Source organism: Microtus pennsylvanicus, chromosome 3 (genome assembly GCF_037038515.1).
Source record: "Microtus pennsylvanicus isolate mMicPen1 chromosome 3, mMicPen1.hap1, whole genome shotgun sequence".
Lineage (NCBI taxonomy): Eukaryota > Metazoa > Chordata > Mammalia > Rodentia > Cricetidae > Microtus > Microtus pennsylvanicus.
Genome location: NC_134581.1, coordinates 75590324 through 75651271, shown reverse-complemented (window position 1 = coordinate 75651271; position 60948 = coordinate 75590324). Strand labels below are relative to the sequence as shown.

Genomic DNA, 60948 nt, shown 5'->3' with positions numbered 1-60948 from the left:
CTGGAAACAAAAGCTGGGATCCCTGGCCTGGCATCCATACCCTTCTCCAGCCTGTCTCCTCCGTTCTCTGCCACTCCAGGAGAAAGTCCAACCCTAGGCACTCAGCCTCAGGGCCTTTGCACACACATTGCTTCTATTTCAGAGCTGGAATCATTTCCCAACCCTTCTCGACACCTCAGTTCTTGCTTCTTTCACCTCATTTCCCTAACACTCCCCGAACCTCAGGCTTGCTTTGCAAACGTTACATTCTCAGGGCTCTGAATCATTTTATAAACATCTATTTCACCCATTGTCTATTCCGGACAACGGCTTTCCTTTCTCGGTTCTACCTGCGGAGCTTGACCCAGGGTTCACGGAAGAGTCGTCCCTCGCAAGGCTGTGTTGAAAGAGTAGAGCAACTGGCGACCTCTTTTAACCCCTGGGTACATCTATCTCAAAAACCAGATGTGTTTCTTTACCCCCTAGAAGGGAGAGGTGACTCTCCCAGAGCAGGGCTACTGTTCCTCTGTGGCACTAGCACCTCAAACTCCACCTGGATAAATAAAAAGAAGTGTTATTTGAGAGGCAAGCCCTGGCCAGTCCTCACAGCCTTGACTCCCATTGTCCTCCTGAGCCAGGACTGTCAGCAGCTGCAGGCACAAGCCTGGGAAGTAACATGGCCACATCCTCTGGCGGGAAACAGACTGAACCAACAGGTGGTTGGGCTTTGGAGTTCTGACCCATTGGTCTGCTCTTTCCCAAGGAGGCATGCAAAGCCTGGGCCTGGCGTCCACTTACAAGGAGCGGCTCCAAAAGACAATTGAAGTGGGCAAATGTCAGGACTCAAGGGCACTGGGAGGGAGGGGCCAATCTGCTTGCCCAGGACATGGGATTAGTTAGGGATGTGGTGTCATCTCCCCCACGCTGGGCAAGTGGAAAGGGACAGGAGATTACAGTCCTCAGCCGACAGAGGAAATGTTGGGGACAGAGGGCCAGGCAGCTCTCTCTAGCCACGTGGATCAGCAAGACTTGAGCCAGACTTTGATAAAAAAAAGTGTTTTCACTGTCACAGCAACCCTAGTGACTTTGAAACTGGGCCAGGGTGGAGTCCTTTCAGTCTAACGTCCTGCGCTCAAGGGGTCAAACTATCCTCCACAGACTCCGCTTAAGCAGCCATTGATGGCTTCTCTGACAGCTCCAAGGCCTCTTTGATTCGTGTCTATCTCCTGCCTTCGGCTTTTGAGAGCTGACCATTTAATAAATTATTCAGTCAAGTTGAAAGACCACAGAATTACCAAGTTCCCCTCTTTTTAATTTTTTTCTTTTTGTTTTTTGAGTCTGTGTAGCCCTGGCTGTCCTGGAACTCACTCTGTAGACCAGGCTGGCCTCAAACTCACAGATCTGCCTGCCTCAGCTAGGATTAAAGTTGATTAACACTGGGCCCAGAGATTCCCCTCTTTTCTTTTCACAAATGAGAACTGGCCTGGGGCTGGGGTGCTGGAGAGGCAGGATTGGGGCTCTTGCTAGCAGTATTCATTACTTCAGGGTTTGGAGTTGTGGGGGTCCTTGCGACCACACCTAGAACTGGAGGGTGACAGCTGCTCTCCTCAGCCCTTAGCACACACTTGACTGGCTAGGGCAGCCGTCCTCACCGCAGGATGTCCTGGCTACCAACCTGGTGGGGTAGCTGCCCTCTTACTTAGAGTCAGTGAGTCAAACACTTGCTGGGGGTTATTCTCACCTCCCCTTCCCCGGCTGAGAGAATGGAAGACGCCCTGTGTGAGTATTTCAGCTGATGCTACAGGTAGGATTGCAGAGCGAGGGTGTACATCGTCAAATTCATTCGTTATCTCGAATTGTGGCTCTTAGCGACTAGACTGGAGAGATCTACTCTTGCAACCTTCTGACAGGGTCAGGGTTTGAGGGGGCGTGTCTTTAAAACGGGTTCTTGCGCAGCAAAAACCCTGGTTCAGGTGAGGGCCTTGTCCTTCGCCCACAGCTCTATTTGAAAATGACAACTACACCCACCTCTGGCTCGGTTCATGCTAACTGCTAACACACCCAAAGAACGCAGGTTGCGGGGAGCTGATGTTCCGTGGTTTCCTCCTATTTTTCTGCTTTCCTCCCCTGAGTTTATTATTTCCAAAAGATACGAGCCTGTCGCGGTGTTAGTCTGGCCAGCTTCCTATCCTCGCCAGAGGAGGAAAATCAAAAAGCAACAGCTGCTGGCAAATTGGCTCGGGCGCTGGCCGCTTCCTCCGTGCGCGCGCGTCTCCTGTTGCTTCTTCCAGCCTTACTTCCCTTTGCGAAGAGCGAAGAGCTCGAGAAAAGGAAGGCGCGGGTCACAGAACAGGGGACTGGGAGGGTCCGAGAAGCCAGAGGACGCAAGCAACCCGGGAGCCCAGCCCGTCAACCCGCTCCGGGAGGCGGGAAAGCTACAAGCCGCGCCCACCGCCCTGCCCCCAGCGCGCCACTCCCGGCTACTGGGACTCGGCTCATCCTCCCGGGATCTGCTCGGAGGGGACCCAACGCCTAGGTGAGCAGCTGGGGAGGTGGGCAAAGTTGGCGCCTTATTCCGAGGGGAGGAGGCTCGGGTAGGGACCCATTCCTCTAGCGCCAGATTTCTCCGAGTCTTGTTTGTTTCAGTGGGTGTGTGCCCACGTCCCCGCCTGGGCGGCGGGAAACGGCTTTGAGAATGTAAACAAGGAGGTAAACCAAGGGTCCCGGGATGGGGACGCAGGGACGGGCGGTGGGCGATGCTAGTGACTGGGAAATGCTTTCGAGGCAGCTCTGAGCTTGGGTCAGGAGTTCCAGGAAAAGGGGAGAGGACCCTTTAACGGGAAGCTTCCCTTTTGTTACTTGGAAGCTGGGGACCCTACTGGGAGTGGAAATGCCAGGAACTGGGAATGTGGCTAGATGTGAACGTGGACACACGAGCCACACAAAATGGAACTTGCTGGCTTGGTGCTTGTGGGTGTGGGCGTGGGCTGGGGAGTGGAAAGGGGGGTCTGAAGAAGGCGTTGGGGTTCTAGGGCGAAGGGATTCATCAGACTGCCTTGCCTTCTCTTGGTGTGCCAAGCCCGGTTTTCTTTCCAGGGCCACTGGTACCCTATCCCCACCATTCCCTAGCAGGGCTGGCCCTGGTGGAGCCTCCCCCTTTGTGTCTGCACGGGCTTTCTTGTAGAGTTGGCTGAGAGCCTGGGTCCCTGGGCGCCTGCTGCCGAACAATCAGGCTGGAAATATGGGTCCACTCAAGCTACCACCAACCTCCAGAACCAGAGGTTGAGCTACTGAAGGCTTGGTCCCACCGATGTGTTTTTATTCTCTTTGTCTAACCTGGCTTCACTCGCTGCTGGAACTGGGATTTCCAGCTTTGCAGAGGAACCCGTGGACATCCCAGTCCTCTAAGAAAGGACTCCTGGCTCTGGGGTTCTGGCTGACCTCATATTGTAGATGTACGAATGTGTGTATCTGTTTTCCAACTTGGCCTCTTGCACGTGACCTGTCTCATGGTTGCCATGGAAACCCCTCCACTTCAACCTCCCTCCTTTTTCTGCCCATTCCTCACCTCCGATTGCCTCCCCTCCCCCCAATATGGTTGCCTAGATACTGGTTACCCTCGGCTTTTAAGAGAGGACACCCTATGCCTGGCTCCCACTCCAAACTGCCTGGCCCTTTACCCACCCCATCACCATGAGCACCACAAACACAAATGCACACACGCCACACACAGTACCATCACAGCCTCACATGCCTGTCACCCCCCCACAGTCCATTAACATAATCCACACACATTACAACACATACGTTTATATCACATATACATGAGTGAAATAAAACAATGAAACTAGCACATAAACAACAAAGACACCAAATGCATACCAACCACATAAATACCGAATACATCACAACCCTACACACCACATCCACACCAAGTACACCAACACATACCATACAACATCCACACCAAGTACACTATTTACACCCCCACATACACACTAACATTGCATACCACTTACACTCAACCTTCACTGTGTGTACACACACAAACTCCACCTGTAACACAAACCTTTGCTTTATAAATACTCTCTCTCTCTCATGCGCGCGCGCGCGCACACACACACACACACACACACACACACCAGACTGGGTGAGGCTAAGCAGAGAGAGGTCAGTTTCTTCACTCTTCAACCTTGTCCTGGATTCCTGGAGTCTGAAGAGGGAGAAGTCCAGAAGGGATCCTCTGACGTCTCACAGGGACTTTCAGGAGAAGGTGAAAGAAAAACTTCCAGGCCTCCTTAGTAGAGGGCACCTCTGCTAGGTGCCAGACTCCAGAGGCTAGGCTTGGCTCGAACCAGAATTTATATATCTGCGGGCTGTGTTCTTCCCACCCTGAGCCCAGCAGTCCCTTTTGACTAGAAGGGGCTCTGTGGAGGGGAGGGAAGCCAGCTATGGAGAACCCAAGCAGACAGACAGAAGAAGCAGGGAGGAGAGATGTCAGAGAGAGAGAGAGAGAGAGAGAGAGAGAGAGAGAGAGAGAGAGAGACAGAGACAGAGACAGAGAGACAGAGAGAGATAGAGAGAGGAGCCAAAGAGATGGAAGTCAGGGTACCTGTACTGTGTGGAGTTCAGGTCTCTCTCCCTTCAGTCCCATCTTCCCGCTTCCTGATTGCTCCTCCAATCACTGTTGTGCATCTGGGAGAGTAAGCTGCATTGTCATGGGCTGTAAATTGTCAGGACACTTTCAAGACTTGTTCTCAGATGGTGGGAGCTTGAGGGAAGCATTTCCCCTCCAGGTTCCAGCTGATATTTGGATTGGTGGAGAACCCGTTTTGTTCAGTCATTGAATGGCTTTGAGCACCTACTATCTATCTATTAACTTCACCTACTATCTATCTATTAACTTCACCTACTATCTATCTATTAACTTCACCTACTATCTATCTATTAACTTCACCTACTATCTAAATGTTAATCACCTACTATCTATCTATTAACTTCACCTACTATCTAACTGTTAACCACCTACTATCTATTAACTTCACCTATTATCTATCTATTAACTTCACCTACTATCTGTTAATCACCTACTATCTATCTATTAACTTCACCTATTATCTCTCTATTAACTTCACCTACTATCTAACTATTAATCACCTACTATCTATTCACCTATTATCTATCTATTAACTTCACCTACTATCTAGTAACTTCATTTACTATCTATCTATTAACTTCACCTACTATCTATCTATTAACTTCACCTACTATTTAACTATTAACTTTACCTACTGTCTATCTGTCAACCTCTGGGGACATGACAGTGAGGAAAGAGATACAGTCCCTGACTCCAGTGTCTCAGGAGCATGACACAGGTGGGGAAACTGAGGCGAAGTCTCACAGCCAGTAGTGGTTGGGACCACTCAGGCAAGATTTTGGATCTCACACTGTCAGGCCTGTACCTCTTACCTTCTTCCCTCGGTGCCTGTCAGTCCTTTGGAGATGGGACTGTCCCTTCTAAAGTGAGGGTTGCCTCATAGGTGTGGATAATAGAAGCACCTACCACATCATATTTTCTTTAGAGTGTCGTTGGAGGCTGTGGCAAGGAGAGGTGAGAAGAGCAATTTAATGGAACTTAGACCCTGTCCCCCCACAGCCTTTGGGACCCCCACAACCTTTGGGACCCCCCACAGCCTTTGGGGAACCAAGCCACCTAGATTCCCCCCATGGAGAGCACAACATCCACTTTCTCCCTGTTGGATGCAGCAGGCTACCATCTGGATGCAGAGAGTGCCAGGGAGCCCCTAGGATCACCAGGATCACCATCTAACTGATTGCCCGTCTGCCCCTCCTGGAGTACGCAGGAAAGGCCCAACTCACAGGAGACAGAGCCCGTGACCCACAAAAAGCCTGGTTCTGGCTCCCTGGCCCACCCTCTGAGTGCTATGCTTCCCAAGGGCAAGTGCATTTATCCTACAAATATCATCTTATTGGACACACCACAGGTCTCTTGGTGCAACCTAAAATGGCTTGGCCTGTGCTCTAGTAACCCGAGGCCTCCAGGACCGTAGACATTTGTTCCCTCATCTGTCCACAGGGGATTTACTCATTTCCGAGCCACCGCCTTCCTCTAAATGTGTGCGGATTCCACAATCTTGAAAAAGATTACTTCTCTCTGTAGGTACTAATGTGGTGGGGATGCGGCTAAGCAGAGTTGGTAAAGAGACTGTCTAGCCACTCTGGAGAAAGGTTCTCTTTCATCACTGGCCAGCCAATGGCTGAGAGGCCAAGGATGGTCTGAATGTGTGTGTGTGTGTGGGGGGGGGTGTTACTGGACAAGAGTCACCTTTCTGTTCTGCCAGGACACACATGAGGCCTAAAAGGCTTAAAGGACCTAAAGGGCCACCTCTGTGGGGCATGAGACTGGGACCAGCATGTAGTGGGTCTCTGAAGATCTCAGCACAGTTTAGAGAGGTCGGGGACACATTACCTTGGACCTCTCTGGCCAAGACAGAAGCTGGAAGCCCATTTAGTAGCATCTTCTCTGTTTTAAAGCCAGCTTGGAAACAACATAGGAAAACTTCTGTCACAAGGATGTCTGGCTGGGTGAGGGAGCAGGGAGGAAGAGCTCCAGGCCCCAGGGATCGAGCTGGGACTGCGGGAGTCTGCCCGGTCGAGAACCATGAATTGGGTAGAGAGAGTCAGAGACCCCTGCTCTCCACAGCTCCAGAGCAAAGCCGGGCCTCGGTTTCACTCATTCACCATCTTAGCAAATTCCAAGTCCCTTCAACAAGGCAGGCCCTGTGGGCTTCTCAGAAGCCTGTGGAGCTGCGGTGCCCTGCTTTCTTCTCCACTCCTGCTGGGGTGGATCTGATGGTTTTGCCTGTCCTTCCCCCTGCCTACTGACCTCACCTCTATCTTCCATCAGGAGACCCTCCTTGAGGGCCTCTCCCTCCACAGGAGAGCTCCCCGACTCACCGACAAGCATGTGTACACTCTCACGCACAATCCCGTCCTCACACATACAGAATCTTTCATCACTGACACATAAGCAGGTGCCTGCATGTTTCTGCACACCTTCCTCCTTTACCCAGCAGCCGTCTCTCACCCTTGGGATGGCCCTAGTGAGTTCTTCTCAGCCACCAGATTTGCTATCTGTGGCTCCGGGGCTCCAGACTGGTTCTGCCACAGCCCCTGTGTATGTCTGTCCATCACTGAACAGTGACAGGTGCATGGTCCTATCCTGCAGGCCCTCCGTAGTCAGCTGCATGCAGGTGTCCTCCCCAGCCCTGTGCTCTGCCTTCTACTTGAGACTTACTAGAACGTGCTCTTCCTCCTGTGGAGCTGGGGGTGACAGCCTTTGTAGAACCATAAATTTAGGTTCTGAGGCTTTCCGGATTTTTTTTAACTTTTCCTTATATGTCAAATGAGCACGGAAGAGATGTATTGGGACTAGCTCCGCAAAGCAGGTGAACAATGTTGACTACTCGGTTTTACTGCCATTAGGATGACGTCATCCTTCAGGTTCCTCTCAAGTGCTCATTTCTCCAAGAAGCACGCTCTAATTCTCAGTTAGCATTTACGTGGGCTTACAGACATCCCTCCCCCTTCCATTCCCCCTCCTCCATAGAGGCAGGGTCACATGGAGGAAGTCTGAGGTGAGGGAGACCATAGGTGGAGTCCGCCTCCGCTAGGAAGTGTTGAATCCTTGCCTTTGTTCCCATCCCTAAGGTGTCCATTTCTTTCTTCCCATCTCTGGTCTTGAAATGACTCCTCCTTGGCAGTCTGGCAGATGCTGAAGGCTGATTCACTGACCCATGATGGATTTTGACGAGACCCAGATGGCAGAGATGAGGAAGTGAAGGCCTGGAGTTGGGGGAAGCATGAAGAAATGCCTCAAAACGCTTAAAATATACCGTTGAGATTTTCAGGTGTGCTGAGCTTGGGGTGGATTGTGACTTAAAGGGACAATGATACTGAAATATCAATTAATTTCTTGATCAATCAATATCTGTAGAGCATTTTCTGTACCCAATTTCTGGGGATCTAGAGATGTTGGCGTGTGTCTTTGGCCCCAGCATTTATAGTTTTGGGGGGTGTCCGCGCACGTGCACGCGCGCACACCCACACCCATACATGGAAAAGGTATGGGCCATGTCATCCTGGCAATGGAGCAACAAAGGTACAAGGTGAGACGGGAAGGGACAACTTCCTAAAATAGGCAAATAAAGGCAAGTCAGGAGTCTTAGCTTCCACACACTGTGGGTATCAAGTCCCAAAGGACCTTTATTTGCCCCTCCCATCTCTGGGAAAGAATATGAATCCATGCAAAGTGTAGGTGGAAACGTGAAGGCCGGAGCTGTGCTTCCACAGGGAAGGTGGCGATCCCTGGAATATGATCAGCGCCTGAGTAGGATAGCGTGGACCTGGTCTCTGGGTCCTTGACCTGGCAATGACATTAGGTTTCTGTCTTTGCTTGTGGAACTACTCTTTTGGCCTCTGTGAATGGACATTTGTTAGCAGGTGTGTGTGTGTGTGTGTGTGTGTCGCACATGCATGCACAAGCAGGATAGGGGGTGGTCTGTCTCTAACTGGCTGGGTCACTTTCACCCAACCAATAGCTCCTGTGTGATGCTACTGGTTACCTAGACTTGCTGGAACGGGACACAGTTATCCTGGACAGACAGGAACCCCAAACTCTGCTGTTGGGTGTGGGATGCTTGGGCCTGGCTCGTGCTGGGCAGCTCATGTCCACTGCCTGTGTTTGCGTTGGCTATAATAACCTGATGATTGCAGTATTCCTCTGGGGACTGGTTAGGATGGCACCGTGAAGACTGTCTCAGTGGACAGTGACAAGCCCCAGGCCCTGCTGGTAGGTCAGTTTGGAGTCTTTCCAGGAAGGCATGTAGAAATCAGGTGTGGGTTTGGGTTGTGTGCTGTGCTTTCCTTTCTGAGGAAGAGCCTGGACTCCATCCCAAGGCTGCTCTCACTCTTTCCTCTTGTGGCCAACTTCCCCTCTCCCAGAAGTAACTCCAGGTTAAAGGTCAAGGCTCCTAGAGTTAACCCCTGGCCCTGGCCTCACAGACAGCTGGGTTTGGTACTGGGCTCTCAGAGAAACAGTTTTGGTCTTGGGGACCTGGGGTTCCCCCTCTTCCGTAAAGGAGGCATGGTGAAGAAGAACCCCTAGTCACTGGGCCCTTGCCAGTCATGAAGGCCTAGTCTTGAAGGGGTGGGGAGGAGCCATAACTACCCTGTTGCTAGGCTGCCCAGCTGCCTTTTGGGCACTACAAGGATTTCAAGTAACTCAAAGTAACTCAAGCCACCAGATTTCTAGGTCTCTCCAAATGTCACCACCTTCTGTTCTGTCCTCTCCCTTACCAGCTTTGAGGCCATCTCTCCTTATCAATTCTGCTCTGGAATACTGGGGGTGGGGGGTGGGGGACAGGCAGTCTGAGGAGAGAGCAATCATTTCAAGTGAGGCTCTTATACTGAAGAATTGGTGCCTAATTGTTTATGCAGTGGGTATTTACAATACAGGGCAAGCAAAGGGGCCACGGATCTTTCAGTGGCCTCTCTGATCACAACCCAAAACACTTGCTTTAACAGACAGCTTTAAACGCCTTGGCAGGCTCTTGGCTCTGTGGCTGTGAACCAGCTCTGCCCTGCCTATTAGAGAAGCCATGTGGTACAGGAACACCTGTGTTCTGCACTGTGCTCGGGAAGCAAGCTGATGGATGGGGGATGGATAGCGGTGGAGGACTGATTTGGTTTTTTAACTGAATATTCAAATTCAGTTAGGAACAGACTTCTTTTTTTTTTTAAAGAATGGTTTTAAAACTTGGGTGTCGAACTCACAGAGATCCGCCTGCCTCTGCCTTTCGAGTGCTGGGATTAAAGGCGTGCACCACCACCGCCAGTCTGGTCTACAAGAGCTAGTTCCAGGACAGGAACCAAAAAGCTATGGAGAAACCCTGTCTCGAAAATCCAAAATAAATAAATAAATAAATAAAACTTGGGTGGACAGCGCAAAGCCTAAGGCCTTTCCTTGTTCACAGCTTCTGCTGTTGCCACCATCTTTACCTTATTCCAGCTACTGCTGTAACCTTGTAAATTAAAATCGATATTCTAAGCAGATGTCCCCAGCGTTTACCCAATGTCCCCTTTCTGTCCCAGGATCCTGCCTCCGGACACCACTTTGCATTTCGTTATCATGACTCCTTGGGCTCTTGGCTGTGGTTGTGTCTCTGTTTTGATGACTGTTGCATTAGAAGGAACCTGGTCAGGTTCCTGTAGGGTGTTTCGCTCCTGGGATCTGGCCAGTGTTTTCCCATCGCTAGACTGGGCTATGGGTTTGGGGAAGGAAAATCACAGAGGTAAGGAGTCACTGCCATCACATCCTGTCATGTTGAAAGCACCGGGTCTCCCCCCATTCATGCCCCAGCAACACCGTTCTGGTACCTGTTGTTAGAACTCGACTCTCTCTACTCCCTGAGGCAGACATACTAACCCATCAGTATACTCTGTCTGGCCTGCTCGCCACCCAAGACTTGCAAGTCTGGGACTGAGTGGCAGGAGAAGCTTAAAGATGTGCCCAGCAGCTGCAGACTGAGGCAAACCATCGTACCAGCCTGGTAGATAGCAGACTGCAAGGAACAGACTAAAGGGTTGTTGCCCTCAGAGTGACTACAGATGAGCTCTAGAACGAGACTGGAGCCAGGGAGGGAGAAGACAGCCTGAGATCATGGCTCCATCAGGCTAGGCTCTGTCTCTCTTGCTTGGTGGAATAGGTCAGGCGGATAAGCGAGGGGTCCAGACAACAGTAGGTGGCCATGATTATTAGGATGATAAAACTGACGTTCTTTCTCAAATCATAGCCTCTTCCACAATGACTCTCTGAATCTCAGCCATACAGAAATGAACTCGAATAAGTACCCCGGCCAGGGCATCAGCGGCTGTTAGCATCAGGGTATTTCTCTTTCACAAGTAGATGTATTGACATAAAAAGTCTGTTTCAGAGATGGTATTATGGGAGAAGACACCTTTCTTTCAGCTCCATGCCCTAAAATTCTCACCAGACGAGACACAAGTGATCAGTCGCTCCATGCCCCTTATGGAAGGCTGTCAGCTGCTGGGCTCCTGGTTCTGTTGGTATTGGCTATGGATTGAGCTCCAATGGGCAGTATCCCCTACAACTGGTCAGGGCCACAGTACAGCTTCAGCTCACTGGAGGATTCAGGACTAAAGGATAATAGTCTATGATCTGATACATCAGACTCCTTGAGCCCAAGGAAACAGAAGGGCCAGGAACATCTTAGGAATAGTCCCCAGGTCATAGAGAAGTCGACTTGGCCTGACTTATGCACCTCGAGACCCAGTCCTCCTAGGGGCACATTGAAATGGCCTCTTGCAGAAGGCAGCCTTTCTGAAGGACTCTTGGAAAGGAAGAAGCTTGACCTTGCTAGCTAGAGGAGCCTGGACCTCAAGGGTTGGGACACTGCTGTGCCTAACACTGCCCAGCTGCCAGGGAACGGCTGAGATGCTTTATCCTGCACAACAGCTGCCTGTTGACTTTTCCTGTGCAGGCTCCAGCTCGTGTGCTTTTCTTTCTCTGCTCTTCAGAGCATCTGGGTAATTAGGGAGTCAGGGGCATGGCCGAGGGAGCCCAGCTAGACTGTCAGGCGAGGACCCTGTTGGGAGGACAATGGTAGAAAGAGTTGGGGTTTCCTCATGTGTAGATGTCAGTGTTCCTTGCAGTCTTCTTTCTTCTCAGTTTTTCCTGTTCACTCTGCTGGCTCAGTTTCTGGTGGGAACACCATCTGTCCCCAGGCCCACTTCAGTCCCATCCTGTGACCTCTTTCCCTTCTTTGCCTGCCAGTGAGAATGCTTCCTGGTCCTAATCAGCACCCTATTCTCTGACTCCTCCTCCAGGATATTCTTTGTGTCACCTGCTTCAGGGCCCTGGGAACAGCTGTTGATCGTGTGACAGTGCTTAGGGAACCAATGTCCGCTGTGCGCCAAGCCCTCCCGGCCTCATGTCAGTGCAGGACACTAGAACCTTCTAGTGTTTTTAAAACAGTGCAAGGAAGAAGAGAGAGATAACAAATGGACTTTTCATGGCCCCTCTTCTTTTCCATGTCCCTATTTTCCAGGAAAAGGCAGGAAAGGAGGAAGGGAGGAGAGGACAGAGCTAGGCAATACCAACTTTAGTAAGTCCAACAGCTGATGCCTACGGAGCTAGTACTGTGCCAGCTACTGAGCCCAGGTCCTTTCTCAGGTAGGGTCTCATGAAATCCATGATTCGTGAGACTACTGTGAAGCTGAGACCTCAGACTCACTGTAGGAAGACCTGAACTCCCGATCTTTATGCCCCCATCTCCTGAATTCCGGGATTGCAGGTGTGTGCCACCATACCAGGCTACACACTGATCTGTCTTCATTGCACGAAAACTGAAATGGAGCCTGTCCTCAACCAGGCAAGGCAGGGATGGTTACTCACAGAGCTGAGCTTCAAGAACAGTAGGCTCTGCTGCCTGGGGGACAGATGGCCTGGTGCCCATCAGAACCCCTTCCCTGCCCCTTTTGGCAGCTTCCTGCTTAGCTACACAAACACGCACATACACATATACACACACACACACATACACACGACCACACACACACATGCACACACATACCCTATCTCTCTCTCTCTTCCACACACACACACTCTTCCACACACACACACACACGCACACACACACCCTATCTCTCTCTTTCACACACACACACCCTATCTCTCTCTTTCACACCCCCCCTCTCTCTTTCACACACACGCGCACACACACACACCATCACACATACACGCCCTATCTCTCTCTCCTCCCCCACACGCGCACACACACACACACACACACACATACACACACACGTGTGCGCGCACGTGCCGTGCCTCCAACCTTGCATCTCACTACCAGGCTTTTCTGTCTCTTCCTTCCTCAATTATGACATCTCAGGTAGCAAGGGGACACTGGAGTCTCCTGCCGAGAGATGCTGTGAGGGGCAAACTTCAGCATACTTCAGGCTGAGGGTAAAGGAGATGAGGCTGTAGGTCAGGCTCCCTCCCAGGAGGAGAGCAGGGCTAAGAGCGGGGCTGTGGAAGGCAGGCAGAAACTGTGTCCACTCAAAGGCCATGGCATCCATCTTAGAGACTTGAGATCATACCGCCACCATATCTTCCTACGGTCGCAGGAGGAAAGCCTCCTAGGGCTCCCGTTGCTTTTTTGAGACCTAGGGCTCCTAAGCAGCAGACACAGGAGAGCTAAGTGCTTCCCAGCAGGGACACTGAATGGTTCCCAGTGGGGACTCAGGGGCCAGGGTATTTGGGACTGAATCTGGCCTGTAGAGCTTTGGAAAATAGCTAACACTTTCTCTCCTTAGTTGGCCTGTTGGCATAATGGTAATAGTCGTCATGGTGGCCACTTCCCAGGTCACAATCCTGTTCTTGAAGCAAGCCATGTGGGACTACGCTTGTGTGGCATGAGCACCCGATAAATGTTGCCTATTGTGATCACGGGGCTCCGCAGCTTTCCAGACTCCTTCACACGTGTCCTGTCACTTGACCTTTGTAGCAGCCTTGAGAAATGGGCAGGATGATCAGCTGACTCCCCACTCCCACCCTCGCCTAGTGAACTGCATGGACTTGTAATCTGTCTTGAAAAAAAAATCACACTCCTGAACAAACAGCTCAGTTCCCACTCAGGGTGAGCTGGCAAGCATTATGCACCCTGCTGTCCCTCTCGTTCGTGTGAATATGGATGAAGGGGAGAAGCTGGGAGCTTGGCTGGGAAAAGCTGGACCCTTTCCTGAGGAGTTCATCTGACCCCCTCGCTAGGCAGTTAGGTCTCAGAGTTTGCAGGATTGGGAAGGAACGAGAAGAGTAGCACCTGCCAAGGGGATATGGGTCCGTCATAGAGCCACAGTGCAGGTAGTCCACTGTGGGGGACGGAAGCCCTCCTCTGTGACCTGGGGCTGTCTGGCCCTCCCCAAGGACAGCCTACTCACATCCGGAAAACTACTCTCCCTCCACCAATGGAGAAGCAGACTGAGCAAGGTAGACGTGTAGAATCCATCTCTCACTCACTTTTCCTGCCCCAGTTTCTCTCCCTGTGAAATGGGTGTGATGCTAACAATGGCCTTCAGGAGAGTCTTTCTCATCCCACAGAGGAGTGAGTGCGTGATGGGAACTCTGACTGTGTGGGGGCTGGGCCAAGCGGCCATCCCACGTCATAGCTGTAAATAGTGCAAGGTCAAGCTGCTGAGAATAACAAAGAAGCCAAGGGCTAAAACCCAGAGACTGACCTGTTGGACACACACTAGCGGAGGCTTACATTCCTAAGAATGGTCTGTTCTGCACGTGTCAAGCTAGAACTTCCAGGCACTGGCCTGCTCCTTTTAAGGTCTCCTCAGCCTTGTTCCTCTGTGGGAGAAAGCTCCGGGCTAGGTTGTATCTCTCAGAGGCCCTTTCTGTACCAACTCCCTCATGTCCCAGAAGCCAGCGGGACTCCCTTAATCCCCTCCCCAACTTTGCTTCTCCAACCCAAGTTCAGTCTCCAGCCAAAGGAGCCTGTCAGTTTGCTTCCCCCTACCCCTTCTGCCCTGGTGCCTGCTAGGCTGCCTCCAGGAACTCTCCAGTGCCGCCCAGCTTTCCTGATACAAGGCTGACTGTTCTCAGCCTCTGTTCATCAAGACAGCAGGCAGAGTCAAAGGCATGGGTCCTTGAGCCAGGTCCTACCCATGACTGGCAGCCAAATCAGGTCTCTCTCGTCGGATCCCAATCTTCCCAAATTAAAGGCAGATACTTTTGTCTCATTCTATCCCAGTCTGGCCTGCTGCGACCCCACACCCATCTGGAACCTTCACATCTTGTTTAGGTGCTGTACCGGGCACAGCCTTTACTCGTGACATCGTTGAAACATGTGGAGATACCCTAAGCTAAATCGTGTCCCGTGATCTCTTATAACAGCCCAGACAACCTGTCAGCTTAAGCCATGAGGCTCAGGAACTCTGTGCCCCTTTGGAGGCTACCTCCTGGATATTCCCTACCTGACATCTCACTGGGATATCCAAGCAGGCTGTGATGATCTCAGGATGCATCATCTAGGGGCTGAGGCTGTAGAAAGGCAACGGGCCCCATGCAAGGGAAGGACAGAGTGTCTGCAGGTAGAGCGAGGCAATTTCACCCCATTTGGAGATCCTACCTTGTAAAGAGAAATGGTTGTCAAATTATAGCACAATAGTCGCAGGCATTCTGGCCTATCTCATTGCTGCGTGGAATCAGAAGTAATACAGCATGTTGCCGTATCATCAACTGGTGGCATCTCTTCCTGAGCAGCTTTTATCCAGCAATTAAGTGAAATTATGTGACTCAGTGTGGAAAGATAATCGCTGGAGGAACTCTTCTGATTGCGTTCTCCGCACGCACGTGCAGCGGGTGACCGACCGCGCAAACAGCAGCATGGCGGGAGAGGAGATTAACATGGAAGGGCTGCTATCAGCTGCAGCGTGGCTGTGTGCCTGCCGGGCCACGGATAGAATGGATCATGGAAAGGAGATGAGACAGAAGTGAAATTCTTCCTCATACTGGGCTTGAAAGGAAGCCGCGGAGATCTGACAGAATAGTCTAGAGCAGTGTTGATCAGGATGCTAAAATGGGTCAGAGTCCTGAACTCCAGCAGTGATAACGGCTCAGGTGCCCTGTCCCAGCCAGCCAGGGGTGCAGGGCCACAAAACAAGACCTTTCCAGTAGGCATGTTGAGAGGCCTGGAATGTTCTTGAGCCTCCCTCCCAGTTTTATCCATGCCTGCCTGGCTTAGTCCCCAACCTGAATATTCCTCCCTCCTCCCATCTGTTCCATGAACTCTGGGCCTGGAAGTGCAATTGTTATGTTCCCCCATCTTAGTCCTCCCACCTCAGCTGAGCCCCCAGCGTGCGTGCCTGCGTGCCTGCTGTAAGGAGGAAGAAAGGAATGCAGAGTTTGAAAGGGCAGGAGGAGCCAGGAGCCTTACCATGGGGGGAGAAGAGGCCAGGATAGAATTCCTTGGTTAGTGGAGGAACAAAGGCATCTGTGTATGTGTTTGGCCACTGGACACCCAGCCAGCGCCAGCTGTACCATGGCTGTGATCTTTCAATGCGGTCTGGGTGCCAAGAGGCAACCTTGGAGGAGACTCATGCTGAGGGGGACTGCTGGCATAGCCCAGGCCCCAGCAGCAGCTTGGAGGACTGAGATTCGGTCACTTCTGATTTATGTTTCTGTCAGTGCTCTGCAGCTTGATCGCATATGTCTGCTTTAGAATACAAAGGCAGGTTGTCACTCTGGAGCTCGGCATTCTCCGTTCTCCATACTCCGACTCCAGCCATCTCATCGGGGTTCTCACCGCCCACCCGTCGTGCTTCAGCGAGACTGGATTATTCACTGTTTTGGAAGGTGTCTACCACTAGAAATGGAAATACTTGGGTTGCTGTCACAGTCTCCTCCTGTGCTATGTAGACATTACCAGTGGACCCGGCCTCATTTTGATGCCTTCTAGGAAGACGCTGCCGGCGGCCACTGTTGAGTGAAGTACTGTGAGATTCAGCTTAAATTGAACTTGAATTCTGTTTGCCGTCCCTTCTTTCCATTGCTTCCTCTTACTGCCTTGGCTCACCTCCCTCTCCCCCCACCCCCGCTTGTCTATCAAAATCCCATCCTGCTCTCAAGGCCTGACTGAAATGCCAACTCTTCTGTGGGCACCTCCAGATCCCCTGTCAGACTGTCCTTAAGAATAGCAGGGTCTTTGCTCTATGAAGGCCCCTAAGGGTTGATTCAATTTTGTTTTACTTACGAGAGAAGGTCTATCTATGTAGCCTGGGCTGGCCTTGAACTCATGGAACCTTCTTACCTCAGCCTGCTGAGTGCTAGGAGTATATGCATGAGTCCCATTGAGGGATTTTAATGTCAGTTCCCCCTCCTTCCAGTTTTTCAGTCTGGGCTTCTCTGAACAAGGCACAGATATATTTTGACTGTGTAATTTGAGATGGAACTTGATCTGGAAGTAGTAATAAATTTGACAGAGGGGAAGGAAGAAGGAAGGAAGGAGGGAGGAGGAGGAAGGAAGGAAGATTTCACACATAACAGGTACATACAACTTAGTTCCCTCTTTTTTTTTTTCAATACAAGGTTTCTCTGTGTAGCCTTGGCTGTCCTGGAACTCGCTCTGTAGAGTAGGCTGGCCTCAAACTCGCAGAGACCTGCCTGCCTCTGCCTCTGCCTCCTGAGTGCTTATTTCCCTCTTTGACCAGTATATTTAAGTCAGTTTGAGTGGCTGAACGATGATTTTTCTACTGTAAAACAGTGGTCCCAGCTTTGCTGTCACGGGGCTTGCCCCACAAGAAGAAAGAAAGGTGCCCTTACCAGTCAGTCACTCTTCTCTACATTACCAAACACCACTTAAACTTGGAAACCAAAATAAACCTTCCGACTAAAATCCTATGAAATCAAAGTAGCACAATTATGTAAAGTGCGAACCAAATTGAAACAGAGCTGCTGAGAGTGATGCCAGTAGGCACTGCTGCCTTTTGGAGACTAATAAACACGGAATCTGCAGGGTTAGAAACCACCCATGACTTCTTCATTAGGCTGACCCATGAGAGGGACCAACCTGTTCCTAGATTGGTATTGGCTACTCTCAGTCCTCAGAGGAAAAGAAAAACAAAATCTCAGGATTTCCCACAGATTTAATATAACAAATTTGAGCTCACAATCAAAGACTACTAAGCCAAAGTAGTGTATGTGCATGTGTGTGTGTGTGTGTATGTGCGTGTGTGTGTGTGCATGTGGGTGTGAGTGTATGTGTGTGTTTGTGTATTGGGAAGGAACCAAGAAAAACCAAATCACAGAAACCACAAAGCAATTTATGCTCCTAAGAATTCAGGACTTTGAAATTAGCAGATACAGAAGATTAAATAATAAAAACTAAAAACAATGTTGAAAGCAAACAATGAGATCCTAAAAATGAACAGGCAACAAAGACTAATTAAATGACCAAGATATTAGAAAAAGAACCAACCAGAACATATCAAAATAATGCAATCATTGAAATAGGGAATTAAGTGGGGAATGAAACAGCAGATTAAACACAGCTAAAGGGAGAAAAGAAATAATTCGGAAACAATCACCCAGCATATAGTGCAGGAAAGCCAGGGAGTGGAAAATATGAACGAGCAGCTTGATGATTTGCAGAACAGAGTAAAGGCGCCCAACACATTCCCAAGCCACAGTCTTAGAAGAGAGAAATAGGGGTCTGGAGAGAGGGCTTAGCAATTAGGAGCATTGACAGCTCTTCCAGAGATCATGAGTTCAATTCCCAGCAACCAGATAGCCATTTATAATGGGATTTGATGCCCTCTTCTGACATGCAGGTGTACCTGCAGATGGAGCACCATGTACATAAGATAAATAAATATTTAAAAATCATACTGAAAAACCATTTTGGAAAAAAAAGGATGAATGCAAAAGAGGAATTGTGTGAGGAGATGAAGCCTGAGAGTTGGTTAGGAGAAGGATGAACTAACAGACAAAAGAAACACAACAGAATTCATAGAAATAAACCCACATTTAGACTGCAGTGAAACTCAGAACACTAAATACAGAGAAGGAGGCAGAAAGAGGGTCTACAGACACACAGAAACAGGGTCTACAATGAATATGTCTTTATTAAAGGATATTCTAAAAGAAAAATTGGTCTTCACTGGAAAGAAAGTTTGAAGGGAGGCTCAGAGCTAACAGAATAGTGGACGGTTCTCCTGGTGACTGGGTTATAGTATCTGTTTCAGACCACAGCCTTAAATAACTGACCTTTGTTATGTTGCGTATTTTCTGAGGGTTAGTAATTAGAGAGCAGCTTAGCTGGGTAGGTCTGGCTCAGGCCATTTGGAGAGGTTGCAGCCAGGCTCCCCATCCAGGTAGAGGTCATGGGAGGCCAGGCCACCTGCTTCCAAGCTTGCTTACTTGGTAGTCAGCTTTGAGACCAAGACCCTTAATTCTTTGTCACCTGGGGCTTTCTGCAGGGGTGCCTAAGTCCTTAATAGACCCAACACAAGGTTCTGGAAGGCCGCCATTCCTGTCGCTGAGTCTGATCAAATCTTACAAATCCTGATATCTATTTCATAGGATTTTTTAAACTAGCAACTATTATACAAAAATGGAATATATATCAAGAAATCACTATATGGGGGGCTGGTGAGGTGGCTCAGAGGTTAAGAGCACTGGCTGTTGTTCCAGAGGTTTTGAGTTCAAGTCCCAGCAACATGTTGGCTCACAACCATCTATAATGTGATCTGGTGCCTTCTTCTGGCCTACAGGCATACATGCAGACAGAATATTATATACATAATAAATAAATAAATCTTTTAAGAAAGAAAGAAAACCACTTTCTAGTCCCTAAACGACCCAGCTAATGGATAATAAAACAATTTAAAACTTCCTAGTAGATTATGGTGGAAGCATAGGGGTGAATTTAAGTCCTTCCTGTTATGGCATATTTTAAGATTTCTGGTTTCATTTTGGGTAAATCAAACTGTCAAATTCATTAACATAAAATGGAAAGGATTACGCTTATTCAGCATATGTAACTTCTCACCAAAGAAACTCACAATAGTCTAAGCACATATAGAATATAACTTTTAATAACTGACGAGAAGCAGTTTAAAGAAGGAAGAACTACGTTGGTTCACAGTGTAATGGGGTAGTCTGTCATGGCAGGAAGGGTGTGGCAGCGTTGGCACTCAGGCTGCAGAGAGAAGACAGGAAGTGAGGTGGGGCTGCTAATATCAAGTCCCGCCCCCAGTGACCCACTTCCTCTAGAGCATTGGTTCTCAACATATGGGTCGTGGCCCCTTGGGATCACACATCAGTTATCCAGCATATCAGATATTTACATTATGATTCATAACAGTGGCAAACTTACAGTTATGAAGTAGAAATGAAATCATTTTATGGTTGGGGGTCACCACAGCATGAGGAACTGTACTAAAGGGTCGCAGCGTTAGGAAGGTTGAGAACCACTGCTCTAGAGAAACTCCACCTCCTGAAAGTTCCACAGCTCTACAAAAGAATGTCACAGGCTAGAAATCAAGTATTCTAACACGTGAGCCCATGGGGGGGTGGGCATTTCGAGTTCAAACCATAGCTCCTCCCAAAAGAGTTAACTTCCAAATAGCATTGATGTGAGTCAGAATTGCATTCTCAAACCTTTAGCTTCTAGAAATCACAGCACATAACCAAAACCATGCAAGGTCAATATAGTGAAATTAAATTACTATCCAATCCCATGCACATGCACAGAAGTGCAAAAATCCTAAGGAGAATAACACCAACTCTGTCGGTGTCTTTAAATATTACATTGGTTCTATCCCAGATTTAACATTAGTAATTCATATACAAAACTATTTGTTTTATCTGGGTGGTGGTGGTGGTGGACGCCTTCAGTCCCAGCATTCAGGAGGCAGAGGCAGGCAGATGTCTGAGGTCAGTCTGGTCTACAGAGCCAGTTCTAGAACAGCCAGGGCTACACAGAGAAACAAAAAGCAACAAAACAAAACAAAAAAATTGTTTGGTTGATTAAAAGGGGGAAATCCTATATATATAAAACACTTACTTATTCATAATTAATATAAAGCAAACATCTTGGAGACCCAGTGTTAAAGGAGAATTTTCAAGCCATTAGAAGACCAAATTTGTGTACATGTGTGTAAACGTGTGTGTGCATATGTATATGAGATCATTATGTGTGTAAACGTGTGTGTGTGCATATGTATATGAGATCATTATGTGTGTAAACGTGTGTGTGCATATGTATATGAGATCATTATGTGTGTAAACGTGTGTGTGCATATGTATGTGAGATCATTATGTGTGTAAACGTGTGTGTGCATATGTATATGAGATCCTTGTTTCTATACTGCATTTCACCTTAGGTCTTAGTCAGTGTGCAAAGACAAGAACTAGAAATAACCCGTGTGCTAATTAGCAGGAAACACCACTCTGCCATTCACAAAGTCTGTCCACAATGAAAACCCAAAGGTATCTGGGTAAATTATTAGAAATAGAAGATCTTAGCTGGGCAGTGGTAGCGCATGCCTTTAATCCCAGCACTCAGGAGGCAGAGGCAGGTGGATCTCTGTGAGTTTGAGGCCAGCCTGGTTTACAAGAGCTAGTTCTGGGACAGGCTTTAAAGCTACACAGAGAAATCTTGTCTCAAAAAAACAGAAAATAGGGGCCCGGAGCATTGGCTCAGAGATTAAGAGCACACTGGCTGCCCTTTTGAGAGGTCCCGAGTTCAATACCAAGCTACCACATGGTGGCTCACAACCATCCTTAATGAGATCTGGTGCCCTCTTCTGGCTTGCAGGGATACATGCAGACAGAACATTGTTTACATAATAAATAAATCTTTAAAAAAAAATAAATAAAAACTCTTAAGATTACTGTATTTAAAACCAATAGATAACAACCACTTGTTTTGTTCTATACTATTTAACATGTTAGTATTTAAAATAGCAATATGATTTTTAATGTACCCTGAATGGATCTAGCACCTATGTGAAGGTGTCATAGAGAATATTTCATTTTCATGGAAAATGAAAAAAAAAAAGCTTATAAATCTTGAGGCAATTGGAATCAGGAAAATGTCAGTTTTCTCCAGGTATTTTCACGACAGTTCTCATGAAAACAGGGCCAATGAGATGCACAGGAGATGGAGGTGCACACTTCCAAATCTGACTACTCGAGTTTGATCCCATGACCCATGTGGTAGAAGAGGACCACCTTCCTGCAAGCTGTCATCTGACCTACACACACACACACACACACACACACACAAAGTAAAATAAATTAAGTAAAAAAATGAGTCATGGACCGAGAGGAGATATTAGAATATTCAATAACTGAGGTTTAGTGTCAGGATTGAGAAAATGGTTTGAAAATGAAAAGAAAAAGGATGGGAACATCCCACCACCTGTGAAGAAATGCAGACAATGAACACCAGTGCTAAGTGACTGGATTAACACCACATTTTATGCCGTTAGCTTAGTAAATATGATGACATCTGATAGTGTCAGATACTGCTTAGGACCGAGAGCAGCAGAGACAAACCACATCATTTGATGGGCTGTTAAGACGGGAATGACTTCCACAGGGGACAGCTGAACCTGTGTGCGGTGGCAGTTGGCAACCCCAGCTGGGACTGCAGAGCCATGCTCACTCTAGGCCATCATTTCCGGGCTGCAGTGTGAGACTTGTCAAGGGGCTGCGTTGTATTTCTTGCAAAAGAAACAAAACAGCGGAGTACATCATTCACAGTAAATGCTGTTTGGTGGCCGCGTTTTCTAGTATCCGCGAATGTGTGTTTGTGCTGGTCTGTAACATAAATCCTGTTCCTTTGGAGAGTGGGTGCTCAAAATTGTTAAAAAATACAAAAATTAAAAAACTCTTGATTATAGGTGTGCTCCAGATAGCACACACCTAAGTGTCCATAACTATATTATTTAGAGTTAGCAATATATTTTTAAAGACACCAGACGTCCGCCAACAAGAAAATGGATTACTACATAGTAATTTGCCTATCACATGTTAAACATGAATTAACTGATTCTATGTAATAGTGTCGATAAAAGTTCAGAACAATGTTGATTAAAAAGTCTCAGGAGACTAAATATTATATTAAAATTATAAAGCTAAAAAAAATTATAAAGCTAAAAATGTTTTTGAAAGCTTTACTAGGGGTTGGGGAGATGGCTCAGTTACTAAAGTGTTGGCCCCTCAGCTTGAGGACCATCCCTTGAACTTATGGGGAGGGGTGGAATGGAAGCTAACTGAGTCTCAGCACTGAGAAGGTGAGGAGGAGAATTGCTGGGATTTTCTGCCACCCAATCTAACTAAATCAAATCTGTCAGTTCCAGGGTCAGGGAGACCCTGTCTCACGAAAGAAAGGAGACGTCTCATGTTGATCTTTTGGCTCCACATGCATACGCGTGTCCCCGCACAGACTCTGAGCATTTACATACGCATGAAACCACACTAAGCAACGTGACTGGATATATGTGTCAAGCACAGTTTTAAGAAGAGCAGGTGTATACGTTCATACAGTGGGAGATTATTCTTTTTCCACCGCTTACATCTGGTTAGGCATGGTTCGAGGTACAGCTATGCTGCCCCCTGGTGTCTGACTGGTGAATGGCAGCTGAGCCACTTGTTAGAATGAGTAAGGGCTGGGCCATACTAGCCAGGCTGTAGCCAGGCAAACCCTACCTGGAAAAGACTTAGCAGCTTTGTACACTCCTGATTTGAGTTCCTCTCCCATCTCACTCTATATAACTCTATGACCCTGAGAATAATAAGTGTAACTCCACTGATAGATGTCTCCGGTGAAGCCAACTGGTCCTGTGTGTCCCATTCAAGTCTTCCCCCCACCCCATCCCCAGGATTCAGTGGTAGAGCAGCAGTGTCTTCCAGGGAAGAAGGGACTGAAAGCTGATGCTCAGGAACCTTTGTCCACGTTCCCTTTATGGAATCAAGTCACCTTTTGGGAGATGATGACCTGGTCGTCTAGGGAAAGCTGATGAATACAGAAGAAACAGCACGGGGGGGGGGGGCAACTTAAGGAGATCATATATGGACGTCAGAGTTTGCTGTAGAGCTTGGGGAAAAAAGAGTAACCTCCACCCCTTGACTGTACTAGAGGGCTGGTGAAAACCCTTCCTAGGGGCTGGAGAGATGGCTCAGTGCGGTTCAGTGCTTCTAGCGCTTACTGCTCTTCCACAGGCCCAGCACTCACACCAGACACCCCAATTGCCTGTAACTCCAGCTCCAGGAGATCTGATATCCTGGATCTTCCAGCCTTCAGGGACACCTGCACACATATAGCAAACATTCATAGACAGACATGCACGCACACAAATAAAATATAAATAAATCTTTTTTAAAAACTTCCTGGTGGTCTGTTGACTGTGAGAGCTGGACCAGGAGCCCCCAAACTTAATGAGGCAGAGATGGCCTGGAAGAAAGACACTGGGGGGATCATCTACAAAGCCCCTGGGGTGTTAGGCTTTGAGTTACTGAACCATCATATGACCTTGGCCCTGCTGCTCCCTCTATAAAGGTCATTTACTATCAGTTCCAGACCTGCAGCAGGGACCTATGACAGTGTCTGCTCAGTATTCTGCCTCATCTGGCATAACAGAATTGAGCAGGCAGAGCTCTCTGAGAGTCGGATCTGGTAGTAGGTACAGTGGTCCTGGTGATCTGAAACAACCTCAGGTCACACAGTAGGTACAATGGTCCCCGTGATCTGAAGCAACCTCAGGTCACACAGTAGGTACAATGGTCCCCGTGATCTGAAGCAACCTCAGGTCACACATATTCCCAGCACAGCTAAGGCTGGGATGAGCCTGGGTCAGGGTGATGGCTTGAGGAGGAAGGTCTTCTGTCCCTGGAGTAATGTCTTTATCCTTTATTCCAGACACCATGGAGACGGTGCTGATCCTCTGCAGCCTGCTGGCCCCGGCAGTCCTGGCTAGTGGTAAGATTCCTTTAGGGCCTACTTATACCAAACTGGCAGCCGTAGCCCTTTCTGGTAGAAGGTTCTGGCCCTTTTGAATATTAGGATTGAGAGGCAGCTTCACCTCTGCTCAGGGACCTCACCTTCAGTCAGCAGAGAAAAACAGATCCTAATTGAGGTGTTCCCACTGCTCCCCACATGGGTCCAGCTGACCGTCTGTTAATCTCTCCAGGAACCTTGGGCTCCTGTGGATTTGCAGCCTGGACTGCAATTACCCACCTTGACCATATGTGCAAGTCATGAGACCACTTGGTCTCAGTGTCCCCATTTGTCACTAGATGATAGACAGACCTGGCCCTCTAGAGTAAATACATGAAGGGCATGCTGTAACCTCAGGACCCCACTGAGGCTGAGTCATCTCTACTGCAGGCCCTGACCCCTTTGCCTAGGAAACCCATCTTCCATGATCTCCTGTGTCTCTGCCCAGTGGTCCTGCTTCACAAGGGTCCTTTAGTGGGGACAGGGAGCTGTGGGACAGGTGGGGCATCACAGAAAGCACCACTGCCTTCCTCCTGACCATGTCTGTCTAATTTTGCAGCGGCTGAGAAGGAGAAAGAAAAGGATCCATTCTATTATGGTGAGTGAGCCCAGCAGCCTTGGGGCGTGGCCCCATCTGAGGGGGGGGCGGGCGTGTTCTCCTGGCCCTGCCCCTCTTCCACCTCTCATCCCTGGTTCCTTTGCAGACTACCAGACCCTGAGGATTGGGGGATTGGTGTTCGCTGTGGTCCTCTTCTCGGTTGGGATACTCCTCATCCTAAGTAAGTTTGTCTCCTCTTCTCTGTGGCTGCTAGACAGATGGCGGGCAGTGTAGAAGCTCAGCCATTTTGTCTATGAGACAGGTCTGCCTCTATGGTATCTCCAGGACCAATACAGGGTGGGGCATGTAGTAAGTGCTCAGTAAAACAAGAAAGATGAGCTCAGAAAAATGTAGGCGAGGACAGAGCTAAAAAGAGCAAGCTGTTCTCTGCATCCCTAGGGCAGGAGCTCACCCATCCCAGGAGACAGATGCCATTCTCCTAGTGCTCCTAGCAATGTGTCCCCATGTGCTTCCCCCATGAGCTGTGGCACTGAGTGCCCCACCCTGATTATTTTTGCGCACCGTATGAAAGGGCAAAGTCCATCATAGTGGGCAGGCAATGATGGGGCAGCTTGGTCCATGGTAGCAGGTTTTGACTTGTTCTTATTAAGGCTGACCAGGAGGCAGAAAGCTCAGGGTGTAACCAGAAGCACACGCAAGACCTCACCCCAACAACCCACTTTGGCTAGCTAGGCCCCACCTCCCAAAGATTTCCTCCGCCCACAAATAGCACTGCCACCGACACACACTGCCATATAAACCGCAGCTCCTGGCCTCAGTTGACCCCTGCCCCCTACCTGGAGTTGCTTCGTGCTGTAGTGCAGGTGTCTTTTGGCTGTATCTGGCTGTGCCTTCGGCCTCTACAGATTCAAGGTAGATCTTCCACGTCCCAGCTGGGAGCTTGACCTTGAGCTGCTGTTGGGAGCACGACCTTGGATGGTTTCTTTGTGTTTCAGGTCGCAGGTGCAAGTGCAGTTTCAATCAGAAGCCCAGGTAAGGGTGCAGGGGCTGTGGCCAATGGGGGCAACAGCAGAAGGGACAGGGAAGGACTGTGCTGCAAACCCGGCGTTTGTCTCCGAGAGCGAATGTGGGAGGCCGACGTGTGGATGTGGGGATTTCCAAGTGACTTTGGGACAAAGGAGAGGTCACGATATGGAGGTTAGGCCTCTATGTAAATAGGAACGCTGAGTCAGAAGGGGCTTGAACCTTGTCTGGAGGCCTTTGAGACAGCTAGGCTGGCTAAGGGGGAAGCAGAGGACCTCATGGCTGCTCTGAGGGGCAGGGCCAATACACTGTCCCTGTTTCTCATCTCTTCCTGAGGCTCTGTGTACTGCATAGGCACCTGACCTCCTTTCTATACCACATTGGGTTACACTCCATTTATTAAAACAGCCATGGTGGCCATGGGCCTCAAAACCCAGAGGCACACCCAAATCCTGCCTAGGAGCAGACCCTGAAGGGAACCCATAAGTTCTCTTTGCCTGTGTCCCCATCAGTCCTGACTTCTCCATTCCTTGACGTGACCCATGGTAGAGTGAATCCTTCAGGGACTCGGAGGGGACAGGCTCCAGAGGCCCTGCTTCAGTGAAGAGAATGGGACGCTCTGTGGTTTGCCCTGGACACCGGTGACAGAATGTATCTCTCCTCTTGTCATAGGGCTCCAGGGGATGAAGAGGTGCAGGTGGAGAATCTCATCACCACAAATGGTAACCGCCGGGAAAGGGTGCCAGGAGAGGGTCTTCCTGAGGTCTGGGGAGGGATCAGACTGGGTGCCGTGAGCCGCTTTGGGGTTCAGCAGACATGCCTCTGAGTGCCAGGAAAGAGCTCTCCAGGACCTCTGTGATATTAGCTCTTCACCCATACCAGGGACTGCTTTACCTTCCTCACAGTGGCTGTGCTGTGAACTGCAACTGTTAGCACCTGGAGGCGGCAGCCTGGAGAGAGGTCTGTTCCCTAGTCAATGGCTCTGTTGCTACCACTAAAGGCACAGTTCTAAGTGAATCTCTATAGTTCTAATAAAACTGGAGAATCAAAAGCTAGGGTGGAAACCTGCGAGCTCTGAGAGTTAGAATAGTAACTGGCTAACTTTTTCTCTTTGCTGACATCCTGGAAACCACTCCCTTCCATACTGCCCCAGGTTAAACAAAAAAACAAAAACCCACACTAAGCTCCTCTCTGCTTTTTGCTATTTTCTGTCAACCAGTCACAACAAGAGACAGACCACTGGTGATAGTCCTTGTCTATGAGTACCTGCTCATACCCAGCAGACTCCATCTCTCCCCGTGTGCTAAGCCCCATAGGCAGCCATCATTACCGTATTGAACAACCTAGGTCCAAGTATCAGGCATCAGCGAGGGTTCAGCATGGTGCACCCCCTGGGTGAGCAGCCTCCCTCTTCATCAGTCTGCCTTCTCTTCCAGCTGCGGAGCCCCAGAAGTCTGAGAACTGAAGCGCAGCCTCCAGCAGGAAGGTATCGGTCTGTACCCAGTCCCCTGCTGTCTCACCACTGTCTTCGCTGAGTCTGGGCATGGGCATAATGCCAACTTCTCCATGGGGCTCTCTCACCAGTTCACTTACTCTGAGTGTCTCCCAGAGGTGGGGGAGGGACAGTGGACAACCCAGTCCCAGAGACGTGCAGAGGTGGTCTTCACCCAAACACAGCATGCATAGGGAGAGCACCAAGGCTGCCAAACAGCTACCGCAGGGATGTGAGTTGGGTGGGGTTCATTTAGTGAAACTTCTATATCAAAGTGACACTAATAATGAGCTGAAAACCACTTAAACACACGCATGTGCGTGCACACACATTTATTATGAAACTTTCCAATACTACTCAAAAGTAGAGAAAATATGTCCCCCCCCATATCTTCACTGTCCTCAACATTTGGGGTTCACCATGTGTTCATTTCCATTGCTTACTGTAGGGTGTGCCCGAGAGTACATAGCAGTTAGATAAATCTTCCAGTCAGCAGGCCTTATAGGAACCTCTGGAACCTACCCCAAGAAATAGGACATGCAGGGCCGGCCCCATTTATAATGGAAAAACCTGCAGTCAGAGAAGCCGTTCAGATAGTGCCCTAGTCAGGGTTGATGTTGCTATAGTGAAACACCTTGACCTAAAGGCAAGTTGGGGAGAAAAGGGTTATTTCCACATTGAAGGAAGTCAGGACAGGGGAACTCAAGCAAGGCAGGATCCTGGAGGCAGGAGCTGAAGCAGAGACCATAGAGGAACTCTGCTTACTGGCCTGCTCCACATGGCTTGCTGAGTCTGCTTTCTTATAGAACCCAGGACCCCCAGCCCACGTGTGTCCCCAACCACAATGCGCTGGACCCTCCCCATCACTCACTAACTAAGAAAATGCCTTTCGGGCTCTCCTACAGCCCACTGTTTTGGAGGCATTTTCTCAATTGAGGTTCCCCACTCTCAGACGACTGTAGCTTGCGTCAAATTGACACAAAGCCAGCCAGCACAGACAGTATGTGACAAGCTGGGCCCGGAGTCTAGGTCTCTGTGGCTATAGGTTAGGGTCGCCCACAGCAGCCACTAAGCTGTGGTCTGGAGAGCAGACCCTGGGATATACAAAGGCAAAAAAGCCAGTTTTGTCCCCTCACTTCTGCCCCAGACTCCACACAATAAGGCTTAACAGACAAGTGCATAACTTTAGCTAAAGTTGCAAATTAAAGGCTTTCTCAAGCCAGGTATAGCGGGGTATACCTGTAAACCCAGCCTATAGGAGATAGAGATAGAAATGTCAGAAGTTCAAGGTCAACCCTGCCTAACAGTGAGTTTGAAGTCAGTCTGGGCTACAGGGACCCTGTCTCAATAAATAAACAAACAACAACCAAAAAAAATGAAACAAAACAAAAAACTGTCTTATGTCATGGACACCAGACTTTTATTACTGTGAACCTGTGTAGTATTTTAATTCCTTGCAGTGTCTGCACCTCCACATGTCAGCCCCGGGCAGCAGAGCGGGACTCGCTGTATCCATCTTTAGAATGGATGTCTTAAAGACATGTAACCACTTAAACAGGGGTCTGTCAACAACTCCAGCCCAGGAAGGCCTATCCAGCCTCTGTCTTCCCTCCTTGCCTCCCAGGCTCGTGTGTTCTTCACCGGACCTCGGGGCTTCAAGGGCACGTCATCTAGGGGGTTAACAGGCAAAGGGTCTGTGCTGAAGGTGGAGAGAGGACCAGGTATGGGTCCCAGAAAGGATCTGGGGTTTTAATGTGAATTCTTTGCTTCTGCAGCCTCCAGAAGCCAAGGCCAGCGCCTGATCCTTTAGCAGCTGGTGCCAAGGCTTGAGAAAACCGGCTGCTTCAGACCAGATCCTTCCCTAGGAGAAGCCAAGAACACGTGTTCCCGGCGCCTCTCCCTATCCCCACTAACTCCAGTCCTGTACTTAAAGACCCAACACTCACAGCCCTTCCTTTCTCACCGCAGCCGGGGGTCTGGCCCCTTTCTGGGATGTGTCTATGTGTGTGTGTGTCTGCTGGCTGCGGTCTTGTGGCTACTCATTTGTGAATTTCATTGTTCCTGTGAACTGTGTGTGTGTTCCCTTTCCCGGGAGGGGCTGGGCCATGTTGCCATCCTTGCCTTGTGCCCTCCTGTGGCCTCTATCTCCTCTTGCGCTCTGCAGTCTACTCTGCCCCTGAGAAGCCCTACTCTATCTCTGGATTTAGGTTTGAGGGAGAATTGTGCCCGGGGCAGGAGTCCCCAGCTGTCTTGGGACTGAGAGGTGTGTATCCTCTGTGTTTCCTCTCAGAGGAAGCTTGCTACTGGCGGTTTCAAAGGTCTGTCAGCTGCTGGAGAGGCCGAGGATGACCTTCCTCCAGGCCTCCTGGGGTCCTTATCCTTTTAGGGTGACCCCTGAAGAGCTTCAGTGGGGCGGGATTCCAGGTGCAGGGCTTCTTGCCTCTGGAAATGAGCCCCTCACATACCTTTTGAGCAATAACCCCGCAGATTCTGGAATCCTCCTACCTTCGCCCACCTTCTCAGCTTCTGGGACTTTCATTTCTAGCCCAGTTCATCTGACCCGAGGATTCCTTCCTTCTCTGAAGAGAGTGTCTGGCAGGGAGGGCTGAGGGGATGGGCAGCAGAGAGAGCGGGGTGGATCTGTCAGCCACCACAGTTTCTTTCCTCCTCCAGTCGGGTCAGAGTGGAAAGGGATGGGAGGGTGCATGAGCGGCAGGGTTGCAGGTCAGAGACCAACATGGTGTGGACAGCCTGGGTGCACAGCCAAGGCTAGAAGTCAAAGGTCATCAGAGTGGAAACTCAAACCAAACCTTGCCCCACCTGTCCATTGTATTCCCTTGGAAACTCACCAAGCCACACTGTGTACCAGGACTGCTGATCTCTGTCTTGTGATCTATCCTCTGACAATGGAAAAATAAGTAAATAAAACCTTGTTTCCTAGTGGCTCTGATTGGCTTTCCTTCTTCTGAGAGTCGGAGGGTTTGGGGACCTTAAAGGACAAGAGAGCCTGTCCCCAGTCAGAGGGAGGAGGTCAAGACTGAAGGGTGCTGGGGAGGCACCGGGCATTTGGGCCTCTTTCACAAAGGGTTCCTAGAGCTCGGGTTTGGATCCCATCTCCCCGCTTCCTTTCTACAGATCGCTGGTCGCAGGTTCTTCTCACAGCAGGGCAAGTTAGAGTAGAAAGAGCCGTGGTCACTTAAGTGACAGTGCCAGTAATTTAGAAAGGACCTGCAAGCCTCCCAAAGACATTCTGATTGAGTTTGGTGATTTTTTTTAAAGTACTGTTGGCCAAACAAACACAGCTGCAAGCGGATTCATTTGAAGGTAGCAAGCACAGCCCGGTCTCCAGCCTTCTGTGTATCTTGGGTAAGGCACAACTCCTAAAGGGGGAGGAATAAGCCTTGTTCTAACCCGAGACTGTCTGGAACCTCTTAGGGTCTCAAGAGAACCTCCATAGGCCCAGTGAGGGTTCTGGGCTGCACGACACAGGTCTGAGGGAGCAGATGGGTTCACTCTCTTGCTAACGATCTCAAGGCCTGCTTGGTGCATTTCCCATGCCTGCCCTTACCTCTGCACTTGGTGTGTTTTGCCCCTTGGGACTCGGAAAAGATGGAGTCTTTCAGCAGGGCTCAAGCCTAATATTGTCAAGCCAGTAGTGGCAGGGGTTAAAATAGCTCTGTTCACACGTGGACTTGGTAAGGAAGCAGGTGAGCTCCGTTCACAGCACACTCAGGCAACAGGGAGTTCCTGTCCTTGCAGGGGACTGAGACCCCAGAGGCCCCAGACACACAAAGGATTGTGGGTGCAGTGAGGGCATTACTAGAACCAAAGCATTAAGCTTTGAAGAAGTCCGATGAGCGGTTCCGACCTTCCTTCACGGCACCAACAAAAGGGAGTAGCTGTTGTTTTCCTATGTGTCCAAAGCGGTGCCTGGCTTTGCAAGGTGTCTGCAAGCACCCACTAAGTTTACCTGCTGTACTGGCTGGGTTTGTGTCGAGTCGACACAAGTGAGTCAGCAGAGAGAAAGAAGCCTCAGTTGAGGCAATGCCTCAGTGAGATCTAGCTGGAATGCATTTTTTTTCAATTAGTGATCACCTGGGGAGGGCCCAGCCCATGGTGGGTGGTAACATCCCTGGGCTGGTGGTCCTGAGTTCTATAAGAGAGCAGGTCAAGCAAGACATGTGAAGCAAGCAGGTAAACATGCCTCTGCATCAGCTCCTGCCTCTAGGTTCCAGCCCTGCTTGAGTTCCTGTCCTGACTTCCTCCACTGATAGGCTATGATCTGGAAGTATAGGCCAAATAAACCCGCGCTGGCTTCAAACTTAAAAGCAAAACATGTAGCCAAGAATGACCTTACCTTCTGGTCTTCCTGCCTCCACCTCCTGCCTTGGGGTTACAGATGTGCTCTGGTGTTTGAACTCAGGACTTTGGTGCATGCAATGTGAGCTTGTGGTCGACTGAGCTATATTCCCAGTCCCTGTGATTTGGTTTAATGTGGCAACTTTACTTGGTTGGATAGGGAAGCTACAGACCACTGTAATAAAGGATCGGTGAGTCCCTCGTTCTCAGTGACCTTGAGGGTTCTCCAAATTTGACCTCCCAGAACCCCCCCATCTCACATGAATTTGTCCCTGAAGATATTGAAGCCGCTTTGAAAGTTGTTGCTGCTCATTCTTAATGTCACTAATCTGCACCTGGGTCAGCACACGCTGTGGACCTCAGCCTCTTGCAGGATGGAGGTTAGAATTGGCCAGACTATTCTTGGATGAGGGGCAGAGGCAGAGAGCAAAACTTAAGGTTAGCAACAGAGGTGGGAAGAGGGTGCCAGGCTGAAGTACACCCCAAGGTCGAAGGGCTTCCCCCCCTCCCCCAGAGGCAGGGCTCTGCCCTCCACAGGATGGAGAACTCTCCAGCTCAGTCTGGTGCTCACCTTGTCCCTGGCTGCTCTGCACCCTGTCCCCCTGAGGCCCAGGGAAAGCTAGAAAGGTCAGGTGTGTTTGCCCAAGCCAGGGGAGGAGCTTTGAAAATACCTGACTTCGGGCCATAAAAAGGAGGGAATGGCCACCTCTTGCCATTAGTGTGATTCATTGCTGTCACCCCTAAGCCCCTGGTGGCAGAATCAACCAGTTCAAGCCAACCACCTGCTGTTTTCTGGAGCCAGCACCAGCTCCATGGCCTTGAGCAACAAGAGGTGCCCTGCCAAGGAGCAGTGCTGGCACTGATGTCCTGAATGACTCGGGATATTGGGCAGGAGGAGTCAGCCTTTTGGAAATAGTCCCTGCCTCAGAACCTGAATCCCTCTTCTCTCCAACTGTGTGAGCTTCAGTCCCCACCTCTCTTGTCACTTTCCTTCTTGCTCTAGAAATCCTTAGAGTAGGCTAGGCCTCCTGCTAGCCATGTGATTCTGAGAAAGCCACCAAAGCAGGAGTAGCCTGTACTATACACTATATTATACAGTGTATGCACTATATTATATATATATATATATATACTATATACTATACTGTACAGTGCATATACTATATTATATATACTACATAGTATACTATACAGTGTATATACTATAAATACGATATACTAACTGTACAGCACATACACACTATATTATACACACATACATGCGTGTATTTACATACTATATATATATGTAAATGCAAGTGTATATATATACATGTATGAAAATACATATATAGTATGATATATATGTATAATTATAGTGTTGCCGTACAGTATATATATGTGTTATATATGTGTGCGGTTTATATATATGTATATATATATATATATACACACACACACACATAAACAATGTTTTCCTGTTACTTCTTTGAGTTAAAGTGATACAACACACATGAAAACACATTTAACTTTCTACATGAAGATGTCATGTTACCAGTACTAGCAACACTGGCTGTGTAAGGATTGCCTCCTCACCGATAGCAAGGGTCCCTGTCTGCCCTTTAAACCTGGGTTCCAGTCCTGACTTGTACACATATTACCTGTAGTTCCCATTCTTTGTGAAATAGTGGCACCACAGCCTGACTCACTGTGATGTCAGGGAAAGCAAAGCAGATCTTTGCCATGCTCCAGAACCATGAAGCAGGTGGAGTCATTGCCAGGTGAGGGGATGGTACAGTGAGTGGATGTGGTGGTCTGTGTAAGCCCACAGGCCGAACAGGATGGCCACAGGCCACACAAAAGCCACAGGAGTCACACCTGAGGACTCCAGAGGCCATAGAGGGAAAGGAATGGCTTGCTTCCCCAAGGTTCTCCAAAGGCAGTGGCTACAGGGAGCCACCAGAAACACATTACTTCCAGGCGTGGGTTCTGAGAAAGCCAACAATGTATTTCTCTCGAGGGTGTTCTCTGTGTAGGAGGCTGGACTAATGGGTTTGCCCTTGCCATAAAGTGGTGACCTTGACTCTCAGCAAACATTGCCCTTTGGCAGCTCCCTGAACTGCTGTGCCTCACCGCTTGGGCCATCTTGAAGCCAACACTTAAGGGCTGCGTCTTTTGGGGCCCACCTCCTCCAAGCCCTGGCCTTATAAGACCCCAGTTACCTGGCATTTGCAGTCACAGCAGGAGACAGGAGCTGGCATTCTTTAGGGCTTGGGACCTCTAGCTAGCACAGATGTGGCCTACAAGGAGTGGCCACCTTCCCTGTCCAGTATCCATGGGGACCATACCTTGGAGAATGGTCCTAAGCTCAGAGTCGGGGCTTTCTTGGGGCTTTGGGTTTCCGCCCCTTTGAAGCTCCTCTGAGCTACGAATCAACACCATGTGGAGGAATTGATGCCGGGGCCTCACGTGCAATGCTGTGGATTCTGGCAGGAAACATCACAAAGTTCTGGCTCGTGGGCCAGAGTCCTGTTTTGGGAAGGCTATGGTGAGGACCTCTACTCTGATGCTTCCTGCTGGCACTGAGGAGACAAAGATCAGCTTGCTGTCTCTGCCTGTGACCTCCATACCCACAAAAGCAGTGGGGACTGTCCACATGACTGCCCTGTGAATTAAGACAGACCTGCCTGGAGGACTTGGGAGAACGAGGCAGAGCCACTGAGATCCCTGTGGGCAGACTGCCTTGGTCTCTGGGTCTTAGAGGACACAGGAGGGCAGAGCTGGATGCTCCTCCGGGGCTCCACTCTGATGAAACCCAACAGAGAAGGAAAAGCAGAGGCTCTTGAACAGCCCTGTTCTTTTAAAAAGCAGGACAGTGGCGTTTTCATGGCCACTGGGCCCCATTGTGCCATGCAAGACTCTAAGAAGGAGAATGGAGGTTGAGATACTGATGGCGAGGGCATGCGCTTGTGTTTTTTCAGGGGAAGAAAAGACACTTGGGGCCAGTGGTGGTGATGGCTGGTGGGGCTCCTGGCTGTCGCACAGGGTCAGGGGCAACTGTCAGGGAGCTTCCAGTAGAAGTCAAGGGCGCTCCTGAGCTATGTAAAGGGATGTGGTGAGCAATCTTATCTCCTGGGGAACCAGCCCAGCTTAGGGAAGAGAGTGGTATTACCATTGTTGGGACCGTCTTTAGCCAAGCACTTCCCTTAATGATCTCCTTCCTCAACAAGCCTCTGAGGTAGGTGTCACCATGCATTTTAGATGCAGGGTACAGGGAGCTATTGCTATGACTCACTGGGTCAGAAGGGCAAGATCAGTATACAGAAGGATTTGTAGTGGGGTGGTCTGGCTTTAAGGTACCCTGTGGGACATGGGAGAGATATACCTTCAGCTGCTCTCAGGGGAGTTGGAAAAGGGGTCCCTTTGCAGGGGATTAAGATTTCTCAGAGAGAGTTTGTTGTCCCCAGCAGTGACTAAACCCTGATGATCTTGGAGGGCTGGGAGATGGATGGAAGTTGTCTGAGTAGGGGCTTAGACTCAGCAGACCTCAGCAACTCTTAACTCTTACCTGGGCTTTCAGGGCTGGGAGCAGGTGAGTGGATCGATGTGGGTGTGGGTGGTTGGGTGTGTGTGTCAGGGGTGTGAGTGTGGGATGTATGGGTGTGCGAGGGATGTGTGGGTGAGTGTGTATGTGGGTGTATGGGTAGGTATGAGTGGGGTGTGGGGGGTGTGTGTGAGTAGGTATGAATGGGGTGCATGTGTGAGTGTGTGGGTGTGTGGGTAGGTATGAGTGTGAGGGGTGGGTGTGAGTGTGGGTGGGTGGGTGTGTAGGTGTGGGGGAGCGGGTGGGTGGCAGGATAGGGTGTTGGAGGAGTCTGAGGGCAAGCGTCCTAAGTGCTAGCTGCCTCTCTAGAGCAAACTGAGCCCAGTTCCTCGCTGCACTCAGGTGTCAGACTGGAAAGAAGGTGGCCTTAGGCAAGCTTGGAGGCTACCTGAGTCACTGGCAAAATGCTGCCACCTCTCTGGGCTAGGCTAGTGTGAAAGTTTAGAAAGGGTACCCAGGAGGGTCTCTAAGTGAAGCCCATGAGAAAAACCTGAGGATAGAGGGAACACCCTGGAGGCTGAGCACCCAAAAACTATCTGTGCAAAGTCCTGGAAGGCCAGAGAGCCATTAAGAGGACAGTGTGTTTGGAATGGATGGAAGAGCAAGCAAGTTGAGGACAGAAAGGCCATTAGAGTGAGATTAAGAAGGAACATAAAAGGGGGCTATCAAGAGGGCAAGTAAAAGCACTTGCCACAAAGCCTGACACCCTGAGTTCAACCCCAGGTCCCACTAATTATTTTCTGATCTCCAGACGTGAACACTGCACAGGCAAGCTCTCTCACATGCAATCAATCATCAATCAATCAACAAATGAAAATAAGAAATTTACAAAATGAAGGGCCACCAAAAGGATCCGGGCTTAGAATCAGTATTCAGAAGATCCCGGGCAGGAAAGCAAGAAGAAGCCCTTCCAAGAGAAGGGCTGGGTGGGAGCACAGGGGCCTATTAGGAAAGAGGATGTCTCTTTCACAACCCTGAGGTTGGGAGGGAGCTTGTGGTGGGCTTGTGGGGAAGTGAGGATCCTGCCTAGGTCTGCAGAGACCACTGAACTTCAGGCAACATTCCTGAACTTCCCCAGTGCCTGGTTTGGGGAATTTCCACACAGGGCTCCAGGCTACCTGAAGGTTAAAATTTTCACTTGGGAACATGTGACAAGGTCACTGGGTGGAGTTACCCTTCATCTCACAAGGGTCTGGGGTTGGAGGCGGGGATGCTGCCAGTTCAGAGCCCTAAGACAGACCTCAGCCTACCCAGAGAACCCGGATGGGAGGTCAGCTTCCATCTCCCTGGGGGTGTCATTTCCCAGCTCCCAGGGTACTGCTGTGAGGAACAGAGAGGCCAGTCACCAAGGTGACCAGACCTAACACCATCAGTGCTCTGCTGATATCCCAGTGGAATGGCCAATCAGGATGAGCTTGGGAGTCTTGAGGAGACCCTGTGGTCCAATCTTAGTCCACAAAGACTTCTTGTAGTGCCCTTGCTCTGAGCCTGTCGCAGTGGCCAGGGCACAAGGACTCTGGGAGCCACTGAGGGCTCTCCTATAATCCTTTGTTGGCTCCTGTGCCATCCCAGCCCTGGAGGCTAGAAGACAGTCTGCCTTTCAGCTGTTCCCCTGACAGAAAGTCCAGTCCTCCTCAGAGGACATCATTGTATGCTGGAACTCTTGCTGAGACCCCACAGGTGCATCACAATTGGGACGTGTCACCAGGACTAAGTGTGGAAGTATAGGTGTGGAGGAAGGGCAGGCCACCATGGGAGCACCCTTAAACCAGCTGTGGCCCCAGCCACTGCCCATCTCTGGCCCGTGCACCTGGAACAGCTTCCTGCATAAAGTCCCACTGCACCTGGAGCAGCTTCCTGCCTGCTCTCAGGGGGCTCCGGGTTTCAGAACGGGCTGGGGGTGGGTGCAAGAGGCATCAGGGTGGGGCCCACTGGCTGGGAGGATAAAATCTCCTGAGTGAAGACTTAGGGACTCACACCTGCCTCTGAGTGTCTCCTTCAGGTGTGGACCTGAAACCCAAGAGGGGAGGGGAGGAGAGAGACGACACTCTGGTCCTGTCAGCTTGTGTCCTGGCTAGTGCCCTTCGAGGAACCCTGCAGCAGCACGTTCACTGTGGGGGAAGGGAGGAAGCTGCAGTTTACTTTGTTGCTCTGAGTATCCCCTTCTTTTGGGATACTCAGACCAGTGAAGTCCGGAGATTCTTCCTCTACCCTCACGTGGGTCCCTTGCTCCAACCAGCCCAGGCAGGCAGGTGCAGGGTAACAGTTCCCCCATCAGCCCCTCCTCTGCCTTATTCTTCCTGTCCCAGCTCAGTCATCCGGCACAAAGAGAGTGTCACTCTTCCCACTCAGGCCCCCAGGCAAGGACAGGCACTCCCTGGCTCCTGTGTGCCTCAGACACTTCCAGCAGCTCCTGCCATGGACAGGTGGTACCTGGGTGAGTCTTCCAAGCCTGTCCCCATCCTTGCCCTCTCCAACTTGGATTCAGGGGACCACTAATCACTTTCAAATGTATCTACTGGCTCCTCATAATTGTGGGAGAAGAGAAATAGAAAAGACAGGCTGCCCTAAATAAGGACACCTCAACCCCGCGTCCCGGGCTTGCTGTGATGTGCAGGGCACCTCTGAGCCAGAGGCTGGGGAAGTCGAATCGGCAGCCTCCTCATCCAGCTGTGTGTCCATCCATCTGGCTTCAGATGACTGAGTCACATCTTAGTCCCCGTACTTTCTAACTGCCTGCTCCCTAGCAGGTTATGTCTGCATCCTAGTAAAACAGGATGATGCTTGCTAGTCTTGTTCTTCCTTACTGAATCATGTGGCCACGGAGGGGTTACTTTCCCAGTGCCTGGAATAGAAAGTAGTTGTCAACCTGCTTTCCCGTGGCTTTGCCTACCTGTCTACCTGCATGCCTGCCTGCCCATCCCCCTATCAATCTATTCTTCTTTCTTTCTGTCTATCATGTATCTTTCTACCTATTTTTCATCTCTTACTCCAGAGACAACTCATAGTGGTTTACAAAGATAGTCCCCAAGGTAATATAAGAGGTGTGGGTGCTGCTGCATTGGGTGAAGAGTGTCCCCCAGATTCACCAGCTGTCTTGGGACCCAGCCGGCACTCCAGTTCTGGCTCTCCCCTTTCTGTTTTTTTGGGCCTCACCTCTCCTTGATCTGTTTTTTCTGGTCTCTGGAGGCTATGGCACTAAGCCTCTCTAGGCATGGTTGGAGAAGCCAGTGTTCAGCTTTAGTTTCTTCATCTGTCAGATGGAGATAGCAGAAATTTAGATGGGGATTGTGTGTGCTGACAGCCAGCATGTGGGTCCAGGCCCTCACAGGGCAGGCTGCTGTCTGCTTTCCTGTATGCGTGTCACTGGGCTCTGAAAGCTCGCGAGAGCTGCATGAGCGCTCCAAAGCCAGGGTGCCTGCTCTCTCCTCTCACCCACTTAGCAGAGAGTGACTGGCTTTCCGAGGGTACCATTAAACGAAAGGCTAATGTCCGTCACTTTTCAAGCAACGCAGGAACAGTGGTACCCACTGACCTAGGCTATATTCTGATATCCTGTCTCAGACTCCACACACTTCCCTGAGTGCTGTGCCCTGCCCACTGCGTAGATGAAGAGACAGAGGCGTGGGGAGGTAAACTCGTTGGCAAAGGTCAAATGCCCAGCAAATTGCCCTGGCATTGGTTGAGGGGGATGCACAGATGGAGCCCTTCCCATCAGGAGGACTGAATTGTACCAGGGAAGTAGATATCTGTTTGTCTGTCTCTCCGTCTGTCTGTCTGTCTATCTATCTATCTATCTATCTATCTATCTATCTATCTATCTATCTATCATCTATCTATCCACCCATCTTTTATACACCTAGCTGTCATCTCTCCGTCAATCTATCATCTATCACCTATGTAGCCTGCATGCATGCACATAAGTATGTACGTATATATGTATGTCTTATTGGCTATTTATGCATCTACCATTTTTGTATCTATCTATCTATCATTTGCCTGTGATGGACATTAATTAGCCAGTTGAAGGCCCCTTCTACTGTGTAGAACCCATAGACAACCGTATAGTACTCACAGAAAACCCACACCATTGTTGCCAAGGGGACACTTACAATAAAGTGGGGGACAACCTGGTAAGTACAGGCAAAGAATCTGTGCCCTGAATCTGAACCAGCAGCAATCCTTCTCTTCAACTCTCACTAGCTGTGTGACCTCCGGAAAGGCCCCTAACTTCTCTGTGTTTCAGACACTCATGGAGAAAAGGGAGAAGCCAGATAGAAAATGTTTCCTAAGCCGTAAGAACAAGACTGGGCCGGGCCCTGAAAGAGCCTTAAGTGCATGGTGGACAGCCACGCGAGGGAGTGCCGGGCATTAGGATAAGACATTAGTCAGGGATGACCGAAAGCGTTTCAGACTGAGGTGTGAGTGGCGCCAGGATTGGAATAAATGAGAGAAGCCAGGACTGGCTGTCAGAGAGCGCAGTGCAATAGTAGTTCACTCTGCCATGGACCCAAGGTCGGGCTTTGGTGAGAGGGGAGGCAGGACAGGCTCTTTAGGAATCCCTCAGGGAAACATGAGAGCCCCATGAGATGTTAGCTGTCATGGTGCTACTCACAGGAACTGGCAGGAAACTCTGAGGACTAAGGGACTCCAGGTCCCCAACTTGACAAAGTACCCCCCCCCATGTGCCATTCACAGTGAGCACACCCTGAACCTTCCACTTCCTCAGCCCCGCTGCGGCTTCAGCTTCGCCAGCTGATGGAAGAATACTGCTGCTGCCCATCCGGGCCCTGCTCTCTGGAAATTTCCTTTGGGAGGGGCTGGAGATGGCAGCCAGCCCCTCCCTGCCTCTGTCTCCCCCTCCCAACACCTCCACCTTGCCTGGCTCAGCGGGAGCCCCTCTGAGCATACTCAGCTTTTCTTGTGACCAGGGTAAATATTACCTGACACTGTTAATATTTAATGTCCCCCACCTCTGTCCTGGCCACCCCACGGCAGACACTATCCCCAAAGTAGAGGCTTCAGGAAGACTTTGGAGAAGCCCTGGTGGTTGGAAAAATGACAGGGCTGTCGACTGGTGATGGTGAGTGTAGTGCCTGGCGAGGTTGGCAGGCCTGCCTGGGACTGCCTTCAGTGGGCAGCTGAACCCCTTTTCCCTCTGGAACTGCCTCCAGTGGGCAGCTGAACCCCTTTTCCCTCTGGGACTGCCTTCAGTGGGCAACTGAACCCCTTTTCCCTCTGGGACTGCCTTCGGTGGGCAGCGGAACCCCTTTTCCCTCTGGGACTGCCTTCGGTGGGAAGCTGAACCCCTTTTCCCTCTGGGACTGCCTTCGATGGGAAGCTGAACCCCTTTTCCTGCTGGAACTGCCTTTGGTGGGCAGCTGAACCCCCTTCCCTCTGGGACTGCCTTTGGTAGGCAGCTGAACCCCCTTTCCCTCTGGGACTGCCTTTGGTGGGCAGCTGAACCCCCTTTCCCTCTGGGACTGCCTTTGGTGGGCAGATGAACCCCCTTTCCCTCTGGGATTGCCTTTGGTGGGCAGATGAACCCCCCTTCCCTCTGGGACTGCCTTCGATGGGCAGCTGAACCCCCTGCCCTCTGGGACTGCCTTCGGTGGGAAGCTGAACCCCCTTTCCCTTTGGGACTGCCTTCGGTGGGAAGCTGAACCCCCTTCCCTCTGGGACTGCCTTCGGTGGGCAGCTGAACCCCTTTTCCCTTTGGGACTGCCTTCGGTGGGCAGCTGAACCCCCTTCCCTCTGGGACTGCCTTCGGTGGGCAGCTGAACCCCTTTTCCCTTTGGGACTGCCTTCGGTGGGCAGCTGAACCCCCTTCCCTCTGGGACTGCCTTCGGTGGGCAGCTGAACCCCTTTTCCCTTTGGGAATGCCTTCGGTGAGCAGCTGAACCCCCACTCCTTTTCCTGCTCCCTTACCTCCGGGTTTCCAGCTGGTGGCTCTCTAAGAAAATTAACATTTGGGAAAAGACCCTAACTTCTCCACCCCCACAGAAAAGAAGCAGAATAGCAGAAGTGTGTGTGAGTGTGCACGTGTATATGAGTGTGCAAGTGCATGTGCTTGTACACATGTATGTGTGTGTGTGTACATGTGTATGTGTGTGCTGTGCACGTATATGTGAGTGTATCAGTGTGCGTATGTGTGTGCATGCGTATGTGAGTGTGTGTGTACACATGTATGTGAGTGTGTGTGTACATGTGTATGTGTGTGCTGTGCACGTATATGTGAGTGTGTCAGTGTGCATATGTGTGTACATGTGTGCGTGAGTTGCATGTGTATGTGTGTGACTTTGTTTTTGAGACAGAATCTTATTCTGTAACTCAGGTTGGCCTGGAACTCACTGTATAGTCCAGAATAACCTAAAATTCACTATAATTCTCCTGTCTCAGCCTCTCACACCCTGCCCAGTGTGACTTTCTAGTATTGGATAGAAAACTAAGATCACACAGTGGGCAGTGATTGCCAGGGTTGGAGTGGGAAGAGCAGCCCTTCTGGCCGGCCTTCCCCAACTGGCTTAGGGTCACAGGAAAAGCCCTGGGTTTTGGGATCCATAGGACCCCTACTGACTCATATCTTGAGGGTTCTGGCCTAGAGCACTGGTGGGGGAGGAGCTCATCAAATGGTTCTGAAAGGGGAGTCCTAGCTCTGATCTGACTACTAGCAACCCCCACCCCGTGACCTTGACTATCACTGAAGCTGGGGAGACTTTGTGCATGGAAGCAGAGCCTGGGTCCCTAAGGCTTCTCCTTAGATTCTGGCCTTTCTGAACAACCCATACCCAAGACCTGTGAGGCACTGACTGTCCCCCCCCCCCGCCCCGTCCCCGGCCACTGGAAACAGCTGGACTCACCAGGCCTTATCTGTGACCACAACAGGGACACAGTTCAAAGTTGCCTGGGAACTGCTAACTTGTTCATTCCTTTGGCAAGGGCCTCAGCCCCCTAGGGCCAAGAGGGTCCACCGCAGGGCAGCAGAGTGCGTCTGGTATGGGGGAGGTGACTGCAGTGTCCCTCCTGCTATCCCAGGGTGAAAGCTCTGAGCTCAGGGGGCGGACAGCAGAATATTCGCCTCAACCAGAATGAAGGGGGCCACGGGAGGCAGGGCCAGGGCTACGCAGCCTGTGGACAAGTCTTCCTATCTGTCACTTGTGGGGAAACCTAGCATTTAGACTCACAGTGACCCTTAGCCTGGGTTCAAATCCCAGCTCCACACTTACTTGCTGTGTGGCTCACTGACCCTCTCTAGGCTTCCGTCCCTTGTGGATGAGAGAAATAACAATAGCACCCCACAGGGGGTCTGAGCCAATGGTCTGTTCATTGGGGTCGATAATGCAGACACTGAGTGTATATGCCTCACTCTTGTTAAGTTTGCCCTGAGGATAATGACATACATTCAAGTCCCTGTTCTGCCCTCCATTTCCAGGGTCCTTACCCCAGCTGTGGACTCATGGTTCCTTCCTCCTGTTGGCTGATCACAGAGACTCTGTTTTTCTCACTCATTCCATTCACAGATATTGCTCCTCCTTGAGGAAGTGGGATTCTATCAGCAGAGGCCACTTAGGGGCCTCCTGGGAACCCAGCTCTTTGGCCTGTCCTCGTGATACAGAGCAGGGAGCTGGGGAGAACCACACCCTGCTGGGACTGTGCGCCTCCAGCCCACACAGATCTCTACAACAGATGCCCTGCCTCTGATTCTAGGATGCCTGTGTGAAGCAGCCTTAGGGTGGATGTTCAGGCCACTCTTACCCGGTTTTCTTTTGCCCACCTGGGCACTTAGGGATCACTTGAGAATTCCAGCGTTTCCACTGCCTCGGGGTTGTGATGTCTTATTCATCCCGCCCCCCAACTCTCTCCTCAGGTGGCAGCGCCAAGGGGGCAGAGGATCCATTCCACTATGGTAAGCCAGTCCTCCCCTGCTTACCCCATCAGCTGATTCCCATCCCTGCTATCTGCTCTCAAGAGTATGGGGCTGCTGGTGGGTGGACTTGGGAGGTCTGGTAGAGGCCGAGCTCACACCACTGCCCATGTCTCCTCTCTTTCAAGACTACGAGACTGTCCGCAAAGGGGGCCTGATCTTTGCGGGCCTGGCCTTCGTCGTGGGGCTCCTCATCCTCCTCAGTAAGTGGAGACTGGTGATCGGTGCATTTCCTAAGTCATACAGTAAGGAGGGCATCGGCCTCCAACCCACACTCCAGCCGGAGGAGGAATGCAGGGGACAGCAGGCTCCCGCCTCCTTCAGGGTGCTCCCTAGTGGCCTTGGGAGGGAAAACTGAGGGGGGAGTCTGACTGGGCAACCCTTGGGCAGAGGAGGTCAAGGGAGCAGGCAGGGCCGACCCAAACCCCATCTGGGCAGCTTCTGGGGTGGCCACACCCTAGCCACCCTAGCCATTAGGTAATCTCAGCACACTGAGGGACGGTACCCCTACCCCCACTGTCAGCGTTTGAGATGGACAATGAGGCTCATGGGGAGAGACTTGTGGCAGCTCCCCTCCCCAGGTGTATCTGATGTTCACCCTTCCCCATATTGCTGGAAACCAGCAGTGCTGGAATCCAGGCCCTGGGATTTACCACTGACTTATCCTAACTCTGAGGATGGGAGAAGCTCCATTTTCTCCCTGTTAAATGGGGGAAATCCCATCCGTCTTGTAAGATTGGAGCTAGCATCCTAAGACAGCTATAGGGGGGAGCGAGTTATAATAAGAGGGTCCGAGGTAGGCGTGGAGGGCTCTAGGGAGAGACAAATGTCCTGTATATGTCTTCAGCCTTGGCCGGCACAAAAGCAAGTGCTTAGTAAATGCTGGTTGTTTTCTATTGTTGCAACCAAAAGAAAAATACCAGAATGGCAATCAGGGAGACCTTTGGTGAAACAAACAGGCTTCTGTGTTCTGGAGTGACCCCACACTATGGCTCCTGCCACTCCACCTGAAAGCTGGGCTCCTGGATCTGTCTTAGGGGGCGTGCATTTCTTGGAAGTTAGGAGCCTAGGCAGGGATTTGAACTTTGGATTTGGCCTGTTCTCCCCCAAGCGTGTACCGAGCAGCTGCCCTGTTGTGCCCGATATTGTGCTGGTGGCATCATGAACTCTGGTCCCAGCTGCCACTTCCAAACATGTTCACAGTCCATCGCAGTTCTGGTGCAGTGAGCGGTTGTTCATTGACTCATTGCTTGGTGGGCCAGCTCTATATAAACAGACTCCAAGCCCCACACTGTGATGATGCCGGAGGGGGCAAGCCTAGCAGAACTGAGTCTTCCAGGGCCTCCTTGGAAAACGACAACAAACTTTACCATCTCTTTTCAAGGCAAAAGATTCCGCTGTGGGGGCAATAAGAGGCACAGGTGAGTGCTGTCGGGGGAACTAACAAGGTGGGTGGGGCAAGAGGAGAGCAGGAAGTATTCCCTAACCAGGAGGCGGGGACTCACAATCTGGGGGGATTGCGGTTTCCCCTCCGTCTCCCTTCATCCTTTCTTTACTCTTCCCCGTCCCAGGCAGGTCAATGAAGATGAGCTGTGACAACAGGTATGTCCCCTTCAGGTGGTGAGGGTTTGCGTAGAGAGTAAGTATGAATGAGAGGCAGTAATCAGAGAGACATGAGGGGGTCGGGTGGGCTGTCCCCTGAATGTTAAAGTGAGGGCTGAGTGTCTGAAGTGGGATGTGTGGATTAGGGATGCTGCAGAGGAGTTGCTGGGAATAGTGAGAGGGACAGGGACAAAGCTGCCAGCCCCAGAGACCTCTCTCCCAGCTCAAACCCTGCCTTTGTCTTTCCAGAGCCACCAGTGCCCACCAGTGCATGGGCGCTAAGGATGCCCATCTTCTCCGCTGTACTCCACTGTCCCGACACAGCCTGCAGAGGCTGAAGGATGTGCCGGGCTCGCTATGACCCCCTCATGGTCATCCACTCCCCTCCCCAGCTCCTCTCACACCCCACTTCCTGTTCCAAGTTGGGGTATATGTGCAGCCCCGTCTCACTGGTTTTCAATGAATCATTCTGGCAAGTACCTGCCAATGAAAGTAGGCCTGGTATGATCATCTATGGGCCCTTCATCATTCGCCCCTGAACAGCTGGGGACAGAGACCTCTGCTTGACTTCTGCATGGCCTGAAGGTGTCAAGCTCAAGGTGACTGGGTCTGTTGGGTCCTGCTGGATGCTGTTGAAGCCTGGGTGCTCCCATGGGGAACTTGCTTCTTGGGTGCTCTTGACCACCTAAGAGGTAGCTTGCCTGTGGCTATGTTCATAGGTTTTCCTAAAGTGTGCTGCTGTCCAGGGTGGGTGAGTCTGAAAGGCCTGATGCTGGGCTTCGGTGCATGCCCCCAGCACATCTGCCAAGCCGCCCTCCTTGAGTGGGTGGGGCCCAAGGGACTCGAGCTGGACCCACTCCTACCTGTCTATTTGGGTGTTGGCTTGCTTCATCCCTGGGCCAGGAGTGAGCAATGAGAGTGAGTTCACTGTTACTTGCTTCCTCCTGCCCCGTCCATCTGAGCAGAGACCTACAAAGGGGTCCAACTCCCCCTCCCTCCATTCTCATGAAATCTCCAAGGAGACTGGAGGGCTGGCAGGATGCTGGCACCATCTGGTGACTGGCTTCCTTATCTGCATCTCAGTGTATCCGAGCAGAACCCTGGGTGACAGTATTTGAAAGGAACAGGCTGTGTTTGCTGGACCACACAGTCAGGGTGCACAGGTCATTTCACTCAATACTTAAGCCTTCTGCACTAACCCACTGCCCCTAGGCTCTGAAGCCCACCTACCCACCCACCCTCAGGGGTGGACAGACCTTTGAGACCATTCCATTGTAAAGAAGGGGACAGTGAACATCACATCCTCCCCCCCCCCCCAAGAGGCAGTGACTTGTCTAGACAAGGTGACAGACACCCTGCCTGCCTTTTGCTATGAGAGCTAAGAGATAGAGAAGCCTGAGGTGGAAGGTCAGGCTCCAGTTGAGGCCAGTAGCCAGCTAGGTAAAGTCTGGTTTCTAGCCTCAGTATCAGGCCACTGACAAACTGTGTCCTCACACCCTCAGGCAGAACTAGGGTCCGCTATGCTTGAGCTCCCTCTAGAGGTGGGAGGACTGAGCAGAGCTGGAGTAGGTCTGGCCAGGGGTGGGATGGGGAGGAGCCAAGCAAGCTCTTCAAGGTTTTGGGATTCAGGGCCAAGGTAGACAGGAAATGGTATTCAAGGTCTGTGGTGCCACCTTCACCCAGGCTGATGCTCAGTGAGCCAACCCAGGGCTGAGGACCACAGCTCCAGGGGACATTCTGATTCTGTGACCTGCTCCTGGACCAGGACGTCTCCCTTTGCACTCCAGGAACTCCACACACTGAGAGAGAGAGTCCACTGAAAGGCTTTCCACACAGCAGAACGGTACTAAATTACTGAATGCAAACCGAGTCTTGAAAGTGGCTCTTGCCTCGCCAAAACATAGCTTACACCCTAGCTGCCTTAGGGTGTAATTTCTCCTCCTACCACCAGAGGGAGCACACGACTTACTCAGAGTCACCTAAAATTGCGATTTCTGAGTCGCTGGCCTGCGCCTGATTTCCTGGGAAAACTCTGGACGCTTTTCCACGAAGCCTCAGACCGCACAGCTTGAGTTATATCTATTCCCATCTCCAGATGCCCCTTTCCAAACTCACTAACACTTAAGTATGGGACACCTAGGGTAAGGGCAACTTGCCCATCTTGGGAAGGGTGGTTTGGATGGGGCCCTGTCCTGTCTGGACTTAGCTTCCCTATCAGAAGCCAGGACCGACGCTGGTTCATCTAAAGTGTGAGGACTCTTCGCACGGGCCTCCAGGTTTTCTAAAACCTTTGGGAGATTTGGGGATCACCTCCGCCACACCCCAGCAGTTCTGGGCTCTCTCGGTTCAGTAACAAAGAGGGTGCCCCAACAGACTAGCTTCGAGTAGCTCTGTTGACCCTACCCACACCAAAATGAGGGGCTCCTTGAACAGAGGTGGGTCCTATGGCAAAGGGAGGATGAGTCGCCTCTCCCTCAAAACCTTGGTCGGGAATGGAGCGCGCCACTGGGCAGTGAATCACCTCCCTGCAGAGGTGCACCCCAAGTGGTCACGCTCGGAACTGCAGTTGGGTGGTGGTAACCCAACCCTCACCGAGAGACTTCATACCTGCAACCCAGTTGGTGAATGCCATGGCCGTTCACCTCTACTGTTCCAATCTGGAACTTTACTGCCTAGGGTTTCAGGCAGACACTGGAGGGACAAGGGAGATGGCAACAGGGCATGGGTTAGGGTGGAGGCTCCCCAGTTGTCATGGGCCTCACATCTGGGAGGCCCAGGGGCCAGCACCACTCAGGCCCCATTTGGCAAGTTTCTTTCTCCAAGCCTGCTGGGCTGCGCAATGGGACCCTGGGTCCCACCCTCCCATAATTTCACAGTGCCATTGCCGGCATTTACATCTCAAGACCCGGTTTCCTGTTTTGAGAACTTCTCGCTGCTGCTTCCTGGAAGAAGCTTTGGTGGTGCTGGGAGGAACGGCCAGGTGGGCCAGGCAGAAGGGTGATGGAGGAGGATGGGGAGTTCCCAGCCAGGCAGCAGCTGGTGACCCAGAACAGCTGTTGAGGCCCTGCAGGCTGCAAACCACACTCTGGAAACTGAAACTGGCCTTCCTAGCCACCTCCCTGAGCCTGCTGTGTGACCTTGGAAAGGTCCTTGTCTGTCTCCAGATTTGGCTTTGGGGAGACAACAATTCTGGCTTGTGGTCTAAAAGTCCAGGGGTGCTGACTCAGAAGGGGAAGTTGGCTGTTCTTAATACACAGCTGGATACACAGCCACATGTCACACCGGCTGGGTAAGTGAAGGAGGCTGGCACAAGACACCTAGAGACACAGAGCATGAGCTAGCTTGACCCTCTCCAGGAGCGTGGCCCATTCTCTCTGTGTTTGCTCCCCCAGAAAGGCCTGTCAATCAGTAACCGAGCGGGCATTTACACAGACCGCCTGGAGCTTGGCGTCCCTGCTCTGTGATGAATAACATTTCAGTTCTCCTGTCTGCAAACCAAACATTCACTAGGAAGTTAATAAAGTTACTCAGGAGAAGCTTTGAACCCTCAGACAGCCACCAGGAGATACAGCAGGAGTAAGGGGTGCAAAATGGGCCTCAGCTGTTCTGGGGCCCTTCCAGAGGCTCCAATGACGTATCTTTTGGGATCTGAACATTCCTTCACTCTGCGTCCCAGGCTGTTCGCTACTCACTCCAGGGTGGGAATAACACCGGTGGGTTCCTTTATGCTCCCTAGTGCCCATTCCAGATCCAGGAGAAGACCGAGTGTGTGAATGTTTGCTGAGTCACCGCACTGGCTCCTCAGAGGACGACAGTGAATGAGGAGTGACACCCCCCCACCCCACCCAGTGTGCCCTGTGAGGAGGGTTGTTCAGGGTGGGGTCTGAGTTTAGTAGGCTCACTGAAGTGGGGGGCCTTTGAGATCCATCCCTGTGGCACCCTTCGTTTCATCCTCTGAGTCTTGAGAACCAGCAAAACTCCCTGGAACCCTGGGCTGCTGTCTATGGGATGGGCATTATCTCCAAGCTAACACTCAAGGCCACTGGCTTTCCGGGAACCTTTCCATCAGTGATTTGGGAAGGTTCTGTCCAGCGTCTTCTTCTCAGAGCACCATGTCCAAAGATGGCAAAGAGACAGTGCCCTATGAGCCCACCTGGAAGATAAACAGAAACCAGGGATAGACCACAACACCCATACCCCTTCCAGTCCCGTACAAACTGAGGGGCAGGTGTGGTGGTCACATGTGGGATATCGTCCCTCCTTCGGCCCTCTGCTCCCTCACCTGGGGGCTCTGGGTTTCTTCCCTTGACCAGAGGAAAAGGGGTCTGAGGTCCTGTTATCCTGAGAACTGAGCGGATGTGGAGAAAAGTCTCTGGATTGCTTGCTTTCCTTTTACATGACAAATGGGGGTGGGTGTGATTCTAGTCGTGTTGGATCTGGGGAGAGGTAGAGAAACCCATCAGCAGAGAGAGCCTGGGCAGAGGCTAGCCTGGTCTAATGCAGGGGGCTGAGCAGCAGTGAATATTCTATCCCCCTTCATCAGCTGTGGAAACAATGGCTCAACCGAAGAACTGGAATTTCCCCGGAAATCTCATGCTGGGAGAAGAAAGACTGGGACTGTGGTGCCAGCCAGAGGGGAACTTGTTTCCTGGGAAGGATCTCCCAGTTCTGAGTACTCATCGGAACAGCCTGCGGGAGGAACTAGAGACAGTGATGGTTCAGGGCCAGGCTAGACCACACGCTGACCTGGACTGCACAGCTACCTGTTCCCCTTGCTGTCTATTTAAACTAAACACCGTGTCTGGATCTCCAAGGTGTCGTCACTGCTCTCGGTGACTTGTTAGTTGACCTAAGGAGGACGTGTGGCCCAGAGTGTTAGGGTTGCTGTCACCCTAGCAACGCTGGAAACGCCATGGTAGACAGGTCCATGTGCCTCAGGGAGTGTGCTGGTTAGTTTTTCTGTCAACTTGACACAAGTTAGAGTTATCTGGGAAGAGGGACCTTCAATTGATAAACTGCCTCTGTTCGGGTGTTCGCCTTGCCCATGACCTTGGGCTATCTGGCTTGCTTCTTGTCTGCCAAAGTGACCTCTTAAAAAGAAGGGCAGGGGAGGTCGCTTGTTCTCCTGTGTGGTGGACGGAGATCAGACTGTTGGTTCCATTCACCCCAGGGCAGAATGGAAGACCACGGTGGTTGTTGTGTATCTGTGTTTTGTATCCTAACAAATTCTTGATACTTCTCTAAGTGGGCTCTCGTGAATTAGCCTACACGCAGATTGGCCTGTAGGAGCATCCATGGGGCATTTTCTTGATTAGTGATTGATATAGGAGGGTCCAGTTTACTGGGAGTGGGTCCACTGGGAGGCCTCCCCAATGTTTCATCACAACAACGGCAAGCAAATTACAACTAGGAACCCCATCCTTAGAGCTTGACCCACATATTGGAGAATAAAGGGCCCAGACTGGAGTCTCAGGGGTTGTCATGGACCCAAGCTGGGATGGGGCTGGGCAGGTTGCAGTCTTTTTTGTTGTTGTTGTTTTGTTTTTTTTCAAGACAGGGTTTTCTCTGTAGCTTTGGAGCCTGTCCTGGAACTAACTCAGGCTGGCCTTGAACCACAGAGTTCTGCCTGCCTCCGCTGGAATCAAAACCGCCCCAGGTTGCAGTCTTTACTGTGAGACTTTGAGATGGTAGAGATTTCAGCACAGCCTGAAACGCTGTCATCCTGTCATTGGACACTAGGGGGCGCCACATAACCAGCTTCTCTGTCCCAAGCTTCACTGAGGACTGCAGCCATACTGAGCGGGAGAGCAGAGTCCTCCTTGGAGACCAAACCTCTAGAAGGAACAAGCGGAGTTGGAAATACACTCTGCCCTCTTCCCCTGACGATCATCCCTTCAAGGTGGGTATACACCACAGTTTAACCTGCCCACTCCGCCCTTCACTGAATGAGGTAAAACCCGGATGCCACTGTTTGCATAGGCTCCCGGCGTCACCACCCTGATCTGAGCAGATCTAGAAACCTGATTGTCGTCTAGACTCACTGTTTTCCTCCTCTCAGATCCTGCAGGGACAAAGATGGGACAAGGTGGGAAAAATAGGTGGAGCAGAGCTCAGCCATCATCTGGACAGCACCAGGGAAATCCTTCTTCATCTCTGTGCCTCAGTTTCCTCATCTATGACCAAGCCATAGCGTGCTACCAAGCAGAAGGGGAATTAGCTGAGGCTCAAGGCAAGCTCAACCCTGGTCTGTGGACTTTGTGTTTTAATCGGAGATTTGAATAGGCGGCATGTTCCGGGCACTGTATTGGGCCTTTGGACACACTAGTGTGGAGATTGTCTATAAAAATGCTGACCAGAAACACACAGAGCATCCTCAGGGCAAATGCCAGCCCAAGACCCTTGAGAAGCTGCCTACATCTAAACACGTAAAAGATGTAGAAAACCAGCAGCCTTGGGGATATCTCTCTTCTCTGTCTCTCTCTCAATTCGTGCACATGAGTGTGCATGTGTGAATGTGTGTGTGTGTGTGTGTGTGTGTGTGTGTGTGTGTGGTCATATAAGCAGGGGTCAGAAGCCCTGATTTAGCTGTACCCAAAAAGCTCACCATAACCGCTCCATGCTGCCTATGATTATGGTGCTCTTCAGGCGACACCTACTGGCCATAATAGGTACTGTATCCTTATCTGGCCAAACTATTGAGAAAGCTTACTCCTCGTCTGTCTTTTCTGTACTTCTTGCTCTTAGATTGGAAAGAGGAGGGAGTCCTTCCCGCCCAAGCAGAGACTGCCCCTCCTCCTACCCTTCTTCTACCCCAAAGCAGGAACTAACAAGGTGTAAATGCACGACCAGAGTGTGAGTTCAAGACAAACCTGGTTTACAGTTGTACTCTCAGCCAAAGCCCCAACACATCCAGTTGTCTCTGTCTCCAGAGAAACCAGGCTGAGGGACGAGGCTCCAGGTACAGACACATAGGTGCCTCAGAGAAGCCACACATTGGGACAGGGCTTTAGGACAGACTACCCCACAACTCACACCTTTGCCTGAATACTGAGGTGTTTGAAAGAGTGGCTAACTTGAAACATGGGTGGAAGAGGGGCAGGACCGGGGTGTCCCTGGCTCAGGGTACTTTACCATGAGACTGCAAAGTCGACTGATGTCCTTTAATGCAATTCTATATGATTCAACACAATGCCAAGCGTGCAGGGAGGTGGCTCAACAGAGAAAAGTAAGGGAGAAGAGCTGCCTTGAAATGGTTCTCTGACCTCACGTGTGTGCATCATGGTGTTTGTGCACACACAATAACAAATAGAATAAAAACGTAAAAATCCAAGGTGATGAGGAGGAGCTGTGGGGTAACCTGTGAAGTCAGACTGACCTCAAGTGAATGGCAGGTGCTGCTGGGAAACGGGCCAGGTGGCCCGATAGACCGCTCTCCCTGCTCGTGTATGTTTGAAATTCTATGTCAACTCTGCTTTGGAAAGGTAACAGCAAACACTGCCACCACCACGTGTGACCATACGGAGGTCACCACGGAGGTCGCCATCTGTGTGAGGATACATTAACTAAGTTTCTCTGAACCTCAGCCTTGTGGTCTGCCCAATGGGAATGGTAAGCAAGAAACTGGCCTTCTAGGACTGTGTGAGAAAACAATGCAATGTCCTGAGGACCTGTGTGTGGCACTTGGCTGCCACCCGGGCCTGTTACGGTCATCGTGATGAGCAACTGCCCATGGCTCTGGCTGAAATTTGCCAAAGGGCACAGCTGGTGCCAACAAATGATTGATTCTGCTTAGCTACAGGGCGCTAACTAAGTGTGGCTGAAGACATCCTTAAGATGCCACATGGCCAATGTGCGATTGTCTCAGCTACAGACACTGACCACATCCATTTCGCCAACACTACCCCAAACCTGGGCTTTTCGGTCCCCCAAGCCCAGCTCAAGTCCTCTCTCTGCTCTTGCTGGCTGTCCCTTTCTCTGAATTTATGCGGCTCTCTCTCTTAGTTTTCATAAACCTCAGCGCTCACTGAGATTTGAAAAGTCATCTATCCCAACCACACCATCCCAGATTCATTCAGCAAACACTTAGGAAATGTCCCCCTGGAGTGTGAGGGGCTGAGTAGACTGTGCTAGAGAAAGAGGCAGCCCCACGAGTGACATAAGAGACAAAGTGACAGCCCCGTCATCGTAGATACAGCCCTGCTGACCAGCAGACACCTCTGCAGTTATAGTGAGAGAGTAGAGGTAGGAGCATCAAGAAAGAGTTCAAGGTCATCCTTAGCTACTTAGAAAGTTTGAGGCCAACCTGGGCCACAGTGACCCTAAAAAAGGTGGGATGAGGAGTTTGGAGAGATGACTCAGTAGTTAAGAGTACTGGTTGCTCTTCCAGAGATCCTGGTTCAGTTCCAGGCACTTATATGGCAGTTCACAACAAACCCAAGGAGAATTCAACGTTCGCCCTCTTCTGGCCTCTGTGGGCACTGCAAAATTGTGTGTGTGTGTGTGTGTGTGTGTGTGTGTGTGTGTGTGTGTGTAATTGTTTTAAAGCAGAGACTTATTTCTGCCCTGTGGTGATTTGCAGTGTTGCCCAACAGCCCACTGTCATTTTAATCCACTGAGCCTGGTTTAACCTGCTTACAGAACAAGGTCCTCTAAGTACCCCTGCTCTGCCCTGTTGTCTGTGAGCCTTGGGGGCCATTCTGTGTTTCTTCACAGCCGTTCTCCCCCATGCAGGGTATGTGTGAGGACAGAGGTTCTGAGTTGGGTCACCCAGAGATTTATCAGTACCTTTAGGGTGTGGGGAATGGGTGACCATGTTTAAAACAGCTAAAAAAAAAAAATGAATAAATGGGGCTGGGAATGTAGCTCGGTAGTCAATTGCTTTCCCAGCATCCTCAAAGCCCTGAGTTCAGTCATAAGCACAACAATGAAATAAACAAACAAATACATGTAGAAGCCCTAGGGGCAGCTTCTTTGGGAGTCACGGGTGGGGTGCACACTGTGAAAGAACAGGATTTTGTGGCAAAGGAAGCCAGGATGCCTCGCGCTGTGCCCGCACGCCACGCGAAGTCTCAGCACCCCTCTGGCTGCTGCAGGCTCTCGGGAGAATCCCATTTACCTGCACCTGTCCCAGGGGTTTCCAAACCCATTGACCATAAGTTGATTCTGTCTGTCATCTGTGGCCTTCTGATGAAACACTCGAGAAATGCCACACCTTAACATCTGTCTTCTTCTCACATTGTCAGTTGAGGCAGTTCAAAATGGAGTCAGCTTTGCTAAGGCTGTGGCATTCGGTGCCACAGTGGCCTGAGGTTGGCACTCTTTCTTCTCACCGCTGCATTCTGCCCCCTACCTCATTGTCCCCAGTGTCCCCAGTGTATGTAAGTGGAGCCACTGATCCCAGCTCCCAATGGTCAGTAAATAATACATCTAATTATTATTAATCCTCTTTCCCAAGGATCCACAGGGCTATGGGGCCAGGCTTCACCAAACCTGAAGGACCCAGAGTAGCAGTCAGACTGGTGGGTTCCCTCAGGGGATGGCAGTTCCTGTACTTGCCTGCTCAGACCTCATCTACAGCATTGGGTCTGTTCTGTTTAAAAGGAAGTGTTACCCAGGCATGGTGGTGAACACTCCAAATGATGCCCATTGAGGTGGGGGCATCTCAAGTTCTAGGCCACCCTGTGCTGTAGAGTGGGGGATGGGGTGGGCAGAAAGGGAAACGCACAGTGAAGGGTTTACTGGTCATGTTAAAATGGAATAGAGACTGGAAATGTAGCTTAGTAAAAAGAACACTTGGGGTCCTGGAGGCTCATCTCCACCATGTGGAAAGTCGTCATCTGGGAGAGAGTAGGCACAGAGCATGCACTCCAGAAAGGCCAGGCAGATGAGGTTCAAGGAACCAGAATGTGTGCATAGGTGATAAGTTAGGCTGCACTTCAGGGCGGGGAGGGAGCCCTTGAACCTGAGACTGATAAAGGACCTGTGTGGAGGCCTAAGAGAGCCCAGGGGAGAGACAGGGCCAGGTGAGGGGAGCCCCGAGCAGCCTGTGCATCCCACAGCCACTCGACAGAGCCTCTGCTCACCGTCAGCCACCCTGGTCCCCTGACAGGAGGGATTTCTCCCACTCCCGGTTCCTGTTCCAGGTGGCTGGAGGAGCTAATGTCTTCTAGTGACTCTGGTTCTGAGAAGTGGCTCCGTCCTCAACACTGACAGCTTGTCACAGCAGCAAGAGGGGCTGGAGGACATTCGGGTGGCACTAGGTGCCTGTGTCTGGAGACTCTCCAGCATGAGCATTAACAGGTCAAGTCTGCGGAGAAGCAGGCAGACTTCCTAGCAAAGAACTCAATCATCCAAGCCAAGGTCATGACCACGGGCGCTGCCTTAACATCTGTCTTCTTCACTGTGGGTGAAGATCTCTTCCCAAGGAGGTGGCAGTCTTAGGTATGCACAGCACTGCACGGACATGTCACTCACACGCGGACCGCAGACATGGGAGAGCCCTCCGTCCAAATCCAGGAAAACTGCACCTGCCCAGCTCTGGGCCACCTGGAATGGATCAGGATTTCTAGAGCCTGAATCTTAAGGCAGCAACAAGAGTTACAGATTTAAGGGTAGGCGAGGTGCTAGAGAGACGGCTCGGGGGTTAAGTGCACCAGCTGCTTGTCCAGGGGACTGGTTTGGATTCCCAGCACCCACACGGCAGCTAACGGTCATTTGTAACCCCAATTCCAAGGTATCCAACACCCTCTTCTGTCTTCGGCAAGCTCTTCACACATGTGGTGCACAGACATACCAGCAGGTAAAACACCCGTACACATAAAATAAATCCCTTAAAAGTGTTTAGAGACATCCTGCAGAAGAGAAGAAGAAAGGTTTGTAGGGGGACACCACAAATAAACACAGAATCAACTAACCTGAGCTCACAGGGGCTCACAGAGTCTGAACCAACAACTAGGGAGCCTGCATGGGTCTGACCTAGGCCCTCTGCATATATGTTACAGTTGTGTAGTGTGGTTCTCCTGTGGGACTCCTAACAGAGGGAGCAGGGCCTGTCTCCTACTCCTTCACTGGCTTTTAGGACTCTACTCCTCATACTGGGCGGCCTTGCCCGGGCTTAATACATGGGGCGGGGCTTAGTCTTACTGCAACTTGATATGCCATGCTTTGCTGATACTCATGGGAGACCCGCCCTTTCCTAAACTGAAAAAAAGGAGGAGTGGATTGGGGAGTGGGAACAGAGGGGAGGATGGGGAAACTAGGAGGAGAGGAGGGAGGGGAAACTTCGGCCAGGATGTAAAATAAATAAATAAATTTATTTTAAAAATGTTTAAAAATAGATAAAATGTGATTGCTAATTTAGAACGGCAAAAATGACGATGGGGCTGGGGAGATGGCTGAGCTGGCGATGTGCTTGCAGTGCAAGCAGGAGAGCCTTAGTGTGGGTCTCTCAGCACCTACGTAAAAGCTAGGTGCTACACACACCTGCAGTCCCAGGGCTGGTGAGGCAGAAGCGAGAGGAGCCCTGGGGCTTGCTGTCCAGGCAGGTTAGCTGAATCTGTGAGCTCCCGGTTCAACGAGAGATGCTGTCTCAAAATGTAAGGTGGACAGCGGCTGAGCAAGGCACCCCGTGTCAGCATGTGCACATCCATGGACATGTACAGATCTCATACATACATAGAAACACACACAAAAGTCAGACTGACATTGTGAGAAAGAATGTACAACCGTCACAAAGGCTGGACAGTCACATGTTTCCCTTAGGCTGACAAGCCTCCACCACTCTTCTTCTTTGAAATGTTCTTTGTGCTTCCAAGCTTACACAGACCAGCTGCTGGCTCCAACTATTTTACACCTGATCTCCCTTGCCTCTCCTGCCTCCCTGCCTCTCCCTCCCCGCCTCTCCATCCCTGCCTCTCCCTCCCTCAGGCAGCAAAGTCCACAGACATGTGGGATTTAAGTCGTAGCCCTGCAGTTTGGGGTCACAAAGTGGGCAAGCCTGGCATGGTGGGGCTCTTCTGTAATCTCAGCACTCAGGAGGATTGAGTTCAAGTTTAGCCCGGGTCCCATAGCGAGACCTTGTAGAAAAGCAAAGCCGAGTGAGCTGTTCTGGGGCTGTAAGAATGGATAGAGGCGTGAGTTGCCTGTGGACTACACAAATATGTCTCAGCTGGACATGAGTCAGATACCCAGTGATCACAGACCCCCCCCCCCCCGGGGATGCTAGAGAGTAAGAGAGGAGCAGTGGTGGAGGCTGCAGATCAGCTGGGTCATCCCCACCCACTGTCCCATAGCTCTGGGCTTAGAAACACTCTTCAGCCTTGGAGGATCCCAAACTTGAGCTATGTCGGGCCCCATAGCAAACCTGGCTCTGGGCATGCCACACCCCCTCTGAGCATAGTGGCTGCATTTTGTACAATGAGCAAAAGCAGTTCTGGCCCTTTCAGCCTCCCCCCACCCTTTTTGAGACAAGGCTTTTCTATGTCTTCCTGTCTGCCCTGGAACTCACTATGTAGATCAGACTGGCCTCGAACTCAGGATATCCACCTACCTCTGCCTCCCAAGTGCTGGGACTAAAGGCATACACCACCATGCCTGGCCTCTGGTCCTATTTTGTGAAGATCTGAGAAGACACACAGCCCTTGGAACCCCAAAAAGCTCCCCACAATGACAATCAGGAAGATGGCAGAGACGCAGACTGAGCATGCCTCTGGCAAAACTTCTTTGGCTTTGAGGTCAGTATGTCTGTAGATGCCAGCATCCTGCCAAGAGTTTACCTTGAGGAACCAGCGAGCCAACAAGAGAACTGCCAAACTTAGGGCTCAGACTCAAGAAGAAGGCCACACCTGTGGGGCTGTGACATGTGGGGATATAGGAAGGTGCCTGGCACCTTGTGAGACAGCCATGCCCGTCATTCAGTCACAGCATTCCGGGAAGCTCCAGGAGGGGGCCTCTAGGTAAAGCCGGGAGGGCTGGGCACCCAGTGTCGGCAAGAGATAGTGCAGAAAGAACCTCGATTCACAATAAAGGACTCAGCGTCTTGCCGTAGGCCACTCTGTCTATGACAGCCCCAGCCAAGAGAGATTGCTGTGCCATGCCAGAGTGCCTGTCAGCCTCACAGAGGGCAGTGCACGGTAATTGGAGGAAGGGGTCTGGGGGCTGGAGGAGAGAGAGGTGCGAGAGGCATAGAGGGCTCGGACTTGTTTTTTTAAAATTCTTTTATTTTTGAGATTATAATATAATCACATCATTTCTCCCTTCCCTTTCCCTACTCTAAAGTCTCTCACAGACCCCTTCTTGATCTTTCTAATTCACAGCCCTATTGTCATTAGTTATTGTTTTATAAACACAGGTACATTCTTAAACCCATGAGTACAACCTGTTTATTCTGTATGTTACATATATAACGCTACTTGTAAACGTGTGTTTTTAGGACTGATCTTTGGATATTGGATACCCAATCCGTGTGCCTTTCTCTGGGAGATCACTGCTCTCCCTCCCATCATTCCTTAGGTGTCTGTCGCTCTTTGTGTGGGGCTGAGGCCTTGCCTCTGCCCGTGTTAATTTGTCTGTTGTTGCTGTCCATGTTCAGCTCATGTTTAGGCCGCCATGAACTACTATGGGTGTAGTTTCTGACCTTCCTAAGAGACACAGTCTCACAGCAAACGCCTGCTCCTTTGACTCTATAATCTTTCTGCCCCGTTTTCTGTGACTGTTTCCATCCAGGGGTTGTGCTGTGGATCTCTCAGCACAGTCTGGGCTCCACAATGTTTCATTTTGGTTGGTCTTGGTGTTCTGTAGTGTCCTCCAGCTGTTACAAAGTTTATTTGATGAGGAGTGAGGACTGTACTTATTGGACTAGCCCTCCGTGAAGGGTCTGATAACACGGTGGAGGGCCAGGGGTTATTGTTGTTGTCTGTTTTTTTGAGACAGGGTCTTTCTATGTAGTCTTGGCTGTCCTGGAACTCATTGTGTAGATTAGGCTGGCCTTGAACTCACAGAGATCTGTTTCCCTTGTGCTGGGATTAAAGGTGTGTGCCACCACACCCAGAAGGTTCAGAGGGGTTGTTTGTTTTGTATAGAAAAGTTACGTAAAATTGGTTGAAGAGTAGATCAGAGACTCGTAGGACAACCTGGGAAGCCACGCAGACTGAGGTTCTGTTTTTCATTTGTTTGGGATATTGCTGTTAGTCGCTGTCTGTGTACCTTCCACCCCAGCCCCGTCTCTCTTCTAGAGAGAATTCTGAACACGAGCTTGCATTTAGACTTCCTAAAGCCTCCTTTCCAGCCTGCTTCAGAGCTGTGAGCTGAGAGAACACAGTAGAAGAGAGGCCACAGCTGGGGAGACTCCAGCCTTCCTGGGGACCTCAATAGCCCTAGGCTCTAGCTGGGGTCACTGTTGAGGCAGGAACCTGAACAAGACAAGCCCTGGAGGTTTCACCTATGAGGAGGAGCTTGGCATTTCTGGGTCTTTGCTCAGTGAGGCCAGAATAGATGGACAAGTCCAGATGCTGTTAGGACATGTGGAGAAGGTCATGGGCTGCCTTTCCTCTGGGCACTGGACTGGGATCATTTAGTGACACACACTATGTTTTCTGTAGGCATCACAATCTATGAACCATGGTGGTTTATCCTGCCTCTGAAAGATGGCAGTGGGTGAGATGCCTGCTGTGCAAGCTTAGACAACCGAGTTTGAGTCTCTGGGACCTGTGGTGGGAGGAGAGAGCCACCTCCTGAAAGCTGCCGCTGACACCCGCGTGTCTCCCCATAATAAAGCAAATAAAAATTTAAAAGTGTAAAGGTAGAAATCTTAGTATTTGTTTTATGTATTGTTTATTTCTGACTATCAGTCATTAAACATTTATAATTCTGCCTGGTTTTCTGCATTAGAAAGAATGCATATTTTGCAGGCACACACACACACACATTGTGTGGGGTAGATCATCCAAGGTTCTTGCACGTGTGTGTTCACTCTGTCTTTGTGTTCAAACCTCTCACTGTCGGTGAAGAAACAGGGGTCCAGCAGGACTAAGGGGCTTGCTCAGTGTCACACAGATGGATGGTGACACTGATGCCGTGAGATCCTAGACCAAGATTCTGTGCAGGGTGTTCAAATCTATCACAAACAGGAAGGAGGCAGGGAAATCCTTGCTTCCCCCTCTTCGGATCGATGAGTAAGCAACACGGAGGTCAATCTCAAATTAGCTACATAACCCCAAGTGTTAAGTTTTTAAGACCGACCTGGTTTAGTATTGATTCCTTCTATGAAAGCCATATTTATGCCGAAACTGCCAGAGAATGTCTGAGCACATATGAAGGCTTTGTTGAAATAATTACATGGCTTTATTTTTTTCTAGAAAAGTAAACAAAATACATAAGTTCATTGTCTACGTTAAACAATGAAAACACCTCTTGTTTCTCGTGATGATCTTGTTCTTAATACAACATGGCAAAATAATACCCCCTAAATATCCATGATTAACCTGAATTGGAAAGGGCTCCCCTCCCAATCTCCCTGTGACTCCATGAAGCTGCTTCAGCTGACAGTGGTCTTAAAAAAATTTTTTTTTTGTTCAGCGTTCCAGTGCAAGAACACATGGGCAATTCATTGTTGCTAAGTGGTGTCCCTGTAAGAAACGCATCCCATGCATTTCAAGCCCATGCAGAAGTGCCAATGTGAAGTTTTGGACTGCATTCAAATCTCAGTTAAGCACAGGTGGGCCTGTCATTAAGGGTTTATGTTTACCTGTACATATGACTGTTTGCCTGGGCGACTGTGTTTGTACTCACACTGTTGTGCATAGACTTACGTGTGGGTGT

The 60948-nt window shown here is 50.5% G+C and overlaps 2 protein-coding genes across 6 annotated transcripts; both read left to right on the top strand.

Moving 5' to 3' along the window:
• The first annotated feature begins 1950 nt into the window (after window positions 1-1950).
• Fxyd6 (FXYD domain containing ion transport regulator 6) lies at window positions 1951-30607 on the top strand. 4 transcript variants are annotated; one of them, XM_075966086.1, is made up of 8 exons: window positions 1951-2515; window positions 24513-24572; window positions 25150-25188; window positions 25295-25369; window positions 26145-26181; window positions 26845-26894; window positions 27609-27658; window positions 29440-30607. In XM_075966086.1, exons 2-7 carry the CDS (start codon window positions 24518-24520, stop codon window positions 27635-27637), a joined length of 285 nt encoding a protein of 94 aa, XP_075822201.1. In that variant the 5' UTR covers window positions 1951-2515; window positions 24513-24517; the 3' UTR covers window positions 27638-27658; window positions 29440-30607. The 4 variants fall into 4 exon arrangements, with proteins under 4 accessions (XP_075822201.1, XP_075822204.1, XP_075822203.1 ...); XM_075966089.1 differs by having other exon boundaries at window positions 2384-2515; window positions 24513-24569; XM_075966088.1 differs by having other exon boundaries at window positions 2384-2515; window positions 27609-27654.
• A 7314-nt stretch (window positions 30608-37921) lies between these two features.
• Window positions 37922-45619, top strand: Fxyd2 (FXYD domain containing ion transport regulator 2). 2 transcript variants are annotated; one of them, XM_075966092.1, is made up of 6 exons: window positions 37922-38043; window positions 43474-43512; window positions 43659-43733; window positions 44915-44951; window positions 45102-45132; window positions 45382-45619. In XM_075966092.1, the coding sequence occupies exons 1-5, from the start codon at window positions 38025-38027 to the stop codon at window positions 45124-45126; spliced, it is 195 nt and encodes a 64-aa protein (XP_075822207.1). In that variant the 5' UTR covers window positions 37922-38024; the 3' UTR covers window positions 45127-45132; window positions 45382-45619. The 2 variants fall into 2 exon arrangements, with proteins under 2 accessions (XP_075822207.1, XP_075822206.1); XM_075966091.1 differs by lacking the exon at window positions 37922-38043 and adding an exon at window positions 40529-40689.
• The last annotated feature ends 15329 nt before the right edge of the window (window positions 45620-60948 follow it).

Excerpts from the sequence above, each read along its gene's own strand:
- Fxyd2 (XM_075966091.1), top strand. The coding sequence starts at position 40,665 with ATGACAGGGCTGTCGACTGGTGATG. Across the intron at positions 43,513-43,658 it reads AGAGGATCCATTCCACTATG|ACTACGAGACTGTCCGCAAA; the intron begins GTAAGCCAGTCC and ends CTCTCTTTCAAG. Across the intron at positions 44,952-45,101 it reads GGGGGCAATAAGAGGCACAG|GCAGGTCAATGAAGATGAGC; the intron begins GTGAGTGCTGTC and ends TCCCCGTCCCAG.
- Fxyd6 (XM_075966086.1), top strand. The coding sequence starts at position 24,518 with ATGGAGACGGTGCTGATCCTCTGCAGCCTGCTGGCCCCGGCAGTCCTG. Across the intron at positions 25,370-26,144 it reads TGGGATACTCCTCATCCTAA|GTCGCAGGTGCAAGTGCAGT; the intron begins GTAAGTTTGTCT and ends TTTGTGTTTCAG. Across the intron at positions 26,182-26,844 it reads AGTTTCAATCAGAAGCCCAG|GGCTCCAGGGGATGAAGAGG; the intron begins GTAAGGGTGCAG and ends CTCTTGTCATAG.